This window comes from Ostrinia furnacalis, unplaced genomic scaffold, assembly GCF_004193835.3.
Source record: "Ostrinia furnacalis isolate ACB-3 unplaced genomic scaffold, ASM419383v2 OfSCF3830, whole genome shotgun sequence".
NCBI classification, from domain to species: domain Eukaryota; kingdom Metazoa; phylum Arthropoda; class Insecta; order Lepidoptera; family Crambidae; genus Ostrinia; species Ostrinia furnacalis.
In genome coordinates, this window is record NW_021134069.1 from 10,496 (window position 1) to 82,584 (window position 72,089).

Here is a 72,089-nt window from a genome sequence, read left to right on the forward strand (position 1 = left end):
AATTAATTAATAAACATATTCTAGATAATAAACAAATCTGTAAATAATAAGTAGTAGTAGTAAGAGTTGAAAATAAATAGTTGTTTAACACAAATCGCCTCAAAAACATGTTTTTAATTATTTTTTACAAATACATTACTTTAGTAGAAGACATCTAGATAGATTTTCTATAAAAATTAAAACTTGTATTTTGTTCGGAGCTGAGCCTCGCAACACGTTAAGCCCCAGTTATCACAGTTGTCAAATAAGTTAAGGCAGACATATAGTGTTCTAAACACACGTAGCGTCTAGAATTTCAGACGGAGCATGCTTCCATTTGAAACGTGATTTCTCAGTGTTGTTGCCCTGAGCTGTTGAAATTCGGCCGACAAATTCACCATTCGTTATATCATAAAAGTTGTATGCATTTAGTGAGAAATGTGCCTCGGGCAGAAGCTAATATCCCTATCCCTATTCCTGAGTATTATAATAAAATGCGAAAGTACTTTACACCTAAACAACTTTACTGTTATTTATGAAATTTGGTATAAAGAGAGTTTGAGACCCGAAAAAGGACAGTATAGTTTTCCGGTTTTTGAAACGAACGCGCGCGATAATTTTTTTTCTGTGACATATAAAATATCACGCGGGCGAAGGCGCGTGCAAAAGCTAGTTGCGTGTATTTACGGGCAAAAGTGAGCATTACATCTTGCTTTCCCGACAAATTGAAAAAAACTTGCACGTGGCCTCCGGTCCGGAAGCCGAGTTTACGGGGACTTCCCCTAATTCCAACGTTCCTTGCAGTGACACTCGGTTACACGCACGAAGTCCTGCGCCTGGAGTTAGCGAATTGGTTTAAACTGGTTTAACTTGGGTAATTCCCGACCATGTTTTTCTGTGATAGATGTCTGATTACTTTCGGAAATTGATCCTTTTTAGAAACCAGTTCTTTTTGTTAGACATTAACGCAGACCTTAAAAAAGTAATTAAATCATGAATCTTCCCATTTTTTCATGGCATTTACTTTAGTCTACTTTTAAAACTGTATTTTACAGTTTATATTAATTGTACGATACGTCAATAATTATGTATGTGACAAATAACTAGGTAATAACTATTTGAACTACAACTGCCCATTATTTTAATGATAACTATTCTACCACTGGTAATAATTAAAAGGCCATTTGTCATACCGTATTCGTGTTTTAACGTAAGTAGTAATACTAATTCCATTTCGGAGGTACATATTAACGTAATTGAACTACGAGTATATTAGAGCCGACGATGTGCTATGTCACTGCGCCCCGGGACATTCCCACTTTTTATTTTTATTAGAATCAAGCAACGTTATTTTTCGAAGTTTTTTTAAGTAACGAGGTAACGTTATTTTTCTTATTTTTTATGTCAAGAAGTTTTTATGTCATTTAGTTTTATGAATTCGTGGCTTTACTCATAATATTAAAATTTCTGCTATTGGGTAGTTTACTAATTCAATGCTAACACATTCTATCAAAAACTGGTATAAAAGAGACAATTATAAGATGAAACGCTAATGTAGATACTCTTTCCTCCATATTACAAAATACTTAAACCCAACGAACACTGCTTGAAAATTTAATTTTCATACCAAATGTCAATTCAAACTAGAGTTCAACCAGAGTAATATGGGGTTGTTACCAACTTTTTGTAATATGGGGTTTTAGTTTACATTAAAAAAAGTATTTATTCGCTTACTTTGTATGCCAGTGATACTCGTATTTTGGACCGGGTATCTTGTCTGAGGATTTATCCGGTAAATCCGGAAAAATCGGGGAACCCCCAGAGATCTAGCTTTGATAAATCATGGCGACACTCCGCAGGCGCTGGGGCGTCTCCAACTTGGTTTCCTCTACGTGGTCGGAGACTGGATAGAGGTGAAATATTGGTTTCGAATCCGAAATATACGCCACTAATGTAGAAAAACCTATCTCTTTTCTTTCTTAGTAGACAAACAGAGCCATAATAATAGTTGATTGAGCCTTAATTTTGAGAAGTTTTATTGTAACAAAACGTACATTTGAAATAAGTAGAGTATCTTGAAAAAGCGAAAAGATGTAGGTTCATTCATAGTATTATCTGTTCGTTATAGTAGTTTTCTCCTACCTACTTAAGTAGATAGGTATAGCTTTGCTATAATATGGGGAAAGGTCCCCAATTATTTTATCCCATCTAAATAGTTTTAATGGCTAAAATTAATGTTAACCCTGTTTGGAGTAGAATTTGATAATAATATAAGCCCTATAAAATTTGTTTCCATCTCTTGTAGGGCAATTCTTGGATAGATAGGTACAATATTCATTTTGACCGCAGTAATATCTTAGAAACCACTTGACACCTCGCCAAGTCGCCACCTGCCGCCAACGACAGCAGCGCCGTGCAAACGTAGTTATCATCGTTATTCTTGCCCTCTTCATTAAAGAATATTAAATGGCCCTCGGCAAGCTCAATTTGCGCTGACAATTTAAACCGTTTGCTCAAAGATTAACTTTGTCAGCGTACAGCAGACAATGAGTGCTGAAATATTCAAGGTATGGGATGGGGGTTTTCTTCTGCCTCTTTAATCGTTTCATGATGAGGGTTTTAATAAGTAAAGTTTGTGATTTTTAACGAGAAACAAGTTTTATTCTAAACGTAGCTGAGTTTTACTGGTTTAAAAACTCCTCTAACTCAGGACACTTAAAGCTTTTTTCTACTCAAAAATACAGTGTATGCACATTAATGCACAATATTCAAATACCTATCATTATTATCAACTCAAAATAATAAAGCTACCTACTTTGATTATTTTTCTACCTGAACAAATAAATAGGTCCTTTTTTTAATTATTTTAATGAAGTCATTTCACTTAACTATTCCTTCGCCAACCTTTTTTCAGAAAAAAAAAAGAAATATATTTATCCTACGCCAAAAAAAAAAGAAATCAACTTCTAAATTCAAACTTGCAGAACATCGTCCCGCTCGTTGAGTCGATCACATTCGAGTGCGGAATGTCCTGTTTGCGAGAGGACTTCTCGACGCCATTCAATGATCCCTGAACGCTCGCACAATTCGCACTGATATTCGAGAATCACCCGAATGTGATTCAATAGTTAGAATTTTGCTAACAGGGTAAATTGAAAACAATAAATAGAGAAAGAGAGTGAGAGTGATTCCAGAAGCGCTGACTTGAAATGAAAACTTCGTGGATTAAATGGAACCGTGATAAAAGTTGGAAAGATCATTCGGGATCTTTTTACGATAACTTATTTTTTAATAAAGCGAGCTACTTTTTGAAATTCCATAAAATCTTGAGTCATACTTAAGCCGTTCATAAATACGAGCTCAAGTTGAGTTCTAATTTCGGTGCAATTTAACCATCTCATATTAATTTTATGCTAAAATTAATAAACCCACAACTACTATTTCTCGCTGAATTTCAATGCTGCTTCACCGCTCTTCAGTTTTAAAGTTCTGCCGAAACCCAGAGCCTACAGTTTTGTTAGAAGCCCTAAAAATCCCCCAAGAGCTCTCATTTTGAGTACTCAAGCCGTTATTAGTAGGATAACTATAGAATTTGCATAAAAAGCCTCCAACCGAAATGAGCACACTCGAGCCCTCACGGCTGTATGAATGTTAAATAAGATCTGCAAACGTTAAATACAAATGAGTAGAAGGTTGTTAAGACGCAGCTCGGGAGTGCTGAGATGAACTTGTTATCACACACAATTTTAATGAATAGAAAATGGTGAAAATTCCTTTAATTAATGATTAGAAACTCCTTTTTATCAACAAGGTTTTAGTTATATCTGATAGTAATAAAAACGTAAAAGTTTACCTACTTACTTTTTTGACCTAAAATCATTAGTTACATACTCGTACTTTTAATGTAATGTAATCAACCCATAGTTTTCCACTCATAGTTCAGGGACAAAAGTAACCTAACCTATATTTTACTTGCTTTTCAAAGTATTGAATTTTCCTCATAAAGTATTGAATTGGTATCAATGCTTTTGAAATCTTTATACCTGTGGTATTTTTTGTGCAAAACTTAACTCTTAACTAGATGTTTTTTCGCGTGAAATTTTGTATCAGTAGGGGGTGTAATAGAAAGTGTGATATATCGCACCAGAGAAAAGAAAAGAGTACAACCCAAAATAGTTATTTTTACAGAAGCAAGTAGTTCACAATTTTTTAAACGCAGATGCTGGTAACTCAATTTTGGGTTATATGTAGTTGCGCTTTTTCTATGTTTGAGAAATATTATAAAGTCAATATTGACATGGACTAACTCTACCCTTTTAGCTAAAACAATTTGTATTACAAATCGACGCCCACATGTCGTATAGATTAGTCAACGCGATACAAAGCTGCCGCGATATAGCCCGTATCAAGCGGTGTTAGTGCTTATCAATTTTGAAACCAAATAGACAATAGCTAGTGGTTACATTTTTTTATTTAGGTATGAAAGAGAACTGAGCGTTATTTTGTTGGTTTTCAGTTTCGTCAATTAGTTAACATGTCGCAGTAGTGTTACCTGTGTTGTGTATCTATTATAGTACTTAATCAATGGTAATGATATCGATCGTTATGACAATATTTCATTATTATGTCACTGTCGAAATAATCTATCGATACTTCCACAACACTGATTCCCACTCATTTTCCATCGTACATCAAAAAGATTTTCGTATGAAACAGAATGCATCTTAAATACGACGCTCAAGTCTCAAATAATGTCATTTGCCGTACCCTTATCGAATCAACTTCATCTTTTCCCTAAAATATATTTTTAGAATCCATGGCAGAAACATGGAACAAAATACAGCTACTCGTACATATTCCATACGCTTGATAATGAAGACCAAGGCAATGCTCTTGTAAGGCACAATTTATTTATAAAAAAAAGCTTTTTCCCTGGTCCGTGTTGTCAAAATTTTGAGGCAGAGGGCGCTCATTGCGAAGGCGAGACAACATGAAGATTGCTGTAAATTTACGTTTTGCGAACGCGCGAGGCGAGTTTTATTTAAATACGGGAATATAATTTGTATAATTTGATGAAACCTTGTGTTTAATATCACGAATACTACTTTGTGTAGTAGGCTGACCTCAGCATCTACGCATTTTGAGTGTTAACAACTGCATCGGGGTTTTGCTTTTATTATATTATTTAACCGTGACTTTGGCATTCAATGGGGAGATTAATTATGTGTACCATTATCCGGTCCCTGATCAGCGCTAGGATGTTGTCTTTGATAAAATCTTATTAAAGACTGAGCTTTATCAGCTAAAATCGATAAGATGACACTATCGTGGTGCGTATCTTAGCACTACTGGCCATAAAAATAAAAGAAAATGCTGGCCATAAAAATAAGGCAAAAAAACCGTGGCGGTTGGCATGCGAAAATCGCTCCGTGGTTTCCAAGACCGCCTGAGGTAGGGTAATAAGACGTTCCGCCAAATGTAGCGGTAATGAGATCTGACGTCAACGCGATGGTAACACAATTAGAGCGGGAACTATGCGGGGCTCAAGTCAGCTGCCTCAAACTTTTAGATTTCTGTTGTTAGGGCATTTCAGTCGTTGAGGCTTAGCGAGCTAGGGCCTGTAGCTCTACCATGAGTTAACGTTTAACGGACTCGCTACTTCTTTTATTTTGGCAATGTCTTGCTTTTGAGAACCACGATTTCGTCAGGGAGTGCGTAAAATATGTACCGACTGTACAGCGGTACTTTCAAGAACATAATCGGTAGTATGAGTCTGTATGATTGTTGTTGGGTATTCGATAACGATTAAAGATTTTTAGAAGTTTCATAGAAAATCAGTACCACTTACAGTTTTGACAGATGTCATCGAAAAATACCTTAAGAGTAACGTAACTCACTAGTATGTTGACGCGCTGTTTAGTCACTTGCTGATGCTGATAATGTGGATAGTAGCATATAAAAATTATCTGCCACACATGTCTCAGCTCAGCCTGTGAAATCAAAAGTTATCTCCAGACAGATACTTATCTCATTAAGTATTTAGCAGATGAAGTCATTGGAAATTTTGTTTGATAAGCAGTTTAAAACTTATCAGAAACCGGTGCACTGAAGTCATTTTTTAAACTTTACCGTTTACCGGCTGCTACGTGATGTCCCATGTATATGACAATAGAGCAAGATTTTAAGCTGCTAAGACCCATGATGCTCTATTTTGACAAATAGCGCTAAGCATAGAGCTAAACGCTGAGCAAGAAGCCTACTCAGATGAAAGTTACTTATTCTTCTTCTTGTCGTGTCGACAACAAACCTACACAGTCTCAGCCAAAAACAACGCTACAAGAGTCGCGTTGTCAGTAGCCTTCATTAAGGCTGGGTTGCACCATCTTACTTTAACTTTGACAACAAACGTCAAAAGTCTGTCAAACTGCATACAAAATACACCGGTTATCATTATAGTTATGGTCAAAGTTAGGTGGTGCAACAAATCTTCCTGCGTGCAGTTGTTTGGGCACGACATCATGTGCTTCGTCGACTTGGGAAGAAACCGAAACCGAATGATTTATTAATAAATTTATAATTATGTTATTCTGCAACAAAAAAAATATCAGTTGAATGTATTGAAATAAGTAATCCTGCATTTAGGACTGTATGTATAGGACACTTGGCTCAACTGATAGCGGAATATTTCACTCGCAAATGTGGCTCAAACTTGTTGATGTCATCAATATATTTTATTGACAGCTCCGTCAGCCGGATTCTTCCGTTAAGGCAGAGTTGAGTGTTTGCGCAGTGTAGGGTGGTTGACATTTTTGAGTTGACAATCCATTTGAGCATTACTTGTAATCTGACTTAACATTACAGACGTAGGTTATAATGGTTATTGATTTCCCTGTTGTCGTTCCCCAATTTTTCCTTTTTTTTAGACCTGTAAGAGTCCTATAAAAACTTTTCGACCAAAATTATTTTTAAAATATGCTATAATTAATAATTAATGTGTAGGTATTTAAAGCTAGACAGTGGCCTTTAACGGATTTAAATAATATTTTTTTGTAAAGATTATTAGTAATTTGTTATTGCACAAATTATTAATTTGTTAGCTCCTTGTACTAAGTTAAATGAGGCCGTCAGCGCAAAAGTGGCCTAACCCACATTTTTCATATTCGTACTTATCTATTGCAATTTATTCAAAACCTAATAAATTTTGATGCTAAAGCGGCCTATCCCTAGTTTCACCCTTAGTTAAGAGATGGGGCGTTGTAAACATTTTTTTTGCGAGCATTTTTTTTTTGCCTACGAAGCAGTATAAAAGTGGCCTAACCAAGTTTAAGCTCCATACTAATATGTTAAGCTTCGGCCACTTTTGCGCTGACGGCCTCAAATATACTTGTATCACGACTCACGAGTGAGCTCACCACAATAGTCGAGCGGCGGCGGGGACCGAACCCGCGTCCCCCGGATCTCGATTTACTTACTTTAAATGTGGTACAAAAGATTGATACCTACCTACAGCTTATATTCGAATGAGTATAGATCTCATAATTAACACTTTCAGACATGCAAATATGAACTAATTAAGCGTAACAGCACTAATTTATTACCACATTCTATACTTGACGTCCATCACATTAAAACAATTTAAATTATAATATTTGTACGAGCACGATCGTACATCCTGCTAAATAACGACTAGAAAAAAGATTTTATAGCATTTTTAACACCCATGTCCAGCATAATATTTCCCATAATCAATTATGGCATTTCAAAGATTAAAATTGCTCTGAAGTTGGGCTTCAGAGCCAATTTTCCCTGCTGAATTTATAATATGAAACGAAGTAATGTAATGGGATATGTAATAAAATTAATATTGTAATTGGAAAGCATTGAAAGTAAATGAAAATTCAGGGGTATTAAGACCGATGTTAAATGTTTACGAATAATAACATTATTCTTAATTGCTCTATGGAGGTGCCAGATGATACAGTGACGTAGCTGCAAAGAGTTTAAATTTCAGTTTTAATTTGAAGTTTATGTACTGCCTAATCAGGGCATACTTATTTCCATACTATTTATTCTTGGCTTTCTGTTTATTGCTCTAATAGAAAATACAAAAATATTTTATTGACACTTAGTACGATTGTTACAAGTTGTTGGGGAATTCTCTTTAAGTTTAAGAGTAGGCGCACACCGTTGATTTTTCGTCGGCCGATAGTTAAGTCGGGCAGTTGATCAGTATGGGCATGTATGGGAGTGCGCACACTACGCCGATTCGATTTGGCCGATTCTTCATACAATTTAAAATCGGGCACAACTATCGGCCAACTAAAAATCAATGGTGTGCGCCTACTCTAAGTACCTAACCTGTATTGAGAGGAATCCACTCTTTCGTCACATCCAGAGATGTTGTTTATTGCTCTAGTCTATGCAATAGAAGACATTCCCTTCAAGTACCCCCGAATTGAGGAGGAGTGACATTGACATATTATGACGTGACAGAGCATACAAATCTGAAGGAGCTCTGAAGTAGAGATGGGTTATACTAGGTAAATTTGATACTAGGTGCACCTATTCCTAGTATTTATTAATACTCGATCCAAATACCTATTCCACCTAGTACTTAGTAATTTAGCATACTTGACGCGACTAGTGCGGACTAATCCACGTAATATGACTTTAAAATACAATTTTCTTTGAAAAGATACAACCGTAGTATGAGCAATTTGAAATTGAATAATAATTCCTCTCTTCATACTTCAACAGGCTTAGGACTGTCAACTTAAAAGTTGGCGTATTTAAAAGATATCAATTTCATAAAAATATTTACATATTTTTTCTTATTTACATGAATATGGTTTGACTACGTTTGTGTGCGTTTGCTTCGTCGCGCTTAAATTTGTTTGGTCAGACAGAGACGGAGTGAATCTCTACGTTCGCACATAAGCTTAGCGAGAAATACTAGGTGCGCGTAATACACGACTACGGAGTACGCAATAATAACCTCTATTACTTTGAGAGTAGGGTCGGAAATCGTGTAATTTATAAAATACTAGGTGGATCAAGTATTTAAAAAATTGGAATAGGTGCCGCCTAGTACTGTAAAATACCTAGTGTGTGGATCTGTTCTAGTAAATACGTCTCATCTCTACTCTAAAGTCTCGCTGACGTTTGACGTTTCAAAAACACCCTCCCGTGTCGCTCTCATACCCCAGGCACTTACTCAGTTAAGCGCTAGTCCTATACTCGTAATAACCCGACTTTACTTCAAAATTCAATTCAGCGTGGGACTTCCACCCACAAGGTGGACCGACGACCTGATAAAGGTAGCAGGAAGGCGCTGAATGCAGGCCGACCAACCATGCGATGTGGAATTGGGGGAGGCCTATGTTCAGCAGTCAAAAGACTTCTAATACAAATAACAACCGTATCATTTGAAAACTTTATTAAGGTTATACCCAGTTCGCTACGGAATATACGAGTAACTGAAACAATTCTACAGAAGATTTCAATATGAAAACACCTGCTCGAATATTGAAGATCTGTATTCGAGGCACGTATTTGACGCTCGCATGTGAAATTTTGGTGGCAATTATAATTTTTCAGACGTATCTAGTGTTGGGACATGACGCATAAATGTTTACGAATATTAGGTACTTACATTGTGTACTCTGTTCTGTGCCGATGTAGAGTTCTTGGGTCAAAACCAGAGGCTGATAAAAAGTAATAACGTCTAGGAAAAGAGTGAGTTCGTGTACGAACATCTAGCTAAATACAGGTGTGTTGTAGTAGGTTTGATTTTTGCAACTAAGGGCTCTTTCCCACAGAGACATTATGTTTTGATGGTGCGTTAAAGTTTGAATTTTTTCCTGAAAATGTATTTTTTTCCTTTTAATTATCTACTCGTTGGTTAGTTTTTGATTGCGATAACAATGAGGAAATGGCAGTAATAACACAATCAAGGACTGATTATGCATTATGATACTGTTAAATATTGACTCAATTTGTAACGGAAACGATACCGTATCTTATCAACTAAATTACAGAGAAGTATCAACACTTAGCAGCGCCACCTGGTGTTACTTAAACAAAACACAATTTTCTCAACACTGCTTTTGGGAGTGGAAAATTTCATGCATTCGTGTGTTGTAAATAAAATGCAGCGCCGGGGATGCACTATTTCTCCGGCTCGATAAACTTGTATTCCTTCGCCTCGTGCCGAATAAAGGACGAAAAAGAAAAAGCTATACATTCTCAATCGGCTGGAAATAAAAGTTTGTGGAAACAACACTACGTATCGATACATTTAAATTATTTACTATAGGTGTCTGTTCGGTAGAAAAGCCAAAACAAGAATAAAATTCTAGTTTTTATTGAGGAATTTACAAACTTAAGCACGTTTATTACCTAACCGAACTAAAATCTAGTATGTGACAAATGGTAACAACCTGAAAATCGTCTCTTTTTATTGACGTGTAGATATATCCGTACAACGAGTAAAACCTAGGATTTACCACACTTTTAATACTAACATTAGTACAGTACATACCTAATTATATTATTTTCTATGACACTGGCACAAGATATTAAACGCTGATTACAAAAATATTATGATTCTTTGGAAAACAATAGAGCGCGCTGCGAAAATTCTCGTATCAAAGATGCTCAATATTAAATGAAATTCTTATCCCTAGAGATTTATCGTAGTTATTTAAAACACTATTATCAACCGGACCCTCTTTTATTAAGATTCCTTTTAACAAAAACCTTCAAACTCCTTCAGCAATTTCAAGTTTAATTAACGTTCGAAGAGATTGAATATTGCGCAAGTTCTCGTGAATTTAGAAGATTTTATTTGCTAATATTCTTTGTGAAGGACGCGTCTGCAGGTTTTAAGTAATAAGCCTTGGAATCAAAGGCTTTCGAAGTAATTAGTATTCAGGCATTAAAAACTCGATGCCGTTGCTGAAAATGTAACAGTGGTAAAAAAAAAAATAGAAAAAAAAAACGATGGCAACTCTACAACACCAGTATTGCACGGTCTGCGTTTGGTTTTCCGATAGCATTTTGTTCGTGTACGTAGTTTTATCCTTTGTCTCTGGACGGTGCTTTGTCCGGTTTTTGGTTTACTATTTCGATAGGTGTGGTTTCGAACACGTTTGAATTTTCGAAATTCGAACTTTCTCTCTGGAATTGGGGAAAAGTTCAATTGTTTGATGTTGGCGTTATTTTAAAAGTAATCGCTGGAAAAGGTTGTGAGTTCCATAGAGGTATGGTAGTGGCCTGAGGTATGGGAACAAACAGCACCACCGGTTATGACGTCTCTGTCACCTGTCACGCATCTATTAATCTGAAGTGTCGCTAACGTTTGACGTTTCAAAAGCACCTTCCCGTACCGCTTCCATACCTCAGGCACTTAGTTGAGCGCTAGACCTGTAGTAACGTATACAGGGTGTTAGGTAAATGGGTATATGAGCCGACAATAGCCCATGTTAACATAATAATATGCATATAAATGGTATGGTGAAGTCAGAAATTTGATATCATCATTTTAATTTTTTAAATGTTGATACAAAATAAATAAAATCAGATTTGTATGAAAATTTAAATAATTAAAATGATGATATCAAATTTCTGACTTCACCATACCATTTATATGCACATGTTAACATGGGCTAGTGTCGGCTCATATACCCATTTACCTAACATCCTGTAGACGATACGTCAACCTAAAGTTAAACACTGTGGCATCTTAAGTAGTTGTGATAGGGACGACTTTGCAACAAGATGTGTAGGATGTGTTGTTGTTGTACCATTGGCTTATGCCCGTTTTCACCATCAATCCCTAATTTTTAAGTGACCCCTATGAAAACAAAATACCTGTTATGTTTTATCATAGGGGTCACTTAAAAATTAGGGATTGATGGTGAAAACGGGCATTAGTCTTTTAACTATTGTTCATAATCCTTTACTATTGGTATAAAAATTGGTCGTTCCTAAACTCCGGAGTTGCAAAACCATGTCTCCAAAAAGGTTTTTATACTTATGAACGAAAATACATTTTTGTTACCCGGCTGACATGGAAATCAGGCAACTTCGGAAGTAGATTGCGTTCGTGAAACACGAGATTCGTTTCGAAAACAAACTCGTTACAGGTAACGAATATTCTGAACTTACGTAATTACAAATTTGAGTTGTAAAGCAATACAAATTAAGTTTTAAATAGAACCACAGGTTAGGCTAAGCTTTTTAATTGACAATAAAACGTTTTCAAATTCAAATTATTGCTCCATGTTGGTATACAAAGGTTCTTAAATAATATACATAGACCCATAAAACAACGTGTTCTTTTTTAATTCTCGGATGATCATCATCATCATGTCAGCCACACTGCTGAACATAAACCTCCTCCAATGATTTTCCTATTGACTAATTGGTAGTGGCCTGCATCCAGTTCCTTCTTTCTTTCTTTATTTAGGTCCTGTAATTCAACATTAACTAGCAGTCCGTTACCAACAGGTCAACATGGAAATCTTTGGGGCAGGCCTATGTTCAGTAGTGGACGTCCTATGGCTGAAATGATGATGATGAATTCATCATTATATACAAAGTCCTGCCAGATTTGTTTAATGTTAATGTGATTTCGAAATCTGCTTTAAAGATAAGTCTCCTTCTTTAGCTATTTTCCTCATCATTGAATCCCGAATTTTCGCAAACCCTTGGGATCTTGTTCTGGAGAAGGTTTCGGAGGTTTTGATAGCTTGTTTTACTGTTAATGAAACAGGCTTTTATGTCCCGCCATTACTGCTCTACTTATGTTAAGGAGCCCTCAGTTAATTGACATTAAAGTAAGGATAGGATTTGTGACGTGTTTCGTATGCTTGGGTATTTACTACGAAACTTTTTATAATATGTCTTCGCTATTAACAAACTAACGTTCTAAACTTTTTTGGCTTATGTATTAACAACTCTTCTGTACCTATATGGAATATTAAAGCTGTATGTTTCTTTCATTAAATAAATTCGGCTGTTAAATTGCCATTAAGGGTGACATTCTGTTATCCATATTAGGTACCTATAGTTGTTTAGGTGTGCGACTAAGGGTTCATGTCTCTACAGTCACTACAAACATAAACTAACAGACATGAGCCTAGAATGTAGAACTTAAATATGCAACACCTATCTAGATAGGTGTTGCATATTTAAGTTTCGTGTTAAGAGAACTTTTGTTTTTGTTAATTAAAAAATGTGTTTAATTTTTCTGACGCGAAAGCTATTTATCCTTATCCAGTAAACACTTCATATACTGAAACACCTTTTTACTGATATCATACGTCTTGTAATTCCCCAGTAAGTGGACCCTTATTTGATTAGAAAATTCAGTAAGTAGACCCAAGGACACTCTTCAAAATCCTTTGTAGTCAATAAAAGAGCTGCGTCCCACTTCCGTCAGAAGTTGCGATGGGTAGTCACAATGCCATTCTTTAATCCTTGTTTGAGTTTGGGCTCGACCGTGCTGCAAAATGCATACGCAGCGGATCCAGAACCCACTTTTTGTCCCATTTTCAACTTTAGCTCAATAGCAATACGGCCACGGGATCGCTTTGAGTAACCGTGTGTACTGCATTCTCCACAAACAATAGATAAGAGGGCCGCCCCGAGTGGATGCCTGGTTCAAGTGTGAGGGAGAGGTCATTCATCATCCCCTTCCCGCACCACGAAATTTTTCGCTACACGTTCAGGATATTCGAGCGGACTTCCACGTATTACACCCGCGTCCGATTTTTCAGAAATTCCACCTATTAGTCTGGAAAGCTAGAAAAATTCAAGTTTAGAATTTCTAGAAGTTTCGCTCTAACTTTTCTGATTTATGGGCGATCGTTGGTTAGCGTTTGTAGTTTAATTTTGACGTTTCAGCCGGTTAGCGAGGCTGTATAAAAACGTTGCCTTGGCGTAGTAATAAATAACAGTATTTATTTTATGAGAGTTTGAAGATTACGTGTCTACGGTGGGATCGATTTAGAGGTAGGGCATAGTAAAATTACTAGGGAAGGGGGCTAGGAAACACGATATAATGTATTATTTTAGCAAGTACCTACTAATTGAAGAATGTCTTTATGCCATTTTGTGCCATGTATGTATAGAGTCATTTCTAGAATAAGTTTTAGATAAAACTTTTCCCATCAATATTTCAAACAAAATGTGCATTACACCAAAAATATTTTGAATCATAATCTCAGGGCTCAAGGACAATTGTATTGTTTTTAAACCATTGTGCTACCTTTGTATCACTGCTTATTAAATCACAGTGAGATGAATAGATATACAATACATTTGTTTTAATGACCTTCACACTACATAGTTCTAAATAGAGGCAAATACCCACATGATTTTACTATATTTTGTTGATGATACAAAAGTATGTATATTCCACAAGGTTAGACCACATTCGAGATGAATTCAGTTGTTTCATTTACGCCCGTATTCACAAACGATGCTTGCGTGAAGCAGTAAATCGAACGCACAGAGTTGTATAGAGCTCTGTGGTTGATTCGTGTGTCAACCTGTGCGTCCACGCGCACTGTGAGACCTCATAGTTTGTGAATACGGGCGTTTAATATCTCACATGCTTATTATCTCAGTACCTCTAGTAGGAAAAACTTTCGAGTTCGTTTCGTTGCGTATTCAAAGTGTCATCGAAAAATTTTGTATGAAAAATTAAACAGCGCCCCCTATATTATAGCCGCCCTAGGTTTATATATAGGTTTAGGTTATAGTTTTTCCTACTAGAGGTACAGTAAACTTTGACAGACGTGGTTGTTTTCGATGAAAGAAGTTTAGATTAGAGAAAAAAAGTTTTTTTAATAAATCCTGCAAATATCCTACCCTGCAATATAAACCACACATCTTTTACTAAAAACACTTTTTAGTTCATGGGGAAATTTATTTTGACATTGTCTGTCCGCTTTGATTTATAAACCACGCCGCAACTGATTTTGGATTTTCATCAATAGGTACAGTGATTTTTAAAGGAATGTTTAGGGTGACTATGTAGTTACTGTATGAAAGTATATATTTTTGGAATCGTTTAAAATGATTAGTGATAAAATCGTCGTTTGTCCGCTTAATGCCGTCATCATTATCAAATTGATATCATACGCTTTGTATAAATTAATTGTCATTGTTAAAATAAAAGATATCTGGTTCATTACAATATGTTTAATCAGTTGATTTTCAAGTTCCGGTGTGTGTTGTGAGTTTTAATTTCAATGCTTTATTGTGTATTTTTATAGGCCACCTTCTATTAACGGGATCGCGTGGTAAGTAACTTGCTTCTGAATGTACTTTTTTATATTTTTAAACCGGCAGACAGTGGTGACTGAGTTTGTTGCGGCGCTTCTTCTCAGCACTTGCCAAATGTTTGTCTCGAAGCGCTGGTAGGGCAAAAAAAGAATGAGACACGTATAGGCTCCTTAAGAGCATTTGACGATTTGCAAGTACTAATTTAATTAGTCTAAACAAATAAAGATAATTTTGATTTTTTTGTAATTGTTACGCATCTGTGATTAAGTCCTAATTTTCTCTATTCTTGTGCTATCACTCTCTTCTCTCTTTTATAAACTTCTACTGAAGAATTAAGCAGCCCAAAATTTTCAGATTTTTGTGATGGCTAGAAATATCCCATTCTCAATACTTTCTGAACACCCCTCGTATATCAACGCATCGCGACGCGCCGTAGCGTAGCAGGTATATTAGTTTAATTTTGTATCAAGCAACATTGCATTGTGTGACGCTACACGTTCGAAATATGTGCCTTCTCTGCCTACTTAATACCTTGTAAGTTAAAAGTTGACCCTGCTAACATAATTTGTACGAGTTCGGGCAGTTAACATGTCTGTTGCAAACTTAACTTTTCCTTGCCTAAAAGCAGAGAGCTCGTTAGTAGTCGTTGGAGTTAATTATGCGCTTCTGTCAAGCTGTTTATGACGAGAACTAATTATGCCATCAACATGGCCGCCTTTTATGTTCGCAAATTCGCGTCTCTGGTTACTGGTTAACTTCTTAGTTCATAGCAGAAATGGTAGAGACGACGGCACGTCAAGATAAATACTGAGACCTTATGTAATTGTAGTAGGGGTGAATTTTCAACTGAAATGTATAGTCTAATGTGCTGTCATGTCGTCTATAATTTTTTTTTATGAATAACAAGGCAGGTATTTGACCACAATCGCACCTGTGCCTCTACCATGAGTTGCCATCGAAAACTTGTATTCGTATACTACAGTCGATAGAGTTTAAACGTGGATCGATGAAGTTTGCATTAAAATCATACCATGAGTTCAATTACCTTAAACTTTACTCGCCAGCGATAATTCGATGGTTTTGTGATATTATGTTGGTGAACATGTAAACGTATCCAACTTCACACTCTATGAATGGATGAATGAAAGAACGAATGCCGCTCCTTTCTAACTATATAGAAAAGACAGAGTAGGAAATAACGAAATTGTCAAAAATAACACTGCAAAATTTAAGTGTCCTAGAACAGTGCTTAAAGCTGAAATAACATGATGATTTTAAATTTGTATTGTTTATTTCTTGTCATTGCGACTTTGACGCAGCTGTTGTCATGACAACAGATTTTTTGTGGAAAATTATTCATCAATAATCCTTCAACAAAACATGTTTTGTTATCTGTTGTCATGACAACAGCTGCGTCAAAGTCGCAATGACAAGAAATAAACAATACAAATTTAAAATCATCATGTTAATTCAGCTTTAAGCACTGTTCTAGGACACTTAAATTTTGCAGTGTTATTTTTGACATTTTTGTTATTTCCTACTCTATCTTTTCTATATAGTTAGAAAGGAGCGGCATTCGTTCTTTCATTCATCCATTCATAGAGTGTGAAGTTAGATACGTTAACATGTTCACCAACATAACATCACAAAACCATCGAATTATCGCTGGCGAGTAAAGTATACGGTAATTGAACTCATGGTATGATTTTAATGCAAACTTCATCGATCCACGTTTAAACTCTATCGACTGTAGTATACGAATACAAGTTTTCGATGGCAACTCATGGTAGAGGCACAGTAATCAATCGTTTATTACCAAAACGTACGGCGTACTAATCGTACTTTCATGTAGGTACGATGGCTGAAAATAAATTTATTCCTTGATTCAAAGTTTTTTTTTTTTTTTACATTTGTAGCTCAAAATTATTATCGCGTTTCTCAGCAAAGCTTACATAACTAAAAAGTAGTAAAAGCTTAAAATACAAAATGTATTTATCTTGTTTAAGCAGGTATGACGTGTTTATCTCACCGGGAAACTAGTGCGAAAACTACTGGAATACCTAATTGTTTGTTTCCCGAAAGTTCTGTGAATTCGGCTGTTTGTTTGTACGCCCACTTCATTACTCCAACTGAAATGCATGCAAAAACTGAAACTAGTACGGTTAGATGAGGTTTTGCTGTAGGATATTCTGCTTTATGTTTCCTTAATTAGAATCGAAAGTCCAAACAAACTTTCCTGTGATATTTTGTTGCAATGATACATGTTAGCCTTTATGATTATTATCTCCGTCTCCGCTTTCATAGTGTTAATTTATAGGTTGAAAATGTGCTGCATTTTGCACAACGGCGTCACGTTTTTGAAATATTCGTTCCAATTTTCACTCATAGATGGCGTTATGCCGAGTTGACTCGCGGTTTCGTCATACGGCATTGATTCAATGATTCTCCGTATATTAGCTGTCTGTCTCTGAGACGTTTCGAATACCATAATGACAAATACTAGCGAACTTTACTGTAATTGCTATTTTAATCTCATAGAAAAAGTATACAAGGTTGGTCAGGTTGTTCCAAAAAGTAGTGTCAAGCCGAAGCCCAGAGGTAGAGCATCAGTAGAGCTTCCTGAATCACCCCATGTATGTTCTACGATTTTTCGTAGTTTAGAAGTTATCATTATCACTAATTTTGTAACTTTTCAACGTCACTTTTTAATACCCCGTATTTAATTTTGTAACCTTTTAACAATTTAACACCCTGTATTACAAAACGTGCACCGTTAACTCTGATACGTCTCATTACCACTGTACATTATTCACCCGGTTTCTCCTGACTAATGAGCCTGCCAGAAGCAGGTCGAGGAAATAAATGATAATGTTTATATTTGACGTGATTAGGTTAGTCTTGATAGGTTTTTATAAAGGCTTCATATGTCCATAGACATTTATCAATATAATCTTTTATCTCGTCATTTAATCGATTTTACGCGATAAGCACTTGTAATCTAATAACATCCATTATTTTATCACGATACTCATCCCATCCCGGCTGGTCACAAAAGTTCAGCAATATTAGCAGCAGTGTTGGCAGTGTGTTTATTAGGTAGTGTTTTGTGTAAAAGTAGGTAACTAAATTTTAACTTAATTTTTCGGGTAAGTTTTGAAAAGCAGTTTCCTAGTAAACAAGTGCTTGACAACTTAAATAGGTTTGGACATAGACTTAAAATCAAGTTATTAGTTACCCACTTGACTACTTTACTTAATGCGTGTAAATCAGCCTTATGTCGCAGCGATCTGGTATATTAAGTACAATTTTTTGTATAAAAATTAAATGGTTTTAAACATTTTTAAAAATATCATCAAGTAAATCAGCTTCACTTTCTCAGCTACCTACACAGTTAATATCGAAGAAAACTTTATCGTTCCAAGCGACAGCTCAGCGATTTACGCTTTTAATATAAGAAATAGCTGAATCTTTATTGAAGAGAAATGTTGAGCTTCAGTATTGAAACTACAGACTACTTAGCTGTATAGAAGAAACTGCATTAAGTAAAATTTTCTGCGTCAAATAGTTCGTGACCAAGACAACACAACCTTATTCCGATTGTAACAAATACGTGTTGTGAAGTTTTTGGCTCCTTTGGGTGTCACCAACTATTTGACGCTGACTGTACTACCAAATAATTACATGGTAATAAAAGCCAAACGCAAGAGGCACACGTAAAAGTGATAGCCGTTGGGGCATAAAAGTTCTCGAGTAGCGAACATGGTGTAGGCAGGAGTATGGAATATGGAGAACATGGTGTAGGCAGGCCTTCCCGCTCGATGGGCTGACGATCTAGTAAAGACTGCGGAAAGCACCTGGATGAGGGCAGCGCAGAAACTGTCGTTTTGGATATTTACGGTATGATGGATTTATGAGAAGACTTCCAGTCTTTCGGCTTGAATAGAAACTCTCTCAGAAAAGAAGTTTATTGTAAGAATACTTAGTGTCTGACACTTTTTTTTTAATTGTGTAGGACATTAGGAAGCGGAGTCTATACATTATAATGGTCACAACACTTTAGTGGAGCTGAAAGATTAAATTGAATCGAAAAACTTGTAATTACTATCGGGATTGGAACTGTTGAAGTAAAAGTTTGATTTAATTAAGTGAAATTAATGATTAAATTATAGTGAGCTTTGGGAATTCATTTTCATCATAATCTGAAATTAACTACGAATATGTTGCTTTGTCAAACATATTAACGGAAATATGTTATATCTGATTATTAGTTTCCATGAATAATTAGTTCAAGATATGTACCTATTACGAGTATGTTAAATGGTGATAAAACAACATTCATAACAAGGAAAAAGTTGCATATTTTAATTAACTTACTACGCTCATTATTTGATTATTTTCTTCTATAAAGTAACTACGTGACGGCTATTGACAGTTTCTAGGTTTAACAGTCATTATACCAAAAATCCTAGGTACGTACTAGTCCTACTAATATTATGAATGCGAAAGTTTGGATGTCTGGATGTTTGTTACTCTTTCACGCAAAAACTACTGAACGGATTTTGAAGAAACTTTACAGTATTATTGTTTATAACCCAGAATAACATATAGGCTATAATTTATGACGATCTGGGACAAACGAGATTTCACGCGGGTGAAGCCGCGGGCAAAAGTTACTAATAAGTTAAAGTTACTCATTGTGTAAATTCAATATGCTTACCTAGTTGTTCCCTGCTTGGTCACTTTGAGGGTTGGTTATTTAAATCAAATGATAGGTACAACAAATATTAAGGTTGACTCATCAAAACAAATACATGTTTTAGTAACAACTAGCAAACAATCGTTAATCTGTTGTAATATGTTACGTTATAATTATATCATATGTGATACAATGAGTTACATGTTGAATATTTGTCATCCATAGTCAAAAGAAATATTGTTCCGAATGCTACACTATTCACGCGAGCAATTGAAGAAGAAATCATCATTATCATCATCATTTCAGCCATAGGACGTCTACTGATGAACATAGGTCTCATGATTTCCACAATGGCCGGTTGGTGGCGGCCTGCATCAAGGGCCTTCCTGCTACCTTTATGAGGTCGTCGGTCCACCTTGTGGGGAATGTCCTAAGCTGCGCTTTCAGGTCCGATTATTAAGAAGAGATTTTCTAACGTAAGAAGTTGGAATATGGGAGTTAGAAGGTTTTCTTTCTAATTTTGGTAGCCCTGTAATGTTAAGAAGAAAATAACAAAGTAATTTCAGAAGAGTATCTTATTTATCCTGTCTTCTGAAAACAAATACTCGTACTAAATATTTATATTAGATTATTAAAACTTCCACAATGAACGGTCCTGCGCTGCCCGCATCCAGGCTTTTCCCCGCGACCTTTACCAGATCGTCGGTCCACCTTGGGGGAGGCCTTTGTCCAGCAGTGGACGTCATTTGGCTGAAACGAACGATTAAAACTTAGCCAAGATCAATTAGGATAATCAAAGTTTCAACAAGTTTAAAGCTTTCTCGGAAAGCTCTACCTAATTTACGTCGACAAAGTATCTATCTTAAGACTCGTAACTAGCCTTGTTATTAAGATACACTTTAAATTGTTATAATTGCAAATAGGAACTTATAGAAATGGAATCCTGGAAATGATTGCTGAGAGGCTGGACTCAGCCGTCTATGGTCGCTTTGTTGACTTACACATTAGGTATGTGAAGCAATAGAGCGTCCATAAATAAACAAAGAGTCAATATAGTTTATCAAACCCATGCTGCACTATTAACATACTTCTAAGAACATTGTTACTAACTCTACTAACATAGTCACTAAGATCAAATTATCACTAACCAAACTATGGACTGCTTTTGTCTGATAATAAATGATTTTTATTTTATTATTTATTTTTATAGACACAATTCACAATCGCAATTTAACTTTTGTTTAAACAATAACAAATATAGGTAGGTATGTTGTATACGAGTAGTAGATTAATTAAAGTTTTTTCACCCTATCGTATTTCAATTGTGACATTAGTTTGACAGTTAAATAAAACGGGAAACTAGATACTTCCAATCAAAATAACTTCACGAAACACAATTACGTGCTTAGAAGGCGTCCGATTTAGCCATTGGTTTCGATAAAGTTTTGTTTTAAATAATACATATTTTTGCATTTTCTTCGATGCTATAAATGTAAGTACAGCATAAAAGAGTAATAGGTCGACCTCGATTTTAAACGGTGCTTATATGCAGTCTGCGGTCTACGAACTACGTTTTGGAAACAATTCATCTTACATTTGAATTGTTTTTGTTAAGGTTCGGTTGTTGTGTTTAAATCACAGATCACAAAAACTAAAGGGAGGTGTGAAAAGGAGGCGTGGCCAAAAACAGAACACATTATTGTTGACGAACTAAGCGCATTGGTTGGCATCTCTCTAGATATCTATGGTTTAAATCAAATTGAAAGGACTTTAACTGCAAAATACTCATCCCATTTTCTTCGACTGATCCAATACCAATTAATCCCTTACTAAACCCAATTTCTTGGAAAGATGAAGATTGATTACTTCACTCAGCCCTTCCGTATTTAACTTACCTATTTTCACATAATTCGAAGAAATTCAGCATGAAGTTCTTGTACAATTTGATACGTGTGTATTTGTCAAACGTATAGGGCGATTTCACTTCATCAACAGCCCTTTACAGTCCACTGCTGGACTATGAGCCTCCTTCACTATAGTGGAGGGTATTGCCATAATCCCCACGCTTGGCAGGCGGGTTGGAGATCGCAGTTTAAAAGATTGATGTTTTTCAGAGAGCGCTGCTGCCCGTTCTCTGTTTGATGTGTAGTGTCCCTAAGTCGCCTCTTACGACACCCGCGGGAAGAGTTGCGATTTCACTTAGGCAATAAATATTTCAGACGTCTGCTAAACTCTGCTAGTACTAGTCTATTAGAATGCGACTCTCCCTCGCACTCATCCGCACACCCCGCGTTCGTCCCGAGCGTAGATGTGACGTCACGGCTGCTTGGTGCGCAGCTAACTTGACCAGGTTAATAAGTTGCTCATGAAGTTTGACATCAGGGTTACATCTTCAGTTGTTAACATGTAGTATCGTGGAGAGAAGGAAGCATTGTACCAAAAGACCAACAATTCTCCTAAAGATTTTTTTTAAATATACTTGGACATTTTTGCACTGCGCCTCTAGTCCCAAACTAGGTAAGCAAAGCTTGTCCTATGGGTAATAGATAAAATCATACTCAAATACTTTTTCAGAGGTGACCAGTCAATTTTATTCACCAACGTTGCCAAATTGATAAGTAGAACATACTGTTCTACTTTGCCTCCTCTTTCCTTAAGATCGTTAGGATAAGACCCTTCATGCCATAATCTGTTGGTTAACGACCTTATTAACATTATATTAGTCCACCCTTTATCTATCCGATGTATCATTATTGATGGTATGTCAAGCTATAAAGGAGAACAACCACTTTCTATGAAGCGTTGGGCCCAGTACTAAGTTATTTGTACAGCTACAAATTTTATGTCGTTTTTATGCCTTCATAAACTAGTTTATTATTGTGTTTATTTGAGGTTGCTAACTAGTGTCATTCTCGAGAAAACTAAATTAGAAAAAACTAGAAAAAATGTTACTTTTATACAAAATCAAGTCGTCAGCTACCCAAATCGCAAGCAGAATCCGTTAGAAATAGCATAAAATGTTATTAATCGATAGTTTTATTTCTTCTTCTTCTTTTAATTCGTTTTAATTCAATTCAACAAGCATTCGCAACAGTCTCATCCTTTAGATCCTTTAGACATACTCTCTAATCTGTGGTCTCATCTGTGATTCGCAAGTGACATTGCTGCATTGACAGATGACAAAACGAATTATTTTCATTCATAATCTGTGGTCTCATCTGTGATTCGCAAGTGACATTGCTGCATTGACAGATGACAAAACGAATTATTTTCATTCATTAATTCATTCAATCATTTTAGTTTTGTCATCTGTCAGTACAAACCTTCTTAAAGATCAAATACACTGAATTGTCCCACCCGTGACATTGACAGGGGGCGCCACCGTCAATACCGGATCGCTGGTTCCGATTTTTGCCATGTTAGAAACTATATAGTTGAACGATGGTGGCGCCCCCCTGTCAATGAGTTTGGTGGGACAGTATAGTGTACTGAGTCTTTAATCGATTGACTTTTAACGTTCCATTTCACGTTATCTTAGATTAAATCATTAATTCGTTTTTATTATTGTATACGACTTACGACATCAGTTAAAATTATCATTTTTACCGTAAAATACTCCCTAATGTATGCGTAATATAATATCTAAAACCTACCAATGTACAACTCTGTACAAACTTGGGCCCAAAATGGTTGTTCTCCTTTAGGGGCGTTTACCCTAAACACACGTCATGATTATCATGTGTCAGGAAACGCCGTGAAAATGGAGTCGATACCGCTTGGTAGTGACGTGAAGTATCCTTTCAGAGCTGAATACACCTGTAAGTTACGGTTGATACTTGAGTTGTTTTCGGGTGTGTAATGTATGATATAACTACATATCATATAATACTTAGAGGATATAACATCAAATTATATAAAATCGTTTAATATAATAATTATTTACTATAATAAACGAATAATATAATTTTAAAACGAATAATTTTAAGACAAATAACTATTAACTGATATAAAATGGTTTGAATATAATTAATACTTTCTATAAAACTTACAATGTACACTATTTAAAGCAAATAACATTCAAATCATATAAAAATAAAATGTCGAACAATCAAATGAGATAAAATTCTTTTCCTATAAAACTTAAATCATGTAACAATAATAATTTTATATAAAGTTCATTTGTTATAATAAGCATTGCATGCAGCAAGCAAGCAAGCGAGCAAGCAAGCAATCTAGCAAGCAAGCTAGCATGCAGGCAAGCAAGCAGGCAAGCAAGCTAGCAAGCAGGCAAGCAAGCAAGCAAGCAAGCAAGCAGGCAAGCAAGCAAGCAAGCAGGCAAGCAGGCAAGCAAACAAGCAAGCAGGCATGCAGGCATGCAGCATGCAAATTTGACTAAAAACTTGAGACTTCTGTCACCGCTCCGGCACTGCGGGGCTCTGGCGGTCCCTCGCGTGCTAATCGTCGCAGATGGCTTTCGCTCGACACCGCGTCTTCAGCTTGCTGGCTGGCTTCGCCGGCAAGCCTCAGCCGCGGCGCCTCGCTTCCAGCCACCTGCTCCTCAGTCCGCGGGCCGCCTCGCCCCTCCGTGCCTACGCGCTTCTAAATTACACTCTAGGGGTAGGGCAGACAAGACTACGTGGAGTCGGTTTTACGGCGATTCGTTTTTGTCACTAAAGTCATTTATAAGTCAAAGAAATTATATCAATTAAAGAGTATAACAAATAATATTTATTACAAGTAATGGTTATGTGAAATAATATTTATATTAAACAAAATTACATCAAATGAGTCTTAGATTAAGTAAGGTTTATATCAAATGTCTTTATGCGTTGTGATTGGTATCTGAAATGATATTATTAGAAATGATTTATTATATGAAGTAAACATTATATGTTAAAAAATTATATCAAGTGTTATTATAACATACGTTTATTATACAATATGAACGTTATTGAAATGAATTTATATCATATAAACTTATATAAACTGTCACGCACCCGTTGTTTTCTGTGTGTGATGTACCTTCATGATGTCGTCGGTCCACCTTGTGGGTGGACGTCCCACGCTGCGTTTTCCGGAACGCGGCCTCCACTCCAGAACCTTGCTGCCCCCTCGGCCGTCAGTTCTGCGTACTATGTGCCCTGCCCATAGCCACTTCAGCTTGCTAATCCGTCGGGCTATGTCAGCGACTTTAGTTTGTTTACGAATCTCCTGATTTCTGATTCGATCTCGTAAAGAATCACCGAGGATAGCCCTCTCCATAGGTTATCGTTATAGTCGCGGTTAAAGTGAAATGGTGCAATTCACCCTGTTGTTGTGTACGCCCACTAAAGTGATTAATAAACGATGTCATTTGTGATATCAGACACATGTGGTGTGTTAGACTTATCAGATAGTTTATCGCAGCTTTCATGTCGGCGGTAACACCGCTTGATCAACAAAAAGGCATTTGTTGAGGATAAAACACGAGATATGAATCGGTAAAGTTGATATTTCTATGTTAGATATTTCAGTAATAAACTGCATTATTTTAAGTCAATAGTCGTAATTTGTTCACGCATTTTATGAAACCGCGGATTCACCGGCATACGTCTTATGCCCGTTTTCACCATTAATCCCTAATTTTTAAGTGGTGGTATGGTCACGCATAATAGGAATTTTGTTTTCATTGGGATCACTTAAAAATTAAGAATTGATGGTGAAAACGAGCATTAGGCAAATACATGACTTAGGTGATGATGTAAATATTATATTTTAAGTCATCATATTTATGGAAACACAGGGATATTCTTGTAGTAGCTTTTAAGCTTAATTAAGCCTATTAACAGAAAACACGACCTATGTCACGGGACATAGGTTAATCTTTGGGCCTGGAATAAACTAGGTGTGTCTAAAGTGAAACGTGCTCTTGGCTACCTCAAAAACGTGCCCTAGTGTAAGAATTTCATCCTTATATAATTTTTATTGGTTAAACGGCTGCCGTTTGGACGTCTCTACCTCTGGACACCAATTGTCGTCAAGGCCGCCTCTGTAGACGATCGTAATTGGCCCATTTGCCCTTTTATTCGAGGTGCGCCGGATTCGAAGATAGTGGTTATTAATAGAACGTATTGAGTGGTCCTAAAAATGGGTGTGACCCTTACGTAATAATAATTGATAGTGATTTGTAAAGGGCCCTTTACACGAGTCGCGAAACGAATCTATCTACTAACTATTAGAAGCCGGTAGATCTATTTTCATTAATAAAACACTAGATAAAAGTACTTAACTTTTACATTATATTGCCTCATTTTAGATACAATTTATCACTTAGCACAAAAGCGCGCGTAGTCGTTCGAGCGCGTCCCTCTATTCTGACGTTTCTAGTATGACATTGACATTATGTCAATGTCACAATGACAGCTATAACGATATCGTTATTTTTAAGTTTTAGATTTTTCTACAAATAACACTATTTATAGAAAACTATAATAGGTACGATGCGTCTACACTCAAATCTACAAAGTAGCGAGATGAGTGCAATAATGAAAGAACTTAAAATTAAATTAACTTTACGCGAGTTGGGATGGTTCTCCGTCGAACATATTTTTCTTTTTCAGTCAGTTTAGCATTTTAAAGTATTTTTAAAAGTTACTTAAAACTAATATTAACTTTGCTCGAGTTGCGATGTTTATTAGATTTTATTTACTTTTTAGTCTTTATCAAAGTTATTTAAATGTTCACATACATTTATGGGTTATGAAATCATTTCTAACATTATGTATTTCTTTTTGCAGGTACTAATCCTCAAGTCTTGGCATACCTGAATTCTGCAACTTAAGGTATTTTGTTTTTTATAACTAATTATTTGTTATCAGCTTAATTATACTTTTTTGAAAACAATACAGCTTAAATCTTAAACCAATCAGCGCTTCAAACAAAGTATCTCTACTAACGCAAATTGAATTTAATCGTGTTTGCGTTCGGCTAAGAATATCCAAGAGAATAACCGACCTTCGGCAAAGATTAAATAATTTACAGAAGTCTCACATTGTGCAAATGGCACTGAGAAATTAAGAAGAAAAAATTCAGTTGGTGTGTGATATTTCGGTTCATTCATTGGCTGTGCGTGTCAGTCGCACCTATTAAAATCAGTACCTACCATACATATGTTTGGCATGTGCTTGTATGTAGATAAGATTTATCACGTAAGATAGACGCGCACGCACGTCTAGTAGACAACTCAATGGTGCCATTAGGGCTATATTTCACCGGGACACCATGGCAGCGCAACCAGTCGCCGGCTACGAACAAAACGTACACAGCTCTATAGAGAGTTACTTACTCAGAGAGTCCGTTTGGTTGCGCAAAGCTATATACATTTTGTAGGTAGCGGCGACTGGTTGCGCCGCCATGGTGTCCCGGTGAAATATAGGCTTTAAAAGTGCCCGTGGTCCACCCAGGTGAAATAAGCAGGTGGACCACGACCCAAGACCCATTACTGTCATGTGCGTTAGATTGGATCTCCACCTAAAGTGTATTTTTTACGTTTTTCATTCCATAAATAAACGTTTGGTGTTTGATTATCTAATTTATTTATTAAACTTTGATGAATATCACAGCTTGCATCATAAAACCACAGAATAATTAGTAGTACTTGTAACACAGTGTAGTGCCCCGCCGGCGAGGCCCTTGTATTTTCCTACCTAAGTTTTCCCGAGGCGGACTGCTGTAAGGCATTATCGGATTACCCAAGACGGATTAGGAGAACCGTCTAACCCCGCTAAATAAACAGATTGCCGCGGTTTAGATTTAGCATTCACTTTGTTGCCATTTTAATTTAAAAATCCACTTTGTTTTTTCTTGATATTAAATTTTCTTCCTTTGCTTATGTTTCGAGTGGTTCTTTTATAAAAAGTAACTCGTATTCATTGAGTCAAAGAGTTATTTCTTCGGGATTAACTTTATAGTTTCATTAATTATACGAACTTATAATTATGACAAAATTAACAAGTGACTTCACAGAGATCATAGCCAATGACAATGTAAAAGGCGCGAAATTTTACATAGACTATGAATGTAGTTATCATAAACTTTAATATCGTTATTTTAAAATTCATATTTACGTTTTGTATGAAATCATAATTGTATAGGATAGTGACTAAATAATAATAATACAAAATAATAATTAGTTGTTTCATAATAGTAGATTATTAGATTATTATTATTGAAATAAGATTAACTCTTGCCTAGAAATTCCGACAAACCTCCATCGTATATGATACTCAAACTAAAATCGGATTTGATCCAGCGTACTCTATTAACACAAACGAGTTTCAATAGGATTGTCTCGATTATAATATATATTTGGATCCAATCACTGGTATTCCTTTGTGATACCGATCACTCAAATTCTGATAATTGGGGTTAGTTATCTAAGCGTTACAATAGATTGGCTCTTCGATTAGGGTTAGGGAATCCTACTATAATATTATAAATGCGAAAGTTTGGATGTCTGGATGTTTGTTACTCTTTCACGCAAAAACTACTGAACGGATTTTGATGAAACTTTACAGTATTATTGTTTATAACCCAGAATAACATAATAGGCTATAATTTATGACGATATGTGACAAACTAAATTTCACGCGGGTGAAGCCGCGGGCAAAAGCTAGTCTAACATGAAGAAAATATATTTTTAATTGAGATTAATCAAATAAGAAAAAAAGTATGGCTCTATAAATTGTATCCTTAATTACAGGACGTCGTTAGTGCTTTGTTAAAGACCAAATTCATAAATTCATATTCTTTTTAATCAATGTTTGTAGACATACCTATCTTAAAGATAGAATCTAAAGAAACGCAACTTTCATGTTCAGTTTCTACATCACAATTTAGGTGGTTTAACTCTAGGAAGATTTAAACTACACTCGCGAGCAAAACTATGGAATCACTTACATGAAGTTGTTTCCACGCGAACTTGTGTACTAACGAATTTGTTAGGAACAAAAAAAGTGGCACCATTTTGAAGATTAAACTTTTATCATTGAACTGATACCAAATTCATTTAAATCACACCAGTATTTAAAAAGATATCCCGGCTGATGTGAAGAAGTAACGAAAAAGACATGTATGAACTGTTTGATACGTCGCGAGTTGCGGCCTATTTACCCCCTATAAAAGCACGCGTTTTTAGATTTTTGCTTTCACACGTTGATTCATACACATCTCCGCTTCTTTTGACACTTTACCTGGGATTCTACACCTTCAGAAGCAGCACAAATCGTTGCACTATTGCAAGAAAGGCTCAGCCAGCGGGCTGTCGCACGTCAGCGCCACATAAGCCAGTCCTGGGTTTCGAAAGTTTCAAGACGCTTTCGGGAGACTAGTGGCTTTATCCCGAGACCAAGTTCTGAACAGCGCCGGTGCACATCGCAGAGGGAAGACCGTTTTTTCATGTCAACCTCTCTATGAAATCGTNTCTCGGGATAAAGCCACCAGTCTCCCGAAAGCGTCTTAAAACTTTCGAAACCCAGGACTGGCTTATGTGGCGCTGACGTGCGTCAGCCCGCTGGCTGAGCCCTTCTTGCAATAGTGCAACGATTTGGGCTGCTTCTGAAGGTGTAGAATTCCAGGCAAAGTGTCAAAAGAAGCGGAGATGTGTATGAATCAACGTGTGAAAGAAAAAATCCGAAAACGCGTGCTTTTATAGGGGGTAAATAGGCCGCAAATCGCGACGTATCAAACAGTTCATACATATCTTTTTCTTTACTTCTCCACATCAGCCGGGATATCTTTTTAAATACTGGTGTGATTTGAATGAATTTGGTATCAATTTAAAGATAAAAGTTTAATCTTTAAAATGGTGCCACTTTTTTTGTTCCTAACAAATTCGTTAGTACACAAGATCGCGTGGAAACAACTTCATGTAAGTGATTCCATACTTTTGCTCGCGAGTGTAGTACCTAGTGATTTCGCTACATTTCTAAGTTTCATGAACTCTACACGAACGTTACATTGTCCAGGCCCTGTAAATATTAACGGGATTGGCCCATCACTATTAACCGTGAATAGGGGGATTTGCATGATCTAAAGATAAATGTAACACGGGGTTTACGATAAGGCCAGATATCCCGGTCTCGGCTAATCCCGCATCCCGCCGGTCATTTGTTACCCGTTGATTTGCGGAGTTTGTCTGTGTTTGCGGAATTTGAAGAGATGTTGCGGCTCTTTTTGACTGTTGTATTGTTTTGGGTTACTGTTTAACTGGTAGGGCTAAAGTGGGTAGTTTTATTGTGTGGTTGTAGATTAACGCCCGTATTTACAAACATTACTATGAATTCTCACAGTGCACGTGGACGCACAGGGTGACACACGAACCAATCACAGAGCTCTATTCAACGCTGTGCGTTCGATTGATTTTCGATTACTGCTTCACTTAAGCAAGCATCGTTTGTTAATACGGGCGTATGAGCCTATGCGAATGAGACGTTTGACTGCGTCTAAAGTCGGTGAATTAGACATTGTTAAAGAAGATTAGGGTTTAAAGTTGATCAAGTTGACCACATTTGATGTGATTGATTATTATGTATAAAATTGTTAAAAATGATCTTTTAGATTTCAAAATAAGCAAGTGAAAGCATTTTATACATTTTAAGCATAAAAGCGTGTACTTTGTTGATTGATTCATTTGTAATGCAACCGAAACACGAAACCGGGACACGAAAAACGTAACATTAATAAAACCAAACATACATAAATAAATAATAATTAATCAAAAGAAATACTATATCCTGTTGGTAATAAATAATACTTTCTTTTATTTCCTCAATATAATTGCACCTGCTGAAACTATGAATTGCCTTAAAAAGTCAACCTCACGTCCCCAAATTAATTGCTCACGTTTCCCACATAATGGCGGGCTACAAAACTAGTTCGAAAAGTCCCAGTTACAGTTTTACAAGTCGTGTAATTCACGCTCAGGCTCAGGAAACCGATGGCTGGTGTATTACAGCCATACAATGGCTTATTGGAGTACGCTGCACAATGCAGATATTGGTTCCGTCTGTCAATGCGGCATAGAGATGAAAGGTCGTGCTTTTAAAACCATCAATAGAAGTGAAGTGTATTGCTAGTTGTAATAGAAAAATGAATTTTCTTTTATTTTAGTTTATTCCAAAACTCAACAGCAATATTAATTTTTTTCTATTCTTTTTCTTTTAATCAAGCTGACAGTATCTAAAAAGGCGGGAGACCGTATGTTTCATGACGATTGACGAAGCATTGAAAGCCATTTACTACCAGTAGTTTTCTTTGTGATTATAGAAATACTTTTTTACGCATCCCTTTATTTATACTAATACTATAAAGCTGAAGAGTTTGTTTGTTTGTTTGCTTTGCAAAAAATCTTTTTGTGTTAGATAGCTCATTTATCGATGAAGACTTAAGAATATTTAACAGCCAATAAGTACGGGCGGAGCAAAAATGGGAAATATTATTCAAACTATTTTCTCGCGTACAAAGTCATAGCATAGCTACTTTTAATATAATTCCCAACATGAGATGTACAATTTTTTTATTACTGTCAGATTTGTTCAAAATGTTGTTAACTCTACTTGTTTATCGCCTATCACTTGCGCGCCTCATTTCCATATTGCGTTCGAATGCAGCGAAGTTTTGATAGAATTAATTTCCCCTACCATAAGTTCCCAACGACCTCGTATTAACGTGTACAGCTTACAGCTTGTTGTGAATTCATATTGACATGTCAGAGAACTTTGTTTACAGGCAAGTTCTGGAGGAGTTGGAAACTCAAATACTGAACCTACGTCGTAAAGATGATAATTAGATGTGAGGTTAGTTGCCTAGGCTTTGATTTACTCAGACTTTTAAAGCTAATATAAGTAAGTAATAAGTTTTAGGTCTGTATTACTACAAGCAACGCTTGAAACTCAATGTTATAGATTCTAATGTTAATTTTAATTTTCTTAGGCTGAGTTGCACCGCCCATCCTTAACAGTAACTATAACGATAACCAGTGATTTTTGTATAGTTTGAAAATTTTTTGACGTTTGTTAAAGCTAAAGTAAGATGGTTCAATCTAGCCTTATAGTGCAAAAATATCCATAAACATGGATAAGACACTTTAACTGGAAAGCTGTAAATAAATACATGAAAAATACAGCTCCAATTCAGCCAACTTCATGTTTGACTTTCCGAGTGCGTGCGACACAGAGCTGCCAACATTTCCAAATTAAATCCAGTGACCCTTTGAAGTAACGAACGAACACAAATACCTTTGCGCATCATATCTGAGCAAATTTGGACCGTATAACACGAGTCAAAGAGTTCAAAATGGGGTAAATACGGGCAATGTTTGAACAGTGACATCTGAAAGCTGGAATAAACATTTATGGCGGTTGGGATGGTATTTTCAGGTATTTGATCTGGTGTATCAGGACTAATAGTGTGTATTTGATTTGTGGGTAGAAGTGGTAACATGATTACGTTTTACAACACAAATGTTTAACTAACGGCTTTTCCAAAGCTTTGGCATTCTATCGGTGCTATTTAAAGTAACCGATATTTCAATGCTAGTTTGTTTATAAGCTTTGGTTAGATTAATTTCAAAAGAGATTAGTTCTGTTTAAAATCAAAATAGTTTTACAACTATGACACAAATTTTGGCGCGAAAGGACGCGCGAGATTCTATTCTGTCTGACGTTTATGGCATTCTTAAGTTGGTAGCCCGGGGCCACGGTCCTTTGGCCGAATCACAGATCAACAATGTTTGTGTTTATTACATAAATCCTTCCTAAAAAGTGTTTAAAAGTAAATTGTCATCCCGTCATTTTCAAGCCCAATGGTGTTTTTATTGGCAAATTGCTTTTTGTCCCATAAAACGAGGTCGCAGTTTACTGCTCCTTGTTGATACAGTCCCAGATGCAAATGTGGATTCTGTATCTGTGACGAATGGGTTCCGTATGAAATTACGACTGGGAGCGATTGTCATGTATTTACGAGCACGGCATATCAGGCCATTTGCACTCGCTCTGCTTCGTATAAACAGGTGGATTGCATACGAGTGATGTTATTTGTTTTTGTTTGTGAAACTTGGGGTAGTAATGCTTTCCATCAAGAAGAAAACCTGTTTGTACCTTTGTAGTTTCTGAGAACAAACCCCTTAAAATATCTCCCCTATTTTCAGGGCCTAATATAGTTCTTACGTCCAAAATATATGTATGCTATAATTGCTATCACCACTTAAGGACAACATATCGTCTGGTGTCTGGACGAATACTACTCAAAGCAAACCGATTTAGAACAACATAATATCGTACTGAATTTCCGACTAATTTACTCGTATTAATGCGTAGCGAAAAGTTGTGACTCTAAAAAGTCATATAACCTGTATACCTACAACAAACTTTATACTTAAACTTTATAAAATAAGTACAGATAAATCGCAAGGATCTTATCCACAAAGTTTACTCATTTGAATTCTGCCTACTCAAAGGCTATGACCGCGAAGCAAAGCAAACATTTCAGTACGTTAAATACGTCAAAAAGAACCCGCTGAAATTTGTGAATCCATCAAGCAAAAGCTTATTTGCCCCATTCAGAAGTTCCAAACCACTTTACATATGTAAAAACCTCACCTTTGGTTATACATTCAGATCGCATAATAAATGTACAGTTGTCACATCAGTCTTTACATTTTTGGCGCAAAATAGCTCCTTTTACTACCACATAAAGGTGTTACAGTGTTAGCATTGATGTGCTCTTGTCGTACTTTGAAGGACTATAAAAAGGCTTCGTCTTGAAAACGATGGAATATTTCCAAATCTTATTACTGAGGCATACTTACTTGGGATTTGAATAAGACTTTTAATCTTTTATACGACATTCAGCGGGGTTACTTATTGACTTTGATGGAAAATAAATCTATACTAATATTATAAAGTTGAAGAGTTTGTTTGTTTACTTCAACGCGCTAATCTCCGGAACTACTGGTCCGATTTGAAAAATTATTTCAGTGTTAGATAACCCATTTATCGAGGAAGGCTATCGGCTATACAACATCACGCGACGATCAATAGGAGCAGAGCAACAATGAAAAATGTTGCAAAAACAGGTTTTCTCGCGTACGAAGTCGCGGGCACAGCTAGTACTATGATAAGTCGTAAAAATTTTGGAATCGACGCGGCGACGGGCGGTATTGTATTTATATTTACTCAGCTTAGATTATGAAGTCACTTGGGGTTAAGGATTCAAATCCCGTAGGTGGCAATTTAAAGCGCGATAAGCATTTTCGTATGTGTACTATCTAATATCGAGGACGCTATACATATTTGTTCGCAATCTTCACCAATGTTACCTTTACAGGCCCTTAAGTACAGTGACGTCATACGCGGCCCAGATTCTAGGCCCTTTGCAGTAATTTGATAAGGCCCTCGTGCACTTGTCCACGTCGAGTGTAGGGCGCCGCGCCCTCGAGGGCGCCTGGGACGATTCACGCTATTATGTTTGTAGGTCATATACTTTTTGGATGATTATTGTTGAATGATGTAGAAAATAAGTGAATCTAGGAAGTTTGCATCAACAGTAAGATATATATCGTTTCATCCACGAAGACGCGCCCCACCATTTTTTTGTGGAGGGAAGCGCGGGGAAGTCTGATCCGAGCAATCCGAGCGTCATTATGCGTGCACAGTCACACTCATGGATAATTTAGCATGTACCGATAACACTCAAACATTAGCGGAAGAATAGTGGGACGCGTCTTCGTGGATGAAACGATATTATGCACTCGACTTACCTGGGTGAATTTCAGACTATTGGAAAATCATTATTGCACGGTTGTCGACATTTTGTGTCTTACCAACATATTTTTGCATTCACATTCTTAGGTTGGGTTGTACCATCTTACTTTAACTTTGACAAACGTCAAAAATCTGTCAAAATACATACACAAAACACCGGTTATCGCTAAAGTTACGGTCAAAGTTAGGCGGTGCAACTCAGTCTTAGTTATTTTTTATGCGACAAACGTATGTAATAGTCATTAAGGCTGAGGCACCACCTAACTTTGACCGTAACTATAACGATAACCGGTGTTTTTTGTATGGAGTTTGACAGATTTTTGACGTTCGTCAAAGTTAAAGTAAGATGGAGCAACGGATTAATTTTGAAAAATAATAATTTATTTTTACTATGCATGCACTTATCATGCATTGTGTTTAAGGTAAGATAACAGTAAGTTCTTAATATAGGCACAGAATAATAATAAGTAATAGGTAACTGTTATCGGCGATAATTATCTCATCCGCGAATAATTTAGCACTTAAAATATGCCACCTCTTATACCTGCAATTACGACGAACATTCTCCACAATTCTAGAAATAACTTAACCCCTCGGGCGTCTCCAATAAAGCACGACTATCAAGACCCAATTCGAACCCAGGGAATCCACGTAGTTAACCACATCTAGCCTAGTTTCGTGAGAAGAGGCACTAAGACGTAAAACCTTTGGTGGGTATTAACTGCAGACTACTAGCGTTATAGAAGCCTCATAGTATTATTGAGAAATTATCCTAAAATACAGTCCAAGGTTTTAAAATGACGTTCGATTTTTACATAAGAAATAAAGAAAGATGAGACAAAACCTGACACTTCATCCGTGAATGGCATCGCCAAGTCTATAGTACGATTCGTCCGATTTCAGGCGATTGAAATCGTAAATTATAGCGCTAAAATGTTCTAGGCGCAGATCCATTTTTCAATGAGATGAATTAGTTTGAAAATTAAATTAGTTAGTTTGCAAACAATTTGCAGGATTTTTTTTAAATTGGAACGTTATTTTTAATATTTTCAAAAATAGACTATATCTGGCTAGTCTTTCATTCATAAAAACTTTTTTCTCAATACGTTTTGAGTGGCCTCGTATTTAATTGTAGGCGAGAACTTGAGTCTTTTGTCCATGGTTAATCCGTAAAAAATAAATTCATTACTTCGCACTGCCAATTCGGCTCTTTAAGGCTTCTAGGCGACAAGTTGTCTGTGTTATAAACGTTTCCCTCGAGATCTTACGATTCGGCCTTTAGGGAGGTACGTTTGTACCAATGACCCATTGTGTACAGTCAGCTGCAAAAATATACACATACCCATGAACCTTATTCAGTTGAAATAAGTACTACGTTTGTTTAAGTACATTATTGTGCTGTTAACTGTACTCTAGTTACATCTTAGAAAGGCAAAGGCCACGGGTTAATGTATTAAGCGATAAATTGTTTATTTATGTGCGTTTCAAGGATGGTACAATTGTCAGCACATCTGAGTATACATTTTGATTGCAAATCCACACTTATTTATAACTACATAAGACTGAGGTTAGAGCGATTGTATCTATGAAAATACTCGCTTTGTTTGGGGATAGGTAATTCCTGAAATATTTGTTACACTTTATTTTTGTATTCCTCTGAGAACGGTCTATTACTGCCTGCAATAGTATACCACTTAGAGACTCTTTCTTGCTATCCCACGATGGCCATACTACAGTTCTTATGTAGCCCATTTTTGTCCCCGGAAAAGCCAAATTATGACCAACATTTCTCGAGGGTTGCGCTATACATTTGGCCGTCTTTTTATACGGATTAGAATTAAAAGGGACACTCACGAAGGACGAGAGCCTATACATAATCCTACTGAGAACAATTTTATATCGCTATTGAAAGAAGAAAAAACATAGGTACATTTTTGTAGTGTTTTTTAATCAATTTGTATCATGCTAACTTCTACTGGTTTAGTGATAAGATACGCGAATATCAGTCTATCACCGAGACCCTAAAATATATTGTCGCAAACAAAATTACTTACTTACTCTCACAATAACAACTGATATCAGTAGCAACTTAATTAAGTATGTCATTTTCTCAATCTGAATCTGTTTGCTGAAAATCTTTAATAGATTAACCATGAAATTGTAATCATCAAATACAGACATACCTACTTTTGCGTTTAGTAATTTGATACAGATTCAATAGCATTCAAATACAACAATACATTTTCCAAATGATAATTGATATCCCAACCCTCACCACATAAACAGTTATACAACATAGATCTTCCTTCGAACAATACAAAACCTCAGAAGACGCCCGTCTGGTTTACTACATAAATCTGCCCCTTATCGTGTGTAAATAAATACAAACACAAACTAAGTTCATGGCTTTATCCGCAACACATTCACCACTGATAGGGTTGGCGTAATATGGAATATCATAATTTTTAAATTGGATTAATAATTCAAAAGAAATATTTAAACTTATTCGCCTCTGTGGACCTGCGGTTAAATGGCTGTTAAATGCGATTCCCACATCCGAAGTACATTTTTTTTGTATTTTTTCGCAATTTTAATAACTAGGACATTGCAACTTAAATTCATTCTAAAAGCATGTTAGTTAAGCCGTTCATTTCGTTAGTCATTTGGAGCTATATCAATTCCTTCAGACGCCTTTGGAAGACGGCTTATGTTTGACACCATGAATGTTAAAATATCTCAAATGTTGCAACCGTATTTTTTTAGTATAGCTGTCCCTTTTAGTAGATTTTCGGACTGTTTAACTTAAAAACCATTTAAACTTACAATTTGAAACGATTGCCCTGTCATTATAGAAATTACACGACGCCACTTAAACGTGCCAGCCCTAGTAAGCGTTAACGCTGAAACAAAATAAGGAAAAGTGGGATAACTCCAGGCGAGGGTGAATTTTTCTCGCCCCGAAACTGCACTGGGCGACTCAGCATTCTGATTTTTTGTGGAATTTAACCCTTTTGTGACAACGCTGTGAAGAATATATTTCTTTTCACAGCTTCAGCAACTACGAAACTGCTGGCAGTAAAATTGATTTCTTGAATCCTTTGGACAATACTTTTGTCTATATATTCTCGGACGGTTGACTTTTAAAAATATCTTTTACGCCTTTCGTCACTCGCTGTTTTTACGACTCTACCAAATACTTCGAGACAATAATGTGGATAAGTGCTGAGCTGAGAAACCGTGAATGAAACTTAAAAGGGATTTTTACTATGTGTGACTATTCCCGCCTTCCGTTCCCACCGCTGCAATTCCTATGTAGCCAGGATCTACAGCTTGACCGCTAATAAAAATCCAACCAGTGAAGATCAAATTTGTCCTTGAAGAAAATTAAACTGTCAGAGAAATTAATCAGAATTTATTTTACTATAGCCATATTTACTATTTAATTTAACTAATGGTTATATAAATCGCGATGAACTGAAACAATCGAAAACAGGATCTGCAGAAACTGTATGAAAGAAAAAAATACAACAAAAGATAGACGATGAATTAGTTTTTCCTCAACAATGGACAAAGAACGTTCTGAGCTTTTGTTACTTAAACTTTTAGTTCGAGAACTTTTAGTTCACTGACGTCGGTGAATAAAATAGATTTTTTGGTAGTTTTTTAGGCTTAGATACTTTACAAGTCTTAGAGATTTCCTCTTTTAGAAAACTATACATACTTGCGAGCATATCGCCCGTATTCACAAACGATGCTTGCTTAAGTGAAGCAGCAAATCGAACGCACAGCGTTGAATAGAGCTCTGTGATAGGTTTGTGTGTCACCCTGTGCGTCCACGCGCACTCTGTGAGACCTCATAGTAAAGTTTGTTAAACGGGCGTAAGAGTAGCATCTTTAGTTGTTAACATCGTTCGGAAAAAAAGGATGAGTCCATATTTGCTCATTCTAACTTTGTGTTAATTATGTTTTTTATGTTAAGTACTCTCTACTCTCTGAGTTTCACCACCTAACATTAACGTAACTATATCGATAACCGGTGTTTTTTGTATGGAGTGTGACAGATTTTTGACGTTTCTTAAATTTAAAAGTGAGATGGAATCCTGCCTAAAAAGAGGAAATACCTATTTAATTTCGATTCCAAACTGAACATATTGCCACCGTTACGTGTGGAAATTCAAGATGGAAGGAAAAGCGGGGCTCCAATTAGGAAAATACATGTGAATACATCGCTCAGACCTTAAGTTAATTACTAAGTCCCAAGTAAGGTTGGTTGCCCTTTCATTAACAGCATTCAGCACTTATTAGGAGCTGATTCTATTACCAACAGCTCTGGTCATCGATAAAGATCGAGTCAAAAGAATTCGATTACTACTTTTTATCACCCAAATGCTTCGGTGACCGTAATGTTATTGTTACTTACGACATCCTACTAATATTATAAATGCGAAAATTTGTATGGATGTCTGGATGTTTGTTACTCTTTCACGCAAAAACTACTGAACGGATATTGATAAAACTTTGCAGGATTATTGTTTATGACCCAGATTAACATATAGGCTATATTTTATGCCGATCTGTGACACAAAATTACACGCGGGTGAAGCCGCGGGCAATAGCTAGTTCTGAAATACTTTTAAGTCATTATGATTGATGGGTAAGTTTTGAGCAACCTAAATTAATGCTTAATTTATGTCTTTGCCTTGGTGTAGATTGAATTTGTGTGTAGCTAATTAAGCACCTTTTTCAGACAGTCAAAAACAGCATAAATATACAACTAAGTAGGTACAATATACAGTCTTAAGGCTTCTATAAAGGTTTTCGTCAACTTCACAAACCACGGTCGACAGAATCTTTCATTAAAAAGTCTCAAAGGATCGCTCGATAAATGTCGAGTGACCCTTGAGATGTTTATTTCATGTCGTCCGGTACCGTCTTCATTATTATGGCTATGGTGGTCTTGGCATTTGTCGGTAGTTGTTCATTTATGGGCTGTAAAACTATAGGCCGTTTTCGGAAAACATGATCATCGTTACAGTTCGTAACGTTAAATTGATTTTCTACTTAATAATAATAATATTTTTTCATATATATTTTTTTGCACCAAATTATTTTTTAGACTTTTTTTATGTTATTTACTAATTTATGTAATTTTTTTTATGTAAATTAATCCTGTGGGTCTCTGAATATTATTATACTCGTGTTCTTCTATAGCATTTTACACGCCATTTGTAGAATAAAGATAAAATAAATAATTGTAGCCAATAGAAATCGTAGTAAGTTGTATCTGCAATATCTCTATGCTGAATCGAATTAAATGTAAGTAGTTTAGCTGAAACTGGTAAATATTTGTGTACACTACCATCAACCGTCGACGTTTATCGAGCGAATCTTAAGGCAGTAATAGATACCGGGTCGCTTTGAGGCGGCCGGTGAAGGAAATTGCTTTTACGGCAAAGCAACTGCAGTTAACGCTAACAAGTAACAACACTTAGTCGGTCAAAGTGATGTTTATTCCAGGGTTCGAAAATATCCTTATGATATATATCCGATATATATCGGATATATATCTGATATTATGATATATATCCGATATATATCGGATATATATCATAAATATCGGATATATATCGGATATTTTCGAACCTAGGGTTCGAAAATATCCTTATGATATATATCAGATATATATCTGATAAATATCATAAATATCGGATATTTATGATATATATCCGATATATATCGGATATATATCATAAATATCGGATATTTTCGAACTTATTCATGGTTCCAGGAAAACGACCCGCTTTATCTGTTAGATAGTTTGCCTTTGAAATGCTTTTCTTGTTTTCCCTCTGAGCAGAAGTAAATTTGTTGCTTGACATCATTAACAAATACCAAGATACAACTTCTTTAGAGTGTAGTTCGAAAACACAAATACTTTTTAGTCCTCACAAGGAACTCTTAAAGTTTCGATATGTCTGTCTGTCTGTCCAAGGTTTTGCTTGGAAACTATTGGCACTAGAGACCTGTAATTTTGTGAAGGTACCTAAGTATATTAATCATGCCGACAAAACGGTAATATAAAATTTTGAAAAAAATAAATAAATATGGTAGCTCCCCTACATGTAAAGTGGGGATGAATTTTTTTTTCATCTTCTACCCCACCCCATCGTGTGGGGTATCGTTAGATAGGTCTTTTAAAATGGCTTAGGGGTTTCTAAGACTATTTTTCCATTTAGGGATCTGTTTGCAGATTTTTAGTTATTATTAAGAGCTTGTCAATTTGATTGGCAAATAAGTGACAATGTACTCGTATGTAGTAGATACGCATACAATCTCGTTATCAATTACCTTTCTCTCGTTGTTTTGTAATGGAATTTGAAATCGGCTCAGAGTAAAGCAATTTTTGTTCTTCCTATGATAGATACATTATTAACAATGATGTAGTTTTATTTTCTTCGCATAAGACCCTTCAAATGGACTGTTATTGTTTTCCTTGTCCATTTTGAAGGTAAATACAAATAAACTTGGCCCGGAAGAAGCTCGGTCCTATGTCACCAATCCAGCGGCCCTTGATTTGAAAAATAATAGAAGAGACAAGCACAACAACGTAAATAATGTGGCGCCATATTATAGTTATAATAAGTTCTAAATTGCAATAAAAAATATAGGTCCGGTTTGCTGGACCATAATAATACAATTGTTTTTCGGGAAAAACTCGTTTTATTTTGTAATGTTGTCATAATAACTTTTGTTTTTATTAGTGTTTTTTTTTCTCGACTGCCAGGGTTTTTAAGTTAATTTTGGGATTTGTTTTATTGAATGTTTCAGAGTGAGAAAACCTGCTTTCTTATTAACCAGAACTGGCTGTATAAGTCCTACTATACATTCTATATTTTTATTAGCTAATTTGAATGTGACTTTTATCACAAAATATAATTTGTGCTTTTATACTCTACTCGTATTGTTTATATCTGTCACTTAAATACATGGTTCTTTCCTCATCTCTCACTGCTTATTTTTTAATAATCTTAGTTCCGTCAATGCTCTGTACCTACAAAATTTTACTGTACAATTTTTTTTGCTACAACAAATGAATATTATGTAATCTTTGCCAATCCGACACCGTCGCGATGAATAAAACAAAATTTTGTTTTAAAAACAATTTCCATTTAAATCTAACATGGCAGCATAGCGTCACAGTGCGGATAAAAATATTTTTCATTTAAAGCCAAAACTCGCTACGCTATGAAAATGTGATATGAATTTTCAAAACTAATTATTGTAAAAGCCGAACCTTCATATGAAATTGGTGACATTAAATTTTGAGCTCTATAGCAAAAAATAAAGTAATTATTTGTGTAGGTACTTTCTTTGTATCGGATACTACTCGTATTTCCAATATTTTCTACTTGGTTATATGAAGCGCTTTCAAATTTTTTTCCAAAATTTTAAAGTGTGCAGCAATGGAAAGGAACTCTACGTTTTAGGAAACTCCCTAAGGCTTTCAAGGTACGTGTGGACAATTTCGATCCACCATTATACTTAGCCCTTATCATCGGTGGTCTTCAGATAAGATTGTGTAATCGATAACCCATTAAATATAATAAAAGATTCGGTATGAATGTTTCCAGCTTTATAAGTTTGTCGCTGGATTTTCCCACTTGAATTTCCTTTCAAGTGCCAGGTTGAAAACTATCCTATTTCCCTGAGAATCAAACTATCCATTTATTCGTCCACCAAACTTCCTCATTTACTAAATTAGTTGGATAGGAGTAGGATAAGATTTGCTAGATCACATACAATCTTACTCAACATAACAAAACTTTTCTATTGAAAACATTCAAATTCGTATTTTATCAGTGTTCATTCTAATCGAAAGAACTTGGCGTGGTGAAATCCGAAAGCACGATATCTCCTCAGGTTTATGGGACTGTAGGGGTAAAAATACAGACTACTGCATCAACAGATACCACCATGAATTAACAATGAAAGACTATCCCCCGTATTCACAAACATTACTATGAGGTCTCACAGTGCGTGTGGACGCACAGGGTGACACACGAACTAATCACAGAGCTCTATTCAACGCTGTGCGTTCGATTTGCTACTTCACGTTTGTGAATACGGGCGTAAGTCACTGCAATATGGTGGTAGAAGGTACTTAATAGCTACTATAGTAATGCTGATAAAAAACGAAAGCATTTATTTACCTGTTTTGTTGTCAGTCATTACATTGTTTCGTGACCTTTCCTTAATTTCGCCTCATTGCATAACATGCTGTTATGCATTTGTGCACTTACAAAATATTCGCGTATTTTTACACACTTCATTAAAAGTTTAAATATGTTTCAGTAGGTTTTTCTTCCAGAAATGTTCCATTATTATAAAGAAGTTACTTCTAACTTATGAGAGAATATTGTACAGCCTGGACTTAATTTTTAAGTTATTGCCAATTTCTCCTTTTGCGCGAGCCATTAAAAAAAATCTTTATACCTTCTTGGTGTCTATGTTTTTAGTTGTCTGTGGCGTAGAGCCAAACTTCGGCATCCGAATCTGTTGGATGCCGAGTTCGGATCTTTACTACACTCAGCAGATGAAGGCTGGAAGTCGACGATATGCTTTACTTTGTTATTCGCGAGGTATTCCACCAAGTTTGCCAGTATTTTATGTCACATTTCTATATTTATGATAAGTGGCGTTGAAATACAACAATTTAGCAGTATGAACCCGTAAGCGATTCCCAAATGAACGGGAATAATTGGGGAATGTCACGAAGATTCTAAAAGCCTTGCATGATAACGTATTCACAAACATTACTATGAGGTGTCACAGTGCGCGTGGACGCACAGGGTGACACACGAAGCAATCACAGAGCTCTATATGTATACAATTTTCTATCGATTTGTTGCTTCACTTAAGCAAGAATCGCTTGCGAATACAGGCGTAAGTATTTTTGGTCTTAAGATCTTACAAGATAAATGTATGCTCTAACTAGAGTAAGAACTTGGACAGCAACAATAATTGAGAATGTTACTAGGTATGCAAAATCACTTGAAACCTATGTTACGGTTAGGCTTTTACATTTACAAATACATTAGTTTTTATTTCATTCAAAAATACCCAGTAGTTATGATTTTATAGGCATTCAAAGTACGCTTAAATATTGAGTGCCGCCGACGGTCACGTGACCCCGCGTGACGTACATTCACAGTATCCGCTCACTAGAAAACGGATATAAACATACTTAAATACATTTTTTTTTATAAATACAAACTTATTATACATATTAACACCCAGACCCATCACAGAAATTAAAATTGAACCAAACCCAAACTTGATGCGATTGTGTCGTTTTATTGCGAATTACCTTCCAGCTCCATCATTAGACCCTGATTACTATATAGAATTAAAGTACTTGTCAATACAAAACGAACGAACCCAAACTCGATGGATTTAAGTCGTTTTATTATAAAGTTCCTATGGCCACCTTCCAGCTCCATCATCAGATCAGCTCCATGTCATCATAATATTGCATGGTCATCCAAATCACATGTGTTTGCGAAATTTCAGCTTAATCGGTTGCCTGGAAGTGGGTCTTAATTCAGCTTGCAAGATTTCACCCATACAAATATGAGCCAGTCACTGTAATATGACGTCACGCGCATAAAATGGCGGGCCGGCCGCCGCCCGCACTTTTGAAATTCAATATCTTGGAAACTAATTCACGTATCGAAATAATTCTTTCATGTGTATTTTTTATTTTTAACAGAGAATACAAAAAGCTAAAAAACAAAATTAGTGAACATTCTTCATTATCTGTAACATTTATTTCAGTTAACCTCTTCTAGATTTTAGCAAAAGCAAACTATCGAAACCCACAAACTGAAAATCAAAACCAATCTCAGCAGGTCAGCAGTTTGAATACAGCCTAAATTCGTCTGAACGCTCGATATATTCGGCTCGCTTTGAGTTACTTGACAAACTTCCGACGTTGTATCCATTCGATTCGATTCGTACTTTGACTCGAGTTCTCGAGTTCTCGGCACTTTATCGATACTCCACTTAGCAGATCGCCGTAACTTGCCGGTGTTATGAGTTGGTTGTTTTGAACACGTATTTTACAACTCCGATAATGTATTGGATTTGTAAAATTATTACTTTTTCCCCTTTTTATTGGTTCGCCTTATTTTCCGAGTCTATTTTTACACTCTTGCGTATTTGTTAGTGAGTTGTTGCTTACTTTCAAGATTGGTTCCTGACTTGAATTATTTATACATTACTTACCTACTTCTTAAGATACGGCATATCTAAACACCGGATTTTTTCTGCTTTCAAAAGTAAGAGTTTGGTTCATTAATTTGTCAAATACTACGTTTTCCTATGTCACTTTTCGAGTATTCGTTTTGTATTTATATTTTCTTCATTGCGCTTATTTCACACTAAGTACCTATCTAAAGTTTAATTCAAAGCCAAAATGTACTTGTCATTACAATTGTCTTAGCGATCATATTCAAATGCGTGTGAAAGTGTGTAATTAACACGTTTACTCTGAACACTATGGTTACGAAATGTCATCAAATTACAGACAACGCCTATTCATTAAACCCGCGAATTAATTGCGCTACACTACGCAGATGTATCAGGCCTAAATTAATTCAAGACACAGTAAATAAGACTCATCCCGCTCGGTAATCAGTGGGAGCTTCATTTGTCACCCGGCTGGATTGAAATGTCGTGGATTCAATCCACAGTTTGAGTTTGAATTATGTACACTCATCCAGTCTGAGACGGCAATCCCTGATTCTTTAACAAATAAGGAACTCGGATTTACGATCTCGTGTTTATGTTGAGTTGAGTACCAATCAAATTGGGCTTTTAAAATATATTTTCCAGAAAAAATGTCGGCGTATGTGTAGGGTTTCCCACGAGGTAATTTTATGTTGGCATTTTGCAATGTTTTTATTTTTTTAACGTTCCAAATTTTAATCAAAAGTTTTATTTAACTACTCTATGTAGCTCATTCTGTAAATTAAAAATTTATTTTTAGATCGCCTAGAAAATACTAGTCTGTCCACTCCACAGTCCACTTAACAATCGTAATGAAAACTATTGTAAGCTTCAAGCCAAAATGTTACTTACTGCTTTAATCTTGTATAAAATATCTCGTCGCAAAATACTGGCGTCTTCTCTTCAAATTGGTTAGACCCAAACCAATTGTTTAGGTAAACAACAAACTTCAAATAAAGTGTATTGAATTGCTTAAATGAAAAGGTAAAATAGCAACAATGCCTAAACAAAAGCAAGTATATTAAAGGCTGATTATGATGAAAGTTCGCCAATTAATAACGAATCCCGCTAATCTCGGACTGACGAAACAACTATTTGGAAGTTTCCACCCTTGTTTCATTAAGGGTCCTACGTATGATTTAGGTACTCGTGATAAAAGAGAAGAGCATCACTTTAAATTCGCCGAATATATTTTGATACAAAAACATAAGCTTAATTCTTATTTAAAAAAAGGCCAATTTGATTGTAATTGTTATTCACAATTAATATTTATACAATGAACTAAAAAATTGGTAACTTATGTAATATTTACAACATCAAATAAAGTATTTGTATTTAACCTACCTACTTGAAATGTTAGAATGCACTTAAAATAATAAACTTAACTTCATTAATGTTTAGGTGTTTCTTTCGTTCAACGACCGAAGACTGTCTTATTCCCAATGGTTCTAGCCAGATTTTTGCCTTAAAAATGTCTTGAATTTTAAACAAAAATGACCTTTTGTTACATCTACGTCGGACCCTTCAACCAGCTGAACATTTTATAATACGCCTCGCTGCCGGCCGACCGCGATATTTCATTAAAATTTCAAGCCAAGTTTCGCTTACAAAGACATTTATACAGCTTTCTGTTGCACTACAACTGTGTTACGCTGCTGTTACTAATTATCCTGCTTTCGCCTCCGAGATTTATTTTACCATGTAGTACCCCTGTACGACAACCCAATCCGCACACAATATTCAGCGTAGTAGTATTAAAAAACAAAAGAGCGGGCAACCCCACCCCTACCACGCTGTGGGCTCGGTGTCCGAGCGGTCTCATTCCTTTGTGCGCACGCGCAACGACCGCACGCAGTATAAGAAAAATGCTTAAGTGACGTCACCAGGACGTTTTTACCGACAAAAAACGTAATTATTTTAAGTTGTGCAGTGTAGTGACGAGAATTAGACCCAACATAAATCTCTTCGGCGAAAACAGGATAATTTAGATCGAACTTCACTTGGTAAGTTCGTTTGATCATTCAATAAATTTTCCTTTGTTTGTTACAGGTATATATTTAATGGATGGATAAACTTATTGCTGACTATTGTAAGGTTTGTACAGAGTAAACATACCTACTTATTGGGTGAAAGGAGTTGGATATAAAATCATTGACAATTGCCGAACTGTTGATTCGAGATTAGAGAAATGCTATTTCGATCCCCACAGGCTGGACTATTGTTATGAACCCACTCCCACACAAGCATAGTATGTAGGTTAATTGAAGCTGTTAAATGGAATATAGTAATTTTTGCCTTATATTCGTAAAAAACATGTTGAATTAACGCCAGAGCTCAGAGGCCAGTGATTGGATGTTCATTGGTAGATGAGCCCTTAGCTTAATTTAGGCTTTCAATTTAAATATTACCTACTATAATACTTGGTTTGTTCGATGCCTTATTTTTATAACAGAATCTCTTTGCTCTGTAATTTTTATTTCATGGACTTAGGAATGAAAAGCTTGCGTTTTTAAATGCGAAAATATGCAAACAATTTGCATAATACTCCGCTCGCAGTGCGTCGTCACACGTCCAAATTTCGCCAGGCCGGGACTTTTATGCGACATTAGCATAAGGCGCGATGCGTGTCTGTTTTACAGCCAAGTTATACAAAGTAGATGGATGTCTTTAATTCATCTTCAATTCAATGTGTTTCCATGGGTTTCGTCCTTCACCTTCTAGTCCGCGGTTTTAATAAAAACCCTTTTATATGTATAAATACTTTTTAAGAAGCATGTATTGTAGGATGCCTCGTATAAATTAATAGTCTTGGTTGACTGGATTATTTAAAGACGTGTTCTAAACGTGCTAAGAAGAACACAGAAGAACACTACTTCAGAATATGGGAAGTCTATTTTCATTATGGATTTTTGGAGTTTACACATACCATTCGTTTTGAGTTCATTAATGTTTTATATACTTACACAAATAAAAAAGAAAACTGCCGCTAAAAAGCATAATAAATAAGTTTTTTAAAAAACGAACGTGCAAACGCGAAAACTAAAATATGTTTTAGTTTTCGCGGTTTGCATGTAGAGTGGAAATAAGAGCAAAATGACGATTTGTAAGAACTATTTATTAGTCTAAACAAATAAAGAAATTTTGACTTTGACTGACTTTTTGACTTTGCCAAACTCCTTAGGGGACCACTGAATGTTTTCTTGAAAGTGTGAATTTCGTAATATTGCGATTTAGATTGGTACTCTATCTAAGCTACACTTGGAAGCCTGCGGGTAACGAGCCATTGGACGTGGAGAGGGTCATTAATTATACACATATTTTCTACTTTGCCGAACATTTGCACGAGAACGGTTTGTTCAAAACATATGAATTTGGTCTTATTTAATGCAGGATTAAATGCCCTTCAACCGTCAGGAAGACCACTTTTCGATAGGGTAAGTCCTTTACGCGGTATAACCGGAAAACCGAAAAAGCGCCTCTTTCGGGGGCCCCCACCACTTAAGTACAACTCCGTCGAAGTCGAAAACCTAGGAGAGTCTTTATGGGCAACTAATGAAGCCATTAAAGTACTAAAATCTTTAGTTGGAATTATTTCCGATTTAATTCATTTTTGTGTTTAATTCTACTGGCCTATTAGTACTTACTAAGTATTTAGATTTGAAGGTAACGTTTAATTTTGTTGCGACGCGAATTTTAACACAGCATGCTACATTATCGTCCCTACACCAATAAATTGTGGCCTCAATAACTTTCATACAGCAAACTAGAGGTAAGGAAAAAGAAGAAACTACAACTAGGTTTAAAATATACATAACTGACATAGTAAACAGCCTTAAAGATTTTATTAAATGAACATTGAACACCCTCAAAATCCCCATCTAAAACACCGCATTGCAATTGGAGTAAACCACTAGCTTCAATTGCAAGTGCATTTCAGTAGCGCTAATATAAAAAAGAACGTAAGTTCTGCTTTCCTAACTCCTTCGTCGTGTATATTCACACTATGTAAAGCTAGCACAGAGCTTATCATTACAGCTTCATATTCAGACACGTTAGAGTTAACCTCTATAATGCGATGTGCCACTGCATAACACCCCCATTAAAGCCTTCATTAAGTAATTTCCTTACCTACCTACCACTAACTTGATAGCATCTGTCGTCAATTTCCATATGAAACCTTGCTGAAGGCGATTATGCAAATGCAATCAGGTGGGTGTGTTCTTAGTGAAGCTTTCAGTTGTTTAGGAATAGGTGTAAATATAGACATAGGTGACTATATTACTGTAACACCTTATTTAGTTACAATAGAAGTCATTTTGCAGCAAAAATGTTAATTTAGCCTGTCACTTAGCCCTACCTAATAGAAACGTGGAAATCATGCGATTAGTTAATACTAACTTGTTCTGTAATATGGTATCTGGTATGGTATGATATTCGGGATAGCTAAATTCTCTTTTTAATATTTAACTAATTCCAGTCGAGACTAAATTCTATGTTAAATACCTATCGCTTATTTGTGTTCATACTTAAAATCCCCGCATCTTCTCCAAATTGAAGCTCTCCCCACAGCTTCGTCTTCCCCGCAGTTTGGGGAATTCCCTGCAAATTGGCAACCTTGCTTGGAAGCCTCCATTGTCTCCACTCAGCAAGTCTTACAGGATATGAAACTTTCACACTTTACCTGTTAGTACGTAGTTTCAGAGATTGTAGCTGTCTCTCCTGAAACAATTGAAAGGTTTTGCTGAGTCATCTTTTGAAAGTTTTTGGTTGAACACGTTCTTTAGCTACTTTTGAGTATCTAGTTTACGGTTAGCTTGTTAGTAAGTTGTAGTAAGTCTTTCAAAACCAATTTGAATTGTCTGGTTGCACTGTTAGTAGATAGTAATTATATTACTTCAATAGAATGTTAACTATTATTATTGATAGTCTGGTTTATAGAGCATGATTCTGTGTTCGATTTCCAGGCCAGGCACATGGTGTACAATCACTTGTGTGTTAGTGTACAATCGCGTGTGTGTGGTGTGTTTTATTATCCTAGTTTAGGCAGTCTGAACCTACCTTAGATAATAATCATCATATACGGTTGTTTTATGTTATGTTCAATTGTTATAACTTTAAAAGACCTTTGTCTATGTCTATTTGTTTAATGGACCTGTCCGTTTCAAAACACCGTTAAAACGAACGTAACCATCCCATACTATTGTAACTTTCAAGCCAAATTGGCATAGATACCGAACATTCGGGTGATGTCCGTGAGATAAAATCATATCGCTTGTTTGCTTCCCACTCACTATAATGCCCTAAATAAGTCAGCCATATCGTTATTCTAATTATAATTTCGGCTTCTGCGTATTTTATTCCATAACCTTTAGACGTAATCGCCTATGGCCGACTTGTGATCCGGGGAACGCGGGTTCGGTCCCCGCCGCCGCTCGACTATTGTGGTGAGCTCACTCGTGATACAGGTGTAGGTGATTGCTACAGTTATTGGCCCTTTAAGAGCGTTGTGTAAGTTAACTTGTGTAAAATGTAACAAAAACTCGACTTTTGTTTACTTTTTATATTTTATTATGAGAAAACAATATTCCTGCTATTTAAGCTAGTACCTATTTGGTGTTATACGATAAGAATTACAACAATAATTTTAAAAATATCAGAGATCACATTAAATTTAGCTATTGGCCCCATAATCACAGTAATTGGCTCCTAGAAGTACAGTTATTAGCCACCGAAAAAAACCCATAAAAATCACTGAAACTTCACGCTTTGTAATCCTAACTCATTTTGTCTTTCCTTAAGATAAGCTAAGAATTCGTCATCAGTATCACTCTTATCGATTTCTTCATCTATCTCATCATCGTCAGTACATTCAGTAACATTGTAACAATTGTGACAAAGATAACTGTCTCCTTCTTCTTCAGGAATATGCTGTTGCACAAGATTTATGAAAGACACGGTGACATTCAGAGCATACTAAAAGTCTATTTTTTATAAGCTTTTTGCAAATATTACAGATTTGATTGGATACAGATACATTATTCTTACTTTTTTTATTTTAGCAGTTTTCTTTTCTTCAGCTTTCCGTTTTCTGTCCTCTCTTTTTTGTTCTCTTTCAATTTTCCGTTCCCTTTTTTCTTTCTCGAGGATTTCTTTTTCTTTAGCTTTTTCTTCCAGAATCCTCTGATATTCTGGCCTGATATGTGAAACGGTAATCGCGATATATTTCTCTTCCCTTTTCGAGTTGGCTCTGGGGGAATCCGTAGAAAGTCTTTCAGACTTGATTTTTTTTTGCCTGTTGGCGTGATGCAAAAAGTGATGAGATCAGCATAGCTTGCACTTTCTGCTTCTAAAGTTTCTTTACAGTTTTCGTTTTCTATTTCTATTAAATCAAAGTTGTTTCGTTCTATTTCTTTCACCTTAATGTACGTTTTAGTGATCATTGTCTTTTTTTCGTCAATTTAGCCGGTAGTGGATGTCCTTCTGCTGTGATACTAATAAAAATTTATTTTTTGTTGTGTTCTATTTTCAGATAACGCTGCTTCATTAACTGTTATTTCCTTTTCTTGGGCCAACGGTTGATCTCGTCGTTCTCGTTCGTCTACAAGTACCGATCTCATCTTCTTGGGTCTCAGTTTTAGAGTCTTTTGTCTCTCTTTCTTTATCTCTAGTTTGAAGTTCTCCTATTTCACTCAATGTTGATTCTTTCTCCCGACTTATAGGTTCAGGTTCATCTGTAACTTCCGCTTCCAATCCATTTTGCTTATAATAAATAGTCCCACAATCGATAAAGAATAAAAAAATTTCATTGTTTTGCATTAGGTATAGGTATTATTTGTTTTATTTTTTTAAACTGATTAAGTGTTTCTGTTCCAACTACTTATACCAACCTTAGTATACTGTGTTACCTACGGCATCTTGTAACAATCTAGGTAAAGTAAATCAATAAAAATAGTTATTGGCCGTGCATAAGTGTCAGTAATTGGCCCCCCGGCTAATTACTGATCCTAATAGGTTAGGACGTTAGTATTTTAATAGCAAATATTTAAGGGTTAAATTAACTTAATCTTGAATAAAAATACAATAAAAGTAAAATTTAATTATTGGCCACCCATGGCCAATAACTGAAATAAATTGAAACGTGGTATAGTTATTGGCCGGTATCATTTTAAAGTTATTTTATTCCAAAACAAAGTAACTTAATCTATCTACATAAGCTACCATTTATCTCTTTACAAAAAAACAGTAAAATTACTATAACAAGCAAAAACAATTAAATTACGAACAATATTCATAAATATTTACCTTAAAATTTTGACAAGCATGCAGCTACTCAAACGACTCGTTGTCGAAAGTAAGCTTCTGCTGTTTAGAGTGCCATCTGTTCTTACTCTGACATACTACATTGGACAGCGTATTGCTCAGAGAAAGTATTTGTGTCTCTTTTCCACTCTTAATAACGTACATATGCTTGTTTATTTTTATTTTATCCAAGGTGGCCAATAACTATGTACAGGCCAATTACTATAGCAATCACCTATATTTAGCTTAGTACGAGGGGCTAACGGGACTATTGTTATTAATAACAAATTACTAATAATCTTGAAAAAATATTGGGTTTTATTATCACACAAAAAATACCGTCTGGCATTGCGGAGTTTATAGTGGTAAACCAGTCATTAATTCCCAATTAATTGATTTATTGCCTCATTGTGGTTGCAAACAGAAATTACAATTAATCATATCAAGATAGTAATATGGTAACATACGAGTCGTGTAGATAACGTTAATTATGTGATTCATGTGCGATGCAGTTCGAACGTATCGTTTTCAAACTAGGGATGTTATGGATATTTAGTTTCGGTTATAGATACGGTTGCGGATATTTTTTTGTTTCTGATATCCGAAAGTTTCGGTTACGGTTACTGATATCTGACTTAAGGTACATCAGGCTGTTATGCCTTAACATATAATGCTACACAAAAAACAATTTAAACTGCCTACATCCGAAACTCTCCGAGACTATTGAATCGGTTACGGTTTCGGATATTTTTTTATTTCGGATATCCGAAATTTTCGGTTACGATTATGGATATCCATAACATCCCTGATCCAAACTGCTATAGGTACATAAAGCAATTATTAACAACGGAGTGCTCTATTCGATATTGATTATTACCTAGCTAGAGAGAGTCATCATCATATTGAAATGTTTTTAAATCTTGAGACTTTACCGAATGCACCCGGTTGACCAATAAAATAACTACGACTATGTGAAGTCATGGTTTTTTTTTATATGTATTATGTATTGTTTGTTTATTGAGCCTTCTTAGCACTTTTTCAAGAAAATAACAGCTTAAAATATATAAGTTCGTTGAGACTTATGATATTTCAGTTGTACAATTCATGCGATAGAAGAAGATTGTATTGTTAGTCACACTTTCATGAAAATAAAAGCTTAAAAATATATGTATTAGTTGGTTGAGTCTTATGATTTCAGTCTATACAATCAAACCGATAGAATAAGATTGTGGCCTGGCTGAATTCTCCGGGCTACATTATTCCTGTATTCCAAGTAATGGGTAAAGTTGAACTTCAACTACAATATCGCAGAAGACCGAGTTTTCCGGCTAAGCCACTTGCTCATTCTATGCATAAAAGGCGATTTCATCACGTAAATGTGTGCTCTAAAATTATTAACGTAGAGCTCAAATTAGTTAACAGTTATTTAGGCTATTGAAAATCTTAATGCTTTGAAACTTAAATTTAATATTTACGACGTTGTGGAAATGCCACTATCATATTAGTTAGTTACATGGATACGTACTTAGTTCGTTTAATGATTACAGCTTTAGTTCGGCGACCGCTAATGAAATAGTAGCTTCATTTCAGCTATATTGAAGTTGGCCAACACTGAAGTGTCCTAGATATGACAGGCTTACAAAGTTGCTGATAAGTATTAATAAACATTTAGCCTGGGCGCAAACCGACTTTTAGTCGGCCGATAGTTTAGTCGGGCAGTTAATCAGTATGGGCATGTAGGGAAGTGCACACATTACACCGATTTGGTATCGGCCGATCTTCATACAAAATAGAATCGGGCCCAACTATCAATACTTTTGGGTTATTAGTTCCGATTTTTGCCACTCGAATTCTTGAACGTACCAGTGTTACTGCATATTCCTAAACCTAAGCCTAGGCGCAGACCAACGGCTTTTAGTTTGTCGATAGTTAGGCCCGATTCTATTTTGTATGAAGATCGGCCGATACCAAATCGGTGTAATGTGTGCATTTCCCTACATGCCCATACTGATTAACTGCCCGACTAAACTATCGGCCAACTAAAAATCGGGGGTCTGCCCCTAGGCTAAAAGATTCACACCCATACGGAATTAAATCCGTTTCAAAATATTTTTATCATTATAGGTACAAGATACCAAATTACAAGGTAGGCGCTCATTAAATTTATATTCGTGAACCAAACCAGCTCACTTTTCAAAATTACATTCTTGCTACTCACAAAATTAATCACGATATTTAAATTTGATATGCCCCATTGAGATTAGAGTACCGTAATTAGATGCTCAATGTTAATAGCTATCAGGGAGACGAGGGTAGTACAAGGATAAGATGTAATATAACCGTATTACTGTTTGCTAGGGGCTGGCTTATAAATTACGAAAATTAATGTCGCCGAAATTACCTACACAGACCTTAATGTAATACTAGGCAGGCTGCGCTGAAATGAGAGCTTACAAAGTTGCTGATAAGTATTAATAAGACGATTTAAGATTGTCTAGACGTTTTAGAAAATATGTAAGTACCATGTATAGGGAATATAATAAACCCACTCTGTGTCTGTAAAACTGTAGTCTGAAAGATACATTTAATGAGAACTATTGACATGTGTCTGATGCCAGGACTCTGTTACAAAGAAAATACTTATATTGATATTAATTGGCTGTCTGACTGTGGATCCGATTCTAGATAAAATAGGTACGTGGAATCGAATTAAATGTCATCTATATGTCATCTTTGACTCGTTCCCAAACGTCATGTCGGATGATATGGTGAAGATAAAAGGATGAAATGCAGGCAGCCGTGGCCTCGATGGCTGAATTTCTTCTTGACTTAACGTCATATGAATTCTTGTAACTCTAGATGTGGGGAGTAGTTAATGATCTATGGATGAGCCAAGTGAACCCCATCAATCATGAATTTTCACCGAACTATTCAGAGGTCGCGGGTTCGATCCTCCCATAATACAAATATTTGTTTGAACAGGATTGATCATGTATTACCTCATATGGATCATTCACAAAATGTAAGCATGTTATATTCTTTGTTTGATTTCAAGTAGTTAGCTAGGAATGTGTTTTTTTTTCAGGAAAAGATTTAAAATTAAGTCGAATTAAATAATACTATTTACACACTCGACGGGTTTACACAAATATTATAATAGGTATATCACAGAAAACTATCATGTGTAGAGTGTTACTCTAACAAACACAATTCAAAACTTCACAGAAACAAGTCAAAATGGAATCGTACCAAATTGATTTTCTGAACCGCTGAACTCGTTAAGGGGCACACAATAGCGCAATTATTAAACTAATAAGTTACAACTGGAACGCTGACGAAGTTTTCTTAGGTCCAGTTTCCACCAAAGCGAGAGAGGGCGTTTTCAAGGCGAGAGTGAATAGGCACTTACAGGGCAGATATGTACCATCCTAAGCTGCATCTCACTTAATACCAGGTGCGATTGCGATCAAATACCTGCCTTGACTAGCATAAAAAAAAAGAAAAAAAAAGTGTTTGAATAACCAATTTCCGAGCCGTAGCTGAACGGGTGAGGTGTTGTGAAAGTCATAAAATCCGATTGGTTATTCATCAAACACATATCCTCTCCTCTCCGCTCAAAGCGGAGCAGAGAAGTGTGTTGTAGGTACAACCAATCAGAATTATTTCCACTAGGGATGTTATGGATATGTAGCTTCGGTTATGGATACGGTTACCGATATAGGAATAATGTTATACCGGTTTCGGTTACGAATATTTTTTATTTCGGATATCTAAAAGTTTCGGTTACGGTTACGGATATTTATGCTTCAGAATGTTATTTGCAATAGTTGTCTAACACGGTTTATTCATGGCCGCACACTTTACATCGAATAAAAAGTAATAAAAATATAAAAAAATATACTAGATGGTTATAAAGGTAAATCAGGCTGTTATGCCTTTACATGTAATTCTATACAAAAAATAATTTAAACTGCCTACATCCGAAACTATCCGAAACTGTTGAATCGGTTACGGTTACGGTTGCGGATATTTTTTTATTTCGGATATCCGAAAGTTTCAGTTACGGATATCCATAACATCCCTGATTTCCAATTCTTTTCTCTCCGCACAGCTCTGCTCCGCGCCGGCGGGAGTCAAATTCTATAGAAAACTTTGACAGCCTGCCACTTCACGGCACCGTTGGTGGAAACCGGGCCTTACACTAGAAACTTGGAAAGGTTACATAAATGGACTTACTTTTTATATTCAAATCCTTTACGTAGTTTAAAGATCGTATACCTACAGACAGTGGGAGACTTTGGTTTATACTATGTACTCGTAATCTTTAAAGATACTAAAGTTTTTTTTTCATGTAAAATGAACACCAATTATAAAGTTCAGATGGTTTTCAAAACTTATATTTTTCCCGCTATTCATCATTCTGCCCTGTGACAGCCCTGTTTTGGATCTCTGAAACGGATTTATCTCGAAACTTAGGACTTGAATTTCAAAACTTTAATGGCAATTCCTTTTCTCTTACCTTTGCCAAAGTTTTCCTACAAAGTTACGAGTAAGTATAGTTAAATCATATTTAGGTATCAAATCAAATTTAATTTGAACTGATATTATCAGGTAACTAAGCATTTCGATGACTCTTATAATGCGAACGGCTAGGGACTGGAATTTGTTGCCTGCTGCTGTCTTTCCGGAAGACTATAATCCGGGCCTTTTCAAGGCGAGAGTGAATAAGCACTTGCAGGGCAGATATTTACCATCCTATTCTATGCAATAAATGTTTGAATTTGAATTTGAATTTAGACTGCATCCCAATTAACATCAGGTGCTTTTTTGGGGTCAAATACCTGCCTTGTAAAAAAAAACTTTCATCTTCATCATTTCAGCCACAGGAGTTCACAGGACGTCCACTGCTGAACATAGGCCTCATATAGATTTCTTGATTGACCGGTTGGTAGCGGCTTACATCCAGCGCATTCCTGCTACCTTTATGAGGTCGTCTGTCCACCTTGTGAGGTAGTCAGATAACTTGACATCTATATTTATAAATCTAGCTAAAATAAAATAAAAGTAATGCCAACCACTGAAGCTAATCTTTTGTTTACTTTACGTAGTAAATAACAATAGTTCACCAGCAATTTATTACCTCAGACTGGATTTACACATGTTTATGTATGAACGGTCTGATTTATCGCAGTAAACGTTGACAGGGGGCTTATTTCACGAAAAAAGATTTATATAGATTCCTCTCTATCTTTCTCACTTAGGCACGGTATAAGTGAAGTTGAGTAAAAGAGACGGGTAGAGATGAAAACGTGAAAATTGTTTCAAGTAATGTAGACAACCACACTCGGTCGGGTCGCTGAATGCCGCGAAATATCTAACGAATGTGCCCACTTCCGACAAAACGTAGCATGTGACCTGTTTATATTGTAAAGAAACGTATTATATGACTAGCTGTGCCCGCGACTTCGTGCGGAAAATAGTTTGAATAATATTTCCCGCTTTACCCAAACTGGATATGCAAAAACTTTACAGCGAAAATATTATATTATGTACCTAGTAATTCGTAAAACTTTGTCTATGTACGTAGATAGTGGCGTTTAACCATAAATATCTTCGATTTTTAAGCGAAATTAAGTATCTAACGGAAAACGCAGCGTGGGACGTCCACCCACAAGGTGGACCGATGACATCATAATTAATGTAGCAGGGAAGCGCTGGACGCAGGCCGCTACCAATCGATCAACATGGAAAGCATTGGGGGAGGCCTATGTTCAACAGTGGATGTCCTATGGCTGAAATGATGATAATGATGATGATGAAGTATCTAAACTGAAGTACATAATCCCAGGTTCATATAAAACCAGGATTTATAGTTTAGTCGCCAATGAAAATTAGTAAAAGTTCAAATGATTAGCGAAATACTGGGTACCTACTTCTGGCTCTGTATTGTATATTTTTAATATCTAGGACGTAAACCACATAATGTAGCTTATAGCTCAGCGTAAAAATAAAATAAAAATATAAAAATAAATTGAATTCCACGAATAGCACTTGCCAAAATTGACAATAAGTGCTCTAAGTGGGATAGGCCAGGTGCTATTTGGGCGGGTGCTCTAAGTGGAATACATCAGCTTAGAGAACAGTACCTGTAGCTATTGTGAGAGTTGTGAAAAAATAGCTGCCTCACGTATGTCCATCGCGAACTACGAGTAAGTTCGGGCTTTGACAAATGACGTTCCTTTTTAGTCCCTAGTTTGTAAAAGGACGCTCGCATCGAATGTAACTGCTGATTCGGGACGACGTTCATTGTATTGGGATGTGCGTTGTTACTTGTGTATATTATGTGGAAAAATTATAATACGTAGCGTTGTGTGTTTGTTACATATTCACTTAAAATATTTGGACCTTATTTTGTATCCAACTAGTTGCCCCAAACTTCGTACTGTCTAACACAGTCAATTAATTTCTTCTATGTGTGACATTGAGTCTCAATTTCGGAAAATGGCGGAGTATAAACTGAAACTTTGTAAAGTGAATAAATGAATAAGAATATGACTCTTCTTTGCATCATATTATTATGTTTAGTTTCCAGGCTATCTATAACTTATTATAAATACCAAGTTTGTTTCCATTTTCAGAAGATGACATAAGATTTTTTACCGCTGTATGCGTATTGACTAACTTTAAATTGGAACAAGCACCCATCTTAAAAAGCAATTCACTTTTTTGTCACTTAAGTGATCTACTCACGATGCGGCTTAGTAATGTTAAAATCTATACTTAATATTATAAAGCTGAAGAGTTTGTTTGTTTGTTTACTTGAACGCACTAATCTCAGGAACTACCGGTCTGATTTGAAAAATTCTTTCAGTGTTAGATAGCCTATTTATTGAGGAAGGCTATAGGCTATATACCATCACGCTACGAGCAATAGGTGCAGAGCAAAAAAGAAAAATGTTGCGAAAACGGGTTTTCACGCGTACGAAGTCGCGGGCACAGCTAGTTTATTCATACATGTACGCCAAGCCTTAAGTTTGACCACAAAATTGTAACTTTACGGGACATTATATTAAAGCAGTGATCGTTCAACCCACACACGGGAACACGCAATTTATGTTCCGGGTTTTGATCCCCCGGGACAAAGGACTCGGCGGTTTCCCTGAGCTGTGGATACCAGAAGTCATTGTAAAAAGATTTACAGCGTTTTTTACAGTTTTTTTATATCGGGAGTTGTGATTTTTTAAGACGGTTATAATATAACCAACCAACAACAATACGGTAGTACGTATAATAATGTGTTTGTAATTTAATTACTACTACTAACTACATACATTAATAGGCTATTCAATGTATAAATTAAATATGAATTTCCAAAGTTGAATTTAATTTTCAGCAAAACAGTCCTGGTCAAACCTGTAAAAAACCATAATTCTGCCATACCATAATTCTGTCAACTGTGCTAAAAGTGCTGTTAGATCTGTTTACTATAATAATAGCATGGCTCTTAAATACGATAAGCTCAATCTTCCTCTAGCATGTAACTTTATAGCTTTAAGGTGATGTGCTAACCAAAGCCAACAAATCTCCCACCTAAAGTACGTACGTACCCGTAACTCGAGCTTTCCGAAGACGCCGAGCCAGGAATCGGAAGTTGTACCTATTGACTTGTGAGCATGGCTGGCATTCTGAGTGGACACTAGTGATGTGCTACGAAACTACTCGAGGCTATCTCCGTTACATTCCAAAAATATACTGTTGGAACAGCGTTATATTCCAAAAATAAACTGGTGGAAAAGTGCTACATTCCAAAAATGTACTGTTGGAAAAGCGTTACATTCCAAAAATGTGCTAGGTAGTGGAAAATTTACTTTCATAGAATTCTGATATAACTTTTCCTCCTGAATCTCAGTTTCATTATCAGCATTTCAGCAATAAGATAGTCACTGCTGAACAAAGGCCTGATCTAATGATATCTAAATTCACCGGTTGGCAACGCTATGCATCCGGCGCCTCCTTCCTTTTATTATATTAAATACATTTTACAGACTATAATTCAGTGGTGAAATCACTACTAAATAGGAAAGCAGACTAATAAACTCTAATGTAAGTAGATTTTTCTTTGTCACCTACATTCTACATAATCTAATGTAGAAGCAAAATCTAGATTTACTTATGTCTAAATTACCAACAGCCGGATCTGTGCCAGACGCTTTAAGCATATTGCCGCTATTTGTTGTCCAATTTCACTGACAAAACATAAAAAAAACCTAAATGTCCGGGGCGAAAACATGAGAACAACACTAAAAACTGCAAAAGAGCGGCCGGTGCAGGGTGTTATTGGATTTGTGCTCGCCACTCGACATGCAATTCCAGTAACGGTCAAAAATGGACTAACATCTTAGCGTTTCAATGAAATTGCACTGCCTTTTTGACTGCAGATGGAATTTTAATAAAGCTGAACGAAGAACGTTTTTGAACAAATACAGTCTTTATTAATAATACAAATGCGAAAGGAACTTTGTGTATTTTTGTTACCTTTGCAACACTATAGCACTGAACCTTCTTTTTTACTTGAAAATGCTGAAGCGAATGAAAATGTATTGGAGGGTAGTTTATTTCTGAAATTATGAATATTAGAAGAAGAATAATGGCTATGGGCATCTATAACTGCATTTTCGTTCCCAGAACGTTGCTGGAACTAAAGAAATTCTGTAGTTTGTAGTGGTATTATAAGAGTTATAATATTTGTCTATTATGTTTCTAATATTCGCATGGAACCATTTAAGCGTAATTTAATAATACCGCTGTACGGCAGGTCCCCTCAATATATCCCCGTATTGAGGCCCAAGCGGTACACAAACACCATGGAGGAAAACCATTGAAATATCCAATAAAGCTCGATCAGACAGATGCAACATGTGTTTCTGAAACATGTAATATAATATCATATTTGATTTGGTGAAGGCGACAGCGCGGTGGGCGGTCTTTTTATTTAAGACTAAAAGCACTATAAGTTTCTATCCATTGATTTTTATTCCACGTTTTAACTCTGTAAGGTCAGTGCCACGCTATGAAAAAGTAGCGGTAGAGTAGAATTTATTGAACAAGCATTGTCTTTTTTACGCAGAACAATGCAGGTATTTTTGACCGCAATCGCACCTAATATTAAGTAATATTAATGTAGGGTAGGTAATATTTACCTTCCCAGTAAATGCCAATTCATTTAAGAGTCTATCTTTGGCAAAGACATCCAGGCAGCAAATTCCAGTCCTAAGCTGTTCTAAACGTAATGCAATGGCAAAGGCCAGTAATGATATAATCTATCTATATAAATAAAAATGAATTGATGTTCGTTAGTCTGATTAAAACTCGAGAACGGCTGGGCCGATTGAGCTGATTTTGGTTTTAAATTGTTTGTCGTAGTCCAGGGTAGGTCTAAACGGTGAGCAAATACGCGCGCGATATTGTTTTTCTGTGACAGACAAAATTCAACGCGGGCCAAGCCGCGGGCGGAAAGCTAGTTCCGAATAGATACCGCCCATAAAGATTGCTAGGATAAGCTTGCAGATTTTGAAACGTTGCCAAAAGCTCTAGGCAGGTCTTTTGTTTAAAATACCACGTCATTTGTTTTATGGTTTTATATTATAATCAATCATAGACCTATCTGCGTAGATAGGACGGAAAGTAGTTTGAATAAGAGCTGGTTTAGTTAAAAAATACGAGTACATTGGAAATTATTTTCCGTCTATAGTTACCAACGCTAAAATATTTTTTGAAGGAAGACGTAAGGCACGCCTTATACGTGTAACTTAATGTTGACCTTGCGGTCAATTCTAGGTAAAAGGCATTTATTTTCTAAACACTATCATAACATCGATAACACAAACTGATTCAGTAGACTTATTAAAGTACATACAATACATGTAACTTACATGATACACACACAGATCTAACTTCTACTAAAATACGACAAACAATGAGACTTCTACGCAGCAGCACTTTGTTATCGTTAATTGATGAATGACCAATCAGTCAACTTGATCATCGATTAGCATCATGTACGGACCGTGGCTCATCAACCTAATTACTGTGGCCTCTTATGTCGTTGTAATAGACGCTATTTTCCAACAAAAATGTGTAGTCTGACATGCTATTGTCCCGACAAACTTGACCTTCACTGGTTGGGTTTTTATTGGCGGTCAAGCTGTTGATCCTGGCTACACAGGAGTCGCAGCGGTGGCAACGAAAGTTGGGAATAGTCCCGTATCTCTACGTTCAAAGTTCGTGGCTGGTATTCTTCCACAATTTTTCCACTGACGTCAGAGGCTGCATTCGATTAATAAACAGCTGCGGCCGCCGACAAACTGTTGTGGCTTTTATGCTTCTCGCAAAAACATAAAAAAGAGACTAACTGTCGCTTTGCGTGTCTTTTTGCGCTAGTTCGATGGTAGAAAAATATGAGGTAGATAAAATGGTTGTTCCCATTCCAAAATTTTAGTTACACACTCAGCAGTCTTCAATTAATTCAAAGTCAAAGTTCTATACAGAAGCTTTACAAATCTAAACTTTTGAGATGCAGCGACGCACAGTATTAAATGCATAGTAATATTAAAAACTTACTAGATCTTATGTCTTAAGTTTGTATTCGCTTTCTTGTTCATTACCTATATACTTAGGCTGTATCTTTTATAGTAAGCTGGTGCCAAGGAGTGGAAGCATTATAAAAGTATAATAGGTGTCATTTTGCATCAAAAATGTAGAGCTTGAAGTGCTGTCGACTATGAATCACTTACTAAAACGACTGTAAATCAGTCGTAAATTTAGTAATGCTTGAAAGGGACTGATGTACCCTATCGAATTTTACCAAGCCTACCACGTTTGCTACCTTTATTACGGTAATGGTTCCTTGAGAAAATAGTCACCTGCAAATTAAACTTTAATAAGTAAAGGGCAAGGTTGCGGTTTCCACGCGTGTGAATCGTAAACAGCTGTCCACACTCGAAGGTTTTCTTGAAAACTTCACACGGAGGTCAGAACTGTCCATTTATTTCATTTGTTTGTTTACCACTACTTTAAACGGTAAAGAACTAGCATAAATGCAACGATACTTTTAGTGTCATAATATGAATGAAACTAATAATTGTAAATCGATTCAACCGGTGTCAATTTTGCAATTTATTTATCAGTGCTGCGCTATCGATTTAACATAACAATTTTTCTGTTCATATTGTGTTTCTATGTAACTAATTACCATTTTTAATTATCAAGATTCGCATAATTAAGATGTTTAAAAACCTAAATTGTTATGTAAGGCAATAAAAATCTTACAAAGATCGATAATCAGCTATTACTCGAACCATTCAAGGCCAGTAAACCGATATTCTGTCCTTTATAAATTGAAAATTCGTTTAGGAATCGATTTGCGACAATTTATGTGTGGACCCGAGAGAGATAGAAGCAGTTATGAGTGATAAACGCAGTGATTCCGCTCGGCCGTCTGCTAAAAGTGAATTGTGCGTACATTTTTTGGGGAAAAGTCGATATTCGCTATCACTATCTTTGGGCCAGTCTCTCCTACTTTTTTTTCCAGTCCCCCTAGCTAGACAAAATAAAATTTTAGAGAGATTAGATTAGAGAATCGATCTCACGATTGCTCCTCCGATCACAGTAGTTACGTACAAGTCAAGAAGTCAAGTTAAAATTTCGAGGCGTAGATTTCGGAATTATAACTACAAAATGTTACTTTGTCGTGTTAAAATTATTAACCATTTCGTACTTGACTTGACTCAAATCGCTTCCATTCGATTCATAAAACGCAAGCACCTAGATTTATAGATATTAAAAGTTTCAATATCCTCGCATTTAATAGAGATGAGCCAAAGTCAAAACGAACTTTCGGTTGAATCCAATTTTCGGCACTCTTCGTATTCGGCCGAATTGGATCTGTCACTGTAAAACTTTTACTATTGCAGAGCAAAATTGTTTCGTTTATTTATATTTTAATCTCAAAGGACTGTTTAGTTTATCCACAGAAAATTATTCCTTGATGTAAGTAACAAGCCACATGTCGTAGAAGATACAGTTTCCCGAATCAAGGACATGTTCGAATGCACGCATTTCAACCACTGAACACCCATTGTGTCTTGTTTAGTGCAAGCACGAGAACAATGACCAAATTTCGGCCGTACAACATGCCGAATATTCGGCCCAACTTCACAATTCTCACTCAGACCATCCCTAGTCTGTCCGTAATAGTCCATTTCGTCTATATTACAGCTATAAAAGCCTCAGATCCGCAAATTAGACCACCTTTTAATTCGGACAGGAAATTAAATGAGAACTTTTTTTCATTTCCCGAGTCGGAAGTTTCGGTCACGTGACGAGGTCCCATTTGAAGGCATAGAAATGAGGTCTATGTCAAAGATGACGGATGATTGGCAGTGAATTTTGTGAAAACATTCCTATTCCAAGAAGTTTCTTTTGCTTTTTTCAAGACTGAAATAATATTTTTCGTCCATTTGATATTTTTAAGGCCTTTGTTACTAAAGCTTCAACCACACCAACGCGTGCCGATCGCGTGTAGGTCGCACAAACTGTCATGGGTCGCACGACCTGTCGTTGCTTGGTGTGGTTGAAGCTTAACTCTTCGGACACACTCTGAGGTCAAAAATTATTTTTAACTAACCTATGGAATTAAATTGTCTGTAACATAAATAAATGTTTTTACTAATCTGTCTAAATAAATGCTTCTTGGAATACTTTGCAGTTTTCTCCGTAAAAAATAAGTTGAGTGCTTTCGGATTGCCAAGTATTTTGAGAAATATAAATCATTCAGTTAAAAAACATTTTTAGTGGCAGAAAATCCAAATAACAAATGACAAAAATATAAGGAGTGAAACGTAAAGTCACTGTTTATGTTTTTATGAAACATCAGATTATACAATATTATTTGTTGCAAATACGTCTCTATTAAATTATGTTGATGTATTCTGTAAAAAAGTACAGCTAAATAGTTAGTTCGTAACCCAATGTACGTGACTCTGGCTCACACTTGACCGGTTTTATGTTTTCCATTACCAGCAAGGATAAGACATTTTTTATGCGCCCCATAACCGGAAGTAGAGCAATTGACTCTCTTATCTATTGTTACTTCCGGGCCAGAATAATAATGCTTCCGGCTGAAATTAGGGGAGTGTTTTTGCGCTCCATATGTGCCTTTTGAATTATGAGTGCCATTTTGCAAGACTTATGACGTAGAACAGTCGTCAGCACGTCAGAATATTTTTTTTTGTTGAAAAATTGCACGCATGTTAGTACGAGGGGCTAAGGAGAAAAAAAAAATATTGTATTTCTTTTTTCCGTTTTTGCATTTTTTTTATGCAGGACAAAGCAAGTATTTGACCGCAATCGTACCTGGTTGTTGCTTCGCCGCTGCTATTAGTCGTACCGTGATGGTATATAGCCTAGCTTTTCACGATAAATGGACTATCTAACACCAGAATATTTTTTGGATTCGGATCATTAGTTCCTGGTATTAGCTGTAAGGAATACGCTCTTACAAGAGACACCAGTATTGGCTACACAAGAGTAGCAGATGGTATAGTCACGCAATAAACGTGATATTAGCGCATAAAGCCAATCAAACTCTTCAATATTATTGTATAGATAAAATGCGGCGTATAGATTGTCCTACTAATCCACGCGTACGAAGTCGCGGGCGACTGCTAGTTTGTATATATTTTTCCTTATATTACGAGTATCAAACCGGGAACGACTATCATTTTCGGTAATTAGAAGGCCGTCAGTCGCCTATGGCGGCTGTAACGTCTGATACAAGGGTTGTAATTACAAGTAATTTGGAAACGTTATTACAGCTTGTATCGTTAACCTAATGTAATTGTAATAACCTAGATTATTAATTTTGGGGTTAAATGTAAAGTGATTTTTGAAAGTTTGATGTCGTGCTGGAAAAAAATATAATATTTTTGTATTACTACTAAAATAGGACCTAAGTATCATAGTTAAGATGGTTTTCCGTTTCAAAAAGTAACTATTAGGCAACTAAACTGCATCTCACTTAACATCAGGTGCGATTGCGGTCAAATACCTGCCTTGTCTTGAAAAAAAAAAAACTGAGTAAATGACCTAAAAGTTAATTATGAATTGCATTTTTTGTTTCAGGTAAGACTACGTGCCGTGCCATACAATGGTAGCTAACATAATGGTTGTGAACACGTTAAAAATCGTTGAAAACCATGTAGCATAGCATGAAAAATCCTTGCGTCGAGTCAGGCTCAAAAGGGGTGATTCTTTTGTTCAAAAAGGTAACAACTAAGGCTAAGTTGCACCATCTTACTTTAACCGTATAACTATGACAACACAGCCTTACACTCGTATGTACAAACATTACTATGAGGTCTCACAGTGCGCGTGAACGCACAGGGTGACACACGAAACATTCACAGAGCTCTATTCAACGCTGTGCGTTCGATTTGCTGCTTCACTTAAGCAAGCATCGTTTGTGAATACAGGCGTTAAAATCGCAGAAAACCATGTAGCATGAAAAAACCTTGCCTGACTCAAAAAGGTTAATTCTTTTGTTCAAATAAATAACAACTTTAAGTGCTATTGTGTACCTATCTCAAAAAACACTTTTGTGGTGTCGGTCAAGGTTATTTTTACACGCTTTATAGAGGACTTTTGTGAAATAAATCTAGTTCTTGAAACAGTTCATTAGATTTACTTTAATAGGAAACTTCAATTGAGTTTGATTAATGAAGCGAAACCAGCTAGACTTCAGGACTCCAGCAATTTGTAATTAGTATCTAGCCTGGTTTTTTGTCTTAATTAACTTCGGATCGTCTTTTATAATGGAAGTATTGCGATTGCGGTCAAATACCTGCCTTGTCTAGCATAAAAAAAAAAAAAAAGTATATTATATTTCAAACAGCTGCTCTTATTATAAGACAATTTTCTTAATTGAAAGGAAGTAAATCATCTCGAAATATTATTTATTGTACATAAAAGAAATACCAAATTATAACGACACAATTTAAGCTGTATCGCTACAATGAAGCTATCATTTCAGTCAATATATTTATTTATTCTACAGTGCCATGGTGCGCGTGGATCTCGTTTTACCCCCTTAGGGATGGAGTTTCGTAAAATCCCGTCTTGGTAAGCACCTACGTTCTAAAAGGAACTCCCATGCAAAATTTGGGACTCCTAGCACTTGTAGTTTCAGAATCGGATTTTATAAAATTTATTTTGTATGAATATTAAAAAATTTAAAATGATGATATCAAATTTCTGACTTCACAATACCATTTATATGACCATGTTAACATGGGCTAGTGTCGGCTCATATACCCATTTACCTAACACCCTGTATAGTTCATGGTGAACTTATTGCGATAAATAAGGCATTTTTCCAGTTGCAATAAGCAGAAATTCGTGTCATATTGGGTACATCTTACGGCAACTAATATTTAATGGGAAATTGTAGTACTTATATAGAATTAAAAAAGGTAAAGCTAAATAACCTCGAAGGTCGAGCCCTTTTTTATTGATGGATGAGGTTAATCCTCTTCATTAAATGCTTGATCCTTTTATAAACAAATTGCGGACCGCCTCGTTATTTCTCCTAAGGGTGTCATATTTCACAACTAAATTATACCAAAGTATAATAAAGTTCAGAATGTTCCGCGGGGCAAGTCACGTGCAACGATTAATTACTAAAAACAAGCAGGACCTTTTTATATTACTGCCTAAAAAGTTTGGGAAGTTCGTGGAAGACTTATTTTGTCATATTTTAATTAACCGTTATTTAGGTAGCTTCGTTACCTTTTATTTTCGTTGTCAAAAGTTATTTTTGTACAGTGACGATAGAGCTTCAAGCTAATACTTTTGTACAGTGACGATAGAGCTTCAAGCTATATCATGGACCAAGTGTAACAGGTGCTTTTTACGCGAGTTACGAATAGTAACTTAAAAAATCACTTTAGATAGGATTGACAACTCATCTGGATTACAGTCCTATTTACATAAGAGGTCTTTTAAATTTTTTGAATTAAAACAATTTTGTCGTGAGAGGCATTGTAGTTTCTATAAAACTATTTTTACGAGTGCAGTGCCACAGGTACAATAGTTATATTTATTTATTATCCTTTATTCAGTAAAATAAGTAAAATTTACAAATACTTATGTCACAAAATGATGTTAAAATTCCCGGTAGAAGATTCCACTTCTAAAAAAGTTCACAAAAAGTTATTCTTAGAGCTTTTACATATATAAATACCTCGAGAGCTTTCGAAGCTTCCCATCCGAAATTATAACTTGAACCCTGTGTTCGGAATATGACTTTCTTTGATTTTCCGAGTGTCGTGAGTTACTCTTATACGTGGATGTTGTTTCAATGTATTGGGAACATTCGAGATTCCAGGAAAGTCTTCAAATAAAACAAAATTAATGTGTAATTGAAATTGATTGGGCCTAAATAATAAATTGATGTGTTTTATTTGCATTGATGAAGCCAAAATTGCACTGTCACAAATATTGACGTTCATCATGTAAATTTTCCAGCATTATTTTTATATCCATCCATGATGATTGCTTTTCCAAAAACACATCAAATGTACGGAATGTAAATTCGACAGCATATACGAGTAATTGTTTCTTTACAAGTTACGAAAATTGTTTCTTTTGCAAATTGCAATTTAGAACGTTTATCCCTTCTATTGTTACACATGGTGGTATATTATTTAGTTTGTTGTACGGTGCATAAAAATATTTGATTACTAAAACGGCCACCGCAAAATACCTATAGCAAAACCGTCCTAAAAGGTTCCTTCGTTCTTAAAGTTAACGATGAAGATCCCCTGAAATAAAGCGACCTTTACAGTTAATGTATTCAAGCGAGGCAGATACATTTAGCTGAAACTTACCTGTCCAATAGCTGATCCTAATCGGGCTAACTTTTCCTCCTAGGGCTGTCACCTCTTGCAATTGCTTTACTTGTGTCAAAAAAAATCAAAAATCATGTGTATGTGTAATATCAATCATGAAGATGTTAGGGTCTGACTAGACTTAAGATATAAATTAAAGGCGGACTGTATTTCATAGGTGTGATGATTATAAAATATTATATCGCTAGTTCGCGCCTACGTGGGAGGGCCGCGTCTGACACCGGTGACGGTCGAGAGGCTGGGTGGGCGTCGGGCACGTACGGAGTGTGCCGGCGCCTCGCGCGGAGCCGATGATGGCCGATCGATGTCGATGAAGCCCGAGGACCCGAGAAGCGCCAACAAACATAACGATGCTGGTGTAATGTCTATCAAAACACGAACAGTAGCGAGCCACCACACATTAAAGCTCACTCGCCTTCGTGAATTACTCGGCAACTTCTTTCGTTCGTACTTTTCAGCCAAATGACGTCCACTGCTGGACAAAGGCCGGTCTTGCCTGCCCGCATTCAGGCACTTAGTCACGGTCCATCTAGATCGATCAATTTTGAACTTTAACAGAAAGTCAAAAAATTCAAAATGAATTGAGGAAATGCGTCATTTTGTAGGTCAATGTGCAAAGTATAATATGCTGCTCATCATAAGAATACCTGAACCCAAAATTTTTGGATCTTTAAATGTAAGGCCCTTATTACAAACAAGTTAAAAACATGTTGAACATTGGTTTAAAATGACTACTTAGTAATATATGACAATTTTAAACAACTTTTCATGGGCGTTTAACTTTTTGTTAACCCGCTTTATGTGACACAAAACTTTGCAAGTCATATTGAATGTCTTAAGTAGCTTTTAGTCGCTCTTTGGAATAGAAAAATGTAGGCTCTTTTGTAAAAGTCTGGCAATTTGTAGGGTATTTTTTGCCCTGGTAACCCTGCACAAAACCGAACTGGGACTCATTTGAATACCAAACGAAACTATTTCAATCCGCCCACTGACCTAACTAGCCTTCATTTTAAGTAGTAAATAACACTATCTGGATATGCAAATCCATTTGTAGAACGCTTGCCTTTTCTGTAAAAAAATTTCAGGAAAAGCTTTACTAACTTTTCTTTGAAACAGTTAGAGGTAAGATGAAGCTCGCTTCCATCTTCGGCCTGATCATCACTTACCATCTCTAAACAAAATAAAAATATAAACTTATTTTACTCAAAAATAAAAGTGTGTCCGTGAGGCAAAGAGGCGAGAATGCTGGCTGCATTTCCTCGCTGAATGGCAATACTAAGCCTTTGTGCAAGGAAAGAGCCAGCATTTAGATTTTCCGAAATTTTAATTAATTTAGGGGAAATGGTCCGAAACAGTAATTTAGCATTCGGTCCCCAAGGTCCGAAGGTCTCGACACCAAAAGGCGCAAATATGTAGTCATTAGAAAGTGACTCATATTTGCGCCGTTTGGCTAACTCAGCCGACTCTGCTGCAGCCCCAGCTTTAGCAACTGATTCCCTGAGGTGGGAAGGGGCTAAAGTATCGACACATGTAGCGTCCCAAACTAAAGCCCGTCCCCGTTCCCAGGGAACCAGAGTGAGACCATCAGGTCTCTTGCCATCATCACGGACCAATCCACGTGGTTCTAACGTGGAAGGAACGTTGATGCTGGCAAGGGCTCTCCTGATGGCGTCGTTGAGAGCAGCGTGTCGGGCGAGACGACCAGCACTTTGCTGGCAACATAGACCGTGGTGACCGAATTGGTCCACCTCTTTGCCACAGGGACACGTGTGGGGTACACAGATTGGTGCACCGAGGCGTAAGCCCACACACACCCGGAAAGACGATCACCTAATAAATACATTTCGATCTATGTATAACTTAACTTTAAAATATATTTGATCTAACAAAAAATATTATTGGTTAATATTTTTAATTAAAAATATCTTTTAATTTACGCGATACTTTATGGTTGAGTGATAATCGTCCATCATTGGTTACTGAGTTGGCTTAGCGGCCAATAAGCAAGCAGAATGGTACATTGCCATGTTTGTTTAAATTACAAGCTTTGCTAAGTTTTGGACTAGAGGCGCTATGTAAAATAATTTCTTACTTCTGACATCCCTGAACCCGACATCATAATTTTTACCTCTTTATTTTTTGCAAATCGCAAGGTTGATTTTCTCTTAGTATACCGATCTCGACCGTGATCAGTGACCATAAAGTAATCTGTCAACGGGTCGATTAGACACGATAAAACTTTACTTTTATGTTTAAAAAGCAATAAACGTTTTTATTATTATTATTATTATTATGTTTGTACGCTTTGGAGCTCACGGGTCAAAAGTGGCCCGGTCCTTTATAAGGCTTGCGTGGGGATACAGATCCAACACGTAGAGGCCGTTTTAAGCGCAAAATAATCGACAAAAGTGAAAGTGGTGCACATGCTNGTATTCTGTCAGAATACAGCACTTTTTTTTGTTGGCCGGCACTTTTGATTTTGGACCAAAAATATATGAAACGTGGATGATGTCCTTTTCTCTTCAGAATGTGAACGAAAATAAGATTTTCTTTACAAGCGCGATGTGGAATATCGTCTTACGTGTGTACATATGTATTACAAGTTTAATTAGGTAAGAAATAGATTCATCAGACTTTTAAGAACAAAAGATAAATCTTGGAGCATTTTAGCTCTACGTAGAATCATATTACTCCAAGTCTGCAAAATAGAAGTTAAAACTTACAATAACACAGCATAAACTTATGTTGTACAACAACAAAAGCAATATC

The 72,089-nt window shown here is 36.1% G+C and overlaps 1 long non-coding RNA gene across 2 annotated transcripts; it reads left to right on the top strand.

The window, feature by feature from the left end:
• The first annotated feature begins 15,187 nt into the window (after nt 1–15,187).
• On the top strand, nt 15,188–47,178 carry LOC114358267 (uncharacterized). 2 transcript variants are annotated; one of them, XR_003656365.1, is made up of 3 exons: nt 15,188–15,290; nt 26,746–26,790; nt 47,107–47,178. It is a non-coding gene; the product is annotated as an uncharacterized LOC114358267 (long non-coding RNA). The 2 variants fall into 2 exon arrangements; XR_003656366.1 differs by lacking the exon at nt 15,188–15,290 and adding an exon at nt 15,635–15,717.
• Nucleotides 47,179–72,089: the final 24,911 nt, after the last annotated feature.